Consider the following 62,292-nt stretch of genomic DNA (forward strand, 5'->3'; position numbering starts at 1 on the left):
ATGGTTTTGTGCATAATTTTTCTGCTCCTCGAACTCCTCAACAAAATGGGGTAGTAGAGAGGAAAAATAGATCTCTTCAAGAGATGGCAAGAACAATGCTCAATGAGAACAAATTGCCTAGTTATTTTTGGGCCGAAGCGGTAAGTACTGCATGTTATGTTATAAATAGAGTTATGCTAAGGTCTAAATTAGATAAAACCCCCTATGAGCTTTGGAATGAGAAAAAGTCCAACATTGGTTACATTCATGTATTTGGATGCAAATGTTTTATTTTGAATAACAGAGATAATTTAGGCAAGTTTGATGTAAAATCTGATGAAGGTATTTTCTCGGGTATTCTACTAATAGTAAAGCTTATAGAGTATTCAATAAAAAGACTTTGACTGTACAAGAATCTATGCATGTAGTATTTGATGAATCTAACTCTCTACTCTCCAATAAATCTATTGATGAAGAAACAGGAGGTATAAATAACACGGAAAGTCTCAATCTCAACAAAGAGAACACAATAGAAGAAGTTCAACATGGAACCATCAGGAAAGATCATCAAAATTTAATACAAGATGCAACCAAACAGTAGAAATTTGTGAAAGATCATCCAATGGAACAAATTTTGGAAGAATCTTCACAAGGTGTAAGTACTCGATCATCTCTTAGAAATATTTACAATCATACTGTTTTTCTATCTCAGATTGAACCCAAAAATATTAATGACGCACTTCTTGATGAATCTTGGATTCTAGCTATGCAAGAAGAGTTGAATCAATTTGAAAGAAATGATGTTTGGACACTTGTTCCTAGACCTAAAAATCATACTATTATTGGAACAAAATGGGTTTTTAGAAATAAGAAAGATGAGTCCAGAATCATTACAAGAAATAAGGCTCGACTTGTAGCCCAAGGTTTTAATCAAGAAGAAGGAATCAATTATGATGAGACATATGCACCAGTCGCAAGATTAGAAGCTATTCGAATGCTACTTGCATATGCTTGTTATAAAGATTTCAAACTTTTTCAAATGGATGTTAAAAGTGCTTTCTTAAATGGTTTTATAAATGAAGAGGTATATGTTGAGCAACCTCTAGGTTTTGAAAATCATATTTCCCCAGATCATATTTTCAAACTCATAAAAGCATTATATGGACTCAAACAAGCTCCTAGAGCTTGGTACGAGAGACTTAGTAGTTTTTTGATTGAAAAAGGTTTTTCAAGAGGAAAAATCGACACAACTCTTTTCATTAAATATAAAAATAATGATATTCTTTTGATTCAGATTTATGTTGATGATATAATATTCGGTGCTACTAATGAAAATATGTGTCAAGTTTTTGCTAAGACTATGCAGGAAGAATTTGAGATGAGCATGATGGGAGAACTTACATTCTTTCTCGGATTGCAAATTAAGCAAGTAAAAAGTGGGACATTCATCAATCAATCAAAATATATTAAGGAATTGCTGAAGAAATTTGGGATGGAAAGTGCTAAGGAAATTGGAACACCAATGAGCCCATCAACTAAACTTGATAAAGATGAATCTGGTAAGCCAGTTGACTCGAAAATATATCGAGGTATGATTGGTAGCTTATTATATTTAACAGCTAGTAGACCAGATATTATGTTTAGTGTCTGCTTATGTGCACGCTTTCAATCATCTCCAAAAGAATCACATTTAATTGCAGTTAAGCGTATTCTTAGATATCTTAGTGGTACAATTAACCTAGGGTTATGGTACCCTAAGCACACATCTTTCGATCTAATCAGCTACACAGATGCAGATTATGCTGGCTGTAAAATAGATCGAAAAAACACTAGTGGAGCATGTCACTTCTTAGGTCATGCACTAGTTTCCTAGTTTAGTAAAAAATAAAATTCTGTTACACTATCTACTACTGAGGCAGAATATGTTGCTGCGTGTAGTTGTTGTGCTCAAGTTCTTTACATGAAGCAACAACTTGAAAATTTTAAACTCATGTATAATCATATTCCAATCAAATATGATAATACAAGTGCTATAAATCTTTTAAAGAACCCAATACAACATTTTAGAACTAAGCATATTCAAATAAGATATCATTTTCTTCGAGATCATGTGCAGAAAGGTGATATAGTACTAGAGTTCACAAACACACACGATCAGTTAGCAGATATTTTCACAAAACATTTACCAGAAGATAGATTATGTATGATCAGAAGAGAAATAGGTATGATGCATGCTATGAATATCTCTTAAAAGATAGATCAGAGTTCATAAAAATAGAAAGATATTTTTTTTAAATACTTTTACATAAACTTGAGGTTCTTAGCCTCATGTTTGAGACGCTCATTCTCTTCATACAATATCATGTCATCCCTATCCATGGGAACTGGCAAGCGGAATGAAGAATCTAATAGAGATTTTAACTTTTTATTCTTCTGCCGAATGATTCCTTCCCTTGTGTGAGACTCTTGAACAATTCGTTAAAGTACAACAATTTGTTCTTTAAGCCTTTCAATCTCATGGTTTTTGGCTTGTACTCGCTGAGAAAAAGCAACAATAGAGGATGAGTAGCGAGTCCCAAGACTCACCAAGTCGTAGATAGCATCGGAATCTGGCTTATTAGTCAAACTATTATTCTCTTGCTGCAACATGGCACCAATGGTAGCTGCAGAAAGGACAAGAGGTTGAGGTGCTGAATACCTCATGGATGAATCTAAAGGAAGGTTAGAAGAATGAGCCATTGAGAAAAGAATTGAAAACTTAAAGCGAGAATGTTGAAAGAATACAGATGAGTTATAGAGATGAGAATAAGATTTGATACAAATCGGATGAACTTTAAGACTGATTTTATAGAGATAGCATAAAGAACAAGACAAACAATTGTCTCTTCAAATCTTATTTAGTCAAAAGAAATACAAGATATGCTGGATACATATTGTCAAAAGTTTTCTTACTAAGCCAGCGAGATTAACAGTAGATTGTTCCTATTTTTCTAGTAAATGATGAACCTCTGCTGTTATCTGCCGATGTTGACCTTGTATCTGAACTCTTTCTCGTTCTAGCTCCTCTATTCGTGGTTGCAGATCATGAGCATACCAATCTGTAAATTTTTTCAACTCTTTGTTTTCCTGCTTTAGCCTTTTATTCTCTCTATCCTTATTAGCAAGCTTCTGTCGTAACTCAGATATTTGGATGTTAAGATGATCAATCTCACTCATCCTCGCCATTAACCTCCGAGACATGATCGTAACAGAGACAACATATTGACTACTGAGCATTCTTGATTCTGCAATAATCTCAGAATCTGTCCTACTAGAAAAACAGTTCTCTGCTCCTATCATGGTATTGACGGCCTCAGGAGAGAAGATTGATGGTTGATGCGTCAAGGGTTCCTGATTCAAGTCTGAAACATTAGTGGAAGAGAATTGTTCGGCCATTCTATCGTTATGGAAAAACAGAACTCAGGTCAAGAAGCGATGTATTTTTTTTTTTTGGTATCCGATAAGTTAAAATGATCATTCTTTTATAAAAACTCAGAGCCTTCAATCCCCGTTTGTCAACAACATCAGGCGATTGTTTCAATCTTTAGCCGCACTAAATTCATAGAGTTAGGCCTCGAGGCTTTGCAGCACTTGTCGGGTCACGGACGGCTCCATTTTTCAACTATCTACAGTGTCTATTAATGCACCGGTTTCTTCAGTCCATTTATTTGCTGCCGATCCTTTTAATGATGCCAAAAGGGGGAGAAGTTTTAGACTAGAAGATTAATATTGTTTAAATTGCTAAACTTTTTATATATGCTTGGAATTATATTTATATATTTTTGCTTGAAAAACTAACGCATATTCTCAGGGGGAGCTTGAGTATTAATACAGGCTTCAGGTTCTATCAAATATTTGTCATCATCAAAAAGGGGGAGATTGTTGAACATAAGGTTTCGAGTTTTGTGTAACTATATATCTACACATGGATTTTGATGATAACAAATGAATTCAAAGAATGAAGGAGTCTCAAGCTCAAGTTGTCCACACAATAGAGTCAAGCACATCAAGGAAACAAGCATGAGCAAGAAGGGAACAAGTTCACATTAAAGTTATAGAATAATGTTGTAAATCTCTTCAAAATTCGAAATTAGGATTAATGCTCAAAATTAATATTTTATCATAAAGCATTAAAATACATTTTCCACATGTGCATGAATATTTTGAAAATTAAATTTGAAAATTTTGAAAGATGATTGATTGTCATCTTTTACATGTGCATACCTTGATTAAAGGGTTGCACTTTGAAAATATTAAAAATGATTGATTGTCATCTTTCACATGTACATGTTTTATTTGAATATTTTCAAAAGTGATTGATGCTTTTTTAGACTTATACAAAAGGTAGATGATTTTGTTTGAAAAATTTGAAAAGTAAAGTGTGCTCCTTTTGTCATATGCAAAAAGTAAAAGATTAGGTTTGAATTTTTGAAAAAGGAAAGTGTGCTCCTTTTGTCATATGCCAAAAGTAGAAGATTAGGTTTAAAGTTTTTGAAAAATGAATGATGTTGTCTTTGACAATTGAAAAAGAAGAACCTTTTATTTGAATTTTTTGAAAAAATGAATGATGTTGTCTTTGACATGTGAATCTTTTAAAATTTGAATATGAAGTCTCATATGCCTATAAATAGATCATTTGAGAGCTTCACATTCACAACACCAAGAGCATACAACATTCATTCAAAACTTTCATTCTCTCTTCTCTAAGCATTGAGCCTTAATTTTTATTCATTTTGAGAGATATAGTTTGCGTTGTATTGTTTTTATTTCACTCATTGAGGAGTGTTTTCTGATAACCTACCCACTATCAGCTCTTGTATCAGAAAAAGGGTGTGTATAACCCTTATGCGTGTAGAAAGTATTCTACATGGGGAATAGTTGAATCACCACGTGTAAGGTGATTACAAGTGTAGAGGGTGTTCTACACGGATCCTTTGTAGCGGTGTTGTTCAAAGGTGTAATAGGTTTCTATCTCCACCTGAAGGAGGTTGAATAGTGAATTTGGGAATCCTCAAGGGGTAGCTTGAGGCGAGGACGTAGGCAGTGGGGCCGAACCTCGTTAACATACTGAGTTTGCTTCTCTTACCCTTACTCTTTATATTTATTGCTATTTCATATTTTGTTTATATTTTTATATTGTATATTTGATTTATAATTGTTAATTTTTTAATACAACTCAATTCACCCCCCCTCTTGTGTTAGTCATCTGGGCAACACTCCTATACCATATCCCCCACGCCAAAGCAAAGAAAGTTGACATATTTTCAAATTGTTTGGTTTCACAGAGATGAAAAGACAACTCAGACACGTTCAGAAATCTATCTCTCTCAAGGGCAGTAAGATAATCTGTCCCTTTGCACATGCACACATTTCACCAAGGCATGATATAACCCTTCATGACACAAATTACAACTCACATTATTTGTGACTATTTTAATACCAAGTTTTCCATTATAGGCAAACCTTCCTTACAGGCACGCCAAGCAAATGTTTTAATCTTATTAGGCCCAGACATTTTCTAGATGTTTTTTCAGACCACCTTCTGGACACTCGAAGAGGAGAATTCAGCTTCCTGGAGACCCTGCTGAGCCAATATAAGTTTATAATAGCTTTTAACACTAAACACCCAATTTCTTTCATACCCCTAAACTCGCTTATCAACCCCATTACCTGCACACAAAACAATTTTCAAAATATCCTCTACAACCCTTAGATTAAAGAGAGCTCTAAGTAATTTCTGGAATTTTCACACATAAGGGAATTCACGCAATCATTTTGGTTCCTTTCATTAACCATAGTCCCTTCCTTTACTAGAGAATTATGACCCGGGATCTAATTATCAAATGAAATATTAACAGAATACCCATCACCAATCATCCATCTACACCCCTCTAGAAGCCACTTTTTTGCCTCACAAATTCCTCTCCAAGTATAAGAAAGAGATCTACCCAACTCTACTTGCAAAAAATCCGAACCTGAATAATATTTTGCTTCCAACAACCTGTGCAATAATGAATTTTCCTCTTGAAACAACCACCACCCCTGTTTAGCAAGCATTGCCAAATTAAAGAGTCTCAAATTTTCAAACCCCATCCCTCCCCATGACTTTTTGATACACATTTTGTTCCAACTTAGCCAATGTGTTCTCCTCTCATCTTTACTTTGTACCCACAAAAAGCAAGCCATCATACCCTCTAAGAGGGTATCGAAAGAGTTATAGCCTTAAGTAACACTTCCTTACCCCCCTATGAGAGCAACTTTTCCTTCCAAACTTGAAGCTTTTGCCAAACTCTATGCTTTATAGGTTTAAAAACATTGGCTCTTGACCTCCCAACAATTGGTGGAAGACCTAAATACTTTTTATATTGCCGCACATTAGAATTTCTGCATTGCTGTTTGATCTCCTTTTGGCACATTCCCACTAAAAATCATGGTTTTTTTTCTCTATTAATATACTGTCTTGAAACAACTTCATATTTCTCCAGAAGATCTTGAACTCTTATATTCTCCTCTACCTCAGCTTTGCAGAAAACCAAACTATCATCTGCAAAAAGAAGATGTGTAATTTTTGGAGCCCATTGCATATTTTTTCTCCTTAAATATCATTTCTCCCACCAACAACTTTCAAAAGACTAGTCAACCACTCAGTACATGGAAGAAATAGATAGGGGATAGCGGATCCTCTTGTCTAAGTGCCCTAGAAGGAATAATAGGGCCCTTAGGCTCACCATTTATTAGCACATCAAAAGACACAGAACTAACACACAGCATAATCAAATTAACAAACTCATGACTAAATTTCATCACCTCCATAATAGTTTTTAGGAAACTCCACTCAACTCTATCGTATGCCTTACTCACATCTAACTTCAATGACATAAAGCCATTTTTTCCTTTTTTTCTTCAGCTTCAAAAAGTGCATAATCTCATAGGCTATCAAAACATTATCAATAATTAAACGCCTCGGAACAAACGCACTTTGACTTTCTCATATGATTTCATTAAGAACCATTTTCAACCTATTTGCAATGACTTTTGCAACTAATTTATAGACATATTGCACAGGCTTATGGGTCGACAATCAGCCACTCTAAGGAGAGATTTCTTTTTAGGAATTAAGGTAATGAAAGTGTGATTCAAAGTTGGAGGAAAAAAACTTGAATTTAGAGCATGTAAGACAGTTGCTGTAACAGAACTCCCAACCACGTGCCAATATTTTTGGAAAAAAATTAGAGACATGACATCCGGGCCTGGAGCTTTTGAAGGATGCATTTGCTGCAAGGCTTCCTTCACTTCCAACTCAGTGAACTCTCTACATAACTCTTCATTCATCTGTGATATAATCTTGCCCCTCAAAACAGATAAAAAGTCTAAAGAAGCACTCAGTCGGGCATTTGTAAACAAGTCTTTAAAATAGCCAAGAATCACCTTTTCCTTATTGGTTACCTCTTGCCACTGTCCTTGATCATCCTGAATTATCACCAGCCTGTTCTTTCTTCTTCTTTGCGATGCTTTCATGTGAAAATATCTAGAATTCTAATCTCTCTCTTTTAACCATAATTCCTTTGATCGCTGTCACCACATAACCTCATCCCTTTCCAGCCAAAGTTGTACCTCCTCTCTTGCCTTATTCAGCACCGACATATCAAAGCCACAATTGTCTTCATAAAGTTTATTTAGGTGATGTTGGGCTTACTAAAGCTTCTTCTGAACATGACCAAATTTATTCCTATTCCATGTGTCCAGTTTTACCCCCACATTCTTTAATCATACCCACAACATCCTTCATAGTGGACTGGGGATTACTCCTTTGCCATTGTGCTTTAATGATTTCTTCACAATCTTTTGCCCCCACCCACATCTCCTAAAATCTATAAATCCTTTTAGTTCTAGGAGACACAACCTTCTGGTCCAGTTCAACCCAAATGGGTAAGTGGTCTGAATAAGCCACAACACCATGGCTAACTCTTGCATTTAGAAAAGAGTTACATTACGCTAAATTAGCTAAGAAACGATCAAGCGTTTCACTAATACCATAATGCTCTTCCTTTCAATTTGACCAAGTAAACTTATACCCAGTAAAGCCCAAATCTTGCAAATCACAGTCCTCTAATACTTCTCGAAAAGCTATGAATTGTCTCTTAGGTCATGGATTCCCACCCATTTTCTCATGATGAAACAAAATTTCATTCAGATCCCCCATCACTAACCAAGCTTCCCCACTCGGCCGACACAATTCCTTAAGAAGATCCCAAGTTCGATAACGTAAATGTGTCTCAGGATACCCATAAACTACAGTTAAAAACCATTTTCCTTCTTTTACCGCATCATCAAAGACAACAACATGAACATGGTAAGCATGGCAATTTAGAATCGTTAAATCTACATCCCTTCCTCACATTAATGCAATACCCCTTTTCCGACCAATAACACTAATTGCAAAACAATTGAAAAAACCAAGCTTGTACTTACAATTTTCTGCATTACAAACACTGAGCCATGTCTCTTGAAGAAACAGCACATCGTGCCCTTCCCTCTTGACCAAGTTTGGTTTGTCATGTTACATTATATTATAATTCTCATTTTTATTGTATAAGAGAATTAGAATATTAATATCTAATTATATTGATTTATAAATTTTAATTTTGTAAACAAGACATTCTTCAAACTAATTTTGCAAAATTAGTACCTATATATTTTCACGTTCTTACAATCAATACGTAAGTATTTGCAAAAATTTATACCTGAATTTCAAAAGATTTAAGTATTCTTGTCAATGCTTTTTGTAATAGAGATTACCACGTGGCATACTCACGTCCTTATTTTCGATTGGTTGACACGTGACATCAGTATACCACGTTAGCCAATAAAAAATTGATATGTGATAGCGCTTAATTATTGACTCCACATGAAAATTTCTCGTTAGTTTTTAAATCCTAGTTGAAGAAGATATTTAATTGAAAAATTTTGTAAATTGGAATATTAGTTTTAAGAAAGTTGAAAATTCAAGTTTTGATTAGTAAAAATAGGAAATGTACTAATTTTGAAACTAATCCTAAATATTCTAAGAAGAAAAAAAATCAATTTATCATCTAATTTCTTTTCATCCTAAGATATAGCATTAGCTGATAGATGCACAAGTAAAATATAATTAGCAGTCTCCAATAATCTAATGGCACGTCATGGAATGATGAGATAATAATGAGAATTGAGATAATAAATAATATTATTTTTTTATTTAAACATATATATATATATATATATATTTAAACATCAAGATAAAATGATAAATCATATATGAGTTGTGTGGTATAAGATTTTTATGTAAAATCTTCACTATATTTATTTTTATTCCCATCCATTCATCTATCCACTGTCGTGTTGCATATATTTTTCTACTCTCAAAAGTAAAATGATAAGTGATAAAATAAGTAAGAAGGAAAAATTTAATTACAAGTATAACTACAGATTAATATGTGAATTAATCTAATATGATTAGTCAAAAAATAAATTTTATTAAAAATAATATCAATTTAAATTTTAAATATAAAAAAATTAATATTAATATATAAATTAATACGCAACTTTACCTTTTACCTAACAAAACTCAAGTAAAAAATGTGCATTAATTTAGAGTCAAACATAGCTGCAGTGACAAATTTTGCAGACTTTTTCAACGATATAATGTATCCAAAGGCGATAGGATTTGGATTTGGAGAAACTGGAACCACATGGTGAATGGGTAGTTCGTACTGTTGTCATGCGTAGTGGGACATCATACCACAACCTCATCACCTTCTCAAAACCAAAACACCATTTTTTATTTTTTTTTATTTATAAAGAACACGTTTTTTCAGTTGTTTCAGTCAAGCACGTTTCGTTTTACCTATAAACAACATTGCCTTGATTTCATTTTCAAGAAAAGAACTGCTCCTTTTCATGACTTGTCCCTACCCTAGTGAGTGTAGGTGTCCTTCAATGCACCAGTTCATCATCATCTTTGAGTAAAAGAGTAGAACTCTTATAAGCACCAATCATCTATTAGATATTTGTTATTCATAATTTTAGAGTGTTTAGAGTGTTTTATATTTTAAAGATGGACCTCACATTTTAAGAAAAAATATATATATAAAATTTACTTATCCTAAAACAACATCTAATATTTATGGTATGCTTGCTTGTTATTCTTCCTTTTAAATGAAATAGGTAGTATTCATTTAATTTAAAATAAGAGATATTTTGGTCATTTCATAATCCATTAACCGTTAAAAAATAAAAGAGCCAATGGTAGCCTACAGCAGGAGCTATCAGCAAGCTCCCAAGCATTTCTCTATAGTTTACAATACTTCTGAATGTGATTACTCTAAATGTAACACATTTTACTTATTATATGGGATAAGGTAATGATTTGAATAATCTATAATTGGTAAAAAAAAATAATAATAAGACAGAAAAATTAAAGTAAGTTGGAATATCATCAAGAATTTGAGTTGGAAAAATACATTGGGGTCCTTTCCTTGATTGCCAATCAATAATTCTAGGCAAGGACTTGTATGTGATGTTGATTTCCTAGCTACTTGAGCTCCTCATAGGGTTGGCTATGGACAAATGGTCTTTGGAAGCTTTTAATATGTCGTCTTCCCATAGGAAATTTGTATTTTTTATTTATTTTATTTTTAAAAAAGCATTTTTTTAAATATTTATAAAAATATATATACAAATTTACTAATAAACGCTTTCTTAATTATTAAGTAAAAAAAGAAACTTAAAATAGACAAACGGTCAAATTAAAGGAACAATCTCAAACAACATAATATCAATTTAGGGGATGTTTGGATTTAAATAGTGTTTCATCTCATTTTATCATTATAATTTTTTTAAATTTTTACAAAAAATAAATGTAAAAAATTTAACTTTTTCAAATCTAAAAATAATAATAATATTAAAAAATAATATGCTAATAATATTTTATTCAATTTTTAATTTTCATCTAAAACCATCTCATCTCATTTCCTATCCAAACGAGTCCTAATGATCAACTGATTGGCTCTAAAGTGGACCAAGCCTTCCAATTCCGTGGATTCATATCATCAACAGAGCTGGTTAGTTAATTGGAAACCAACAGAAAATGGTTAGTTAATGATCAACATAGCTGCTTAGTTATTAGAGACCGCCAAATTGACCAATGTATAAGATATATATATATATATATTGTATACTATTTTACTAGTTTTTCTCTTTGAGGCCCCATGGAAGGTGGATGGAAATTGCATCTAGGAATTTTTATTATCATAAACTACTACTGAAAAGGTGCTTATTTAATTAATACTAAATATCATTTTGACAAAGTCTCCAAGAACAAATAAAAAATTACAGATATAAGTATTTTATAATTTTTACACACCACTTCAATAAAATATTATTCTTTTTTTTTAATGTATTTGAATTTTGTTTGACTTTGATGGTTTGAATTCACAAACTAATAATATCTTATTTAAAAGTTGTAAGATAGTTGTTTTTATATCATTTTCAATAAATATGCAAATCCCCTGTTGCAAACCACTGAATTTACAGTGTCATCCTCATCCTATCAATTTTAACAACCACTCCCTAAAATTGCGAAATAATTATAGTTAACACTCTCATGAAAAATCTGACATATTATAAAAATACAAATAAATAAAAATTCTATATACAGTTACTTTTATATATTCCTTATGCATTCTATTACTGTGATTGAGTGCATCATTTTTTTTAATATAAATAACTATTTTAATCAATTATAGCAGTAGAGTGTGTAAAAAATATGCAAAAATAACTGTATATAAATAAAAAAGCATAAAACTCTAAACTAATTATTTTTAAAAGCAATCTTTAAAAAAAGTAAAATCAATTTCATGTTTTTTTTTTAGTCTAATAGGGTAATTTTGTCTTCTTTGAGGAGTTAAGGGTTAACTTCTTTTAGTAAAGGGGGTACATTGCAATTCTTGGTGGTTTTGGGGATGATGAAAATAACTATATATATGTATAGGAGGGTGAGAGTCATGTGAGCCTTTTAACATGATATAAATGTTGGGTTTGGCTGTGATTTGCTTCACTTCAGCTTCAAGACTCCAAAGCATTCATTATTATATGCATATATATGGTTTTGGGGCACTTTGTTAGCAAGAATCCTCCATGTCTACTTCTAGTAAGAGCTTAAGCAGTTCTAGTGAAGATGATAGCGATCAGCTTCGCAGGGGGCCCTGGACTGTTGAAGAAGATACCCTGCTCATTAACTACGTTTCTCATCATGGTGAGGGCCGATGGAATTTGCTTGCCAAATGTTCAGGTAATCTCAATGATTGGTTTCTACCTCATGCTGGTGATTGACTCGGAATACAACACCTTAGTTTCTTGATCATTAATCTTGGTATCAACCGGTTTTCTTTTATCTGTTTTAAAGGATTGAGGAGAACTGGCAAGAGCTGCAGATTAAGATGGCTAAACTATCTCAAACCAGATGTGAAGCGCGGAAATCTATCCCCACAAGAACAGCTTTTGATTCTTGAACTCCACTCCAAGTGGGGTAATAGGTACTTGTCCAGTATTATTTTCATCATTTCAGTAATCGTCTTCTCATTATATGGCATTAAATGATTGAAAGGATGACGAATAACACTTCTCTTTTTGGATAGAGACAGTTAACATGTCGTCTAGATACTTCAAAACCTTGAACATATCACTCTGTAAAACTCCTTATCACTGTCCTGTGAACTGTAATTTGTTTGTGCAGTGAGGGTGTAATCTGATTGCAATTCGGTTCTCGACCACTGAACTCCATAATTTTGAGTTTTTTTCTCCCTTTTCATAGATTAATTTTACCTGGTGATTTTAGGTGGTCAAAGATTGCACAACATCTACCCGGAAGAACAGACAATGAAATCAAGAACTATTGGAGAACTCGGGTGCAGAAACAAGCAAGGGTTTTTAAGATCGATACAGATAGCACAATATTTCATGATATTATCCGGAGTTATTGGATGCCAAGCTTGTTTCAAAAGATAGAAGAACCATCTACCTCAGGCATGGAATTCCAACACTCAGAAATCTCTCAGCCTCTTGACAGTGCTCACAGACATTCAGCAGCAGAAGCACCGGCACCAGCACAAGTTGCTGGACAGGGAACTCTTGGTTTTAGCCAAAGTTTGGATCTCCATGTGCAGAATCAAGACTCAGAGCCCTGCACCAGTTCATGCATTTCCTTGTCAAAATCAATGGATACCTCATACATTTCTCAAGTTTCAGAGTATCCAGCTAGTCCATTTGATGCCATGGTTAACAATGAATATGAAACATTTTTGAGGGCTTGCTATTATGCAGACAACAGTAACTTTGAGATGGAAAACCTCAACCTGGAAAGTATACCACCAGCAGCAGGGAATTTTGAGAGTTTTATTAGCAATTCCCATTCTGGGGAAAGAAACTGGGGTGATCATGATCTTTCAGGTAGCCTGTGGAACATGGATGGACTATGGCAAACAAGTAACTAACAAGGGCAGAACTCAGGGTCTTGTCTTTGGGAGAACCCAAAAAAAAAAAAAAAACAGTTGATTAAGTTTGTGAGAGATAAGTTTCCAGGATTATATCATAAGGGTGATATTCATTGTTATTTGTATTATTGTTTTCATCTAAATGTTAAAACATAAAAATTTGTTGATTGCAATCTTTGACTTATTCCATTTTGTTGCAAAAATTTTATTTAGAAGTCGGTGTGGATAGAAAATACATCATCCACACTGCTGTCGTGTTAGAATTAAAAACTTAAAATTCAAATTTTAGGACTTGTTTGAGAACAATTGTGTTCTTAGATATTCTTAGATTACGTAATTACTATTTACTACTATTTGTAATATTAATCACAAACTATTTCACTATCGTTCAAATCATCCGAGATACTATTAGTACGAACCTTCTGTTGCAAATAAACTATTATAATGTCAACAACGTGTCCACCATAACAACTTGCAAGTAGAATGATAAAAAAACGAAAGAATTGCTAAGTTCAGTAAACTGTAGCAAAATCCAGGAACAGGTGGGAATAGGTGTAATTCTGACCTCAGGCCAAAAGACAGACATGCGCTAGTTTACTTGAAATACCAAAACACCTTTTCTTTATTTTAAATGGCAAAGCTCCAAACTTTCAAAGTTTTTCTTTTTTATCTTTCCAATGTTTATATATTTTGTGCAAGTTGTGGGATGGTGGAGAATTATTTAGATTTTAATCATTTTCTCATTTGCTTTCAACCGACTAAAGGCATCAGAAATGGACAAAAAGAGAGAAAAAAGGGGGCTTCTCTAGTTACTTGAAAGCTTTGATTTTTTCCATTGCTCTTCTGTCAAAGTAGCTCGATTCCGTTTGAAGCACTTGGAATTTCCTTCATTTCCAAATCCACCGGACTCCAACCAACCAAATGAGCCAAGTCTAGGAAACACGATCTTCTAAATTTCTAATAAATGCATCTTAGACTTCTTATGGAAAGACCCCACTAAGACTAATAGCAGTAAATTGATTAGAGGTGACATGGATGTAAGGAATGATTAACTAGTAGATATTATTTTTTTAATAAGAAAACTAATAACTATAACAGAAATTATAGATACATATTGGCATGTGATAGTGCAGAAGTACTTACTCATCTGGACTCTAATACCACTTAATAATTAATTGTATGTGAGCAGAGAGAAGTTGATGTCCTCGGTACTCATCCATGCAACCTAGGTAGAAAAGGTGAGTTTGATACAGAGTAGTGTGTATTTACAATTTTACGTATAAAATTCATTTTGATAGTTTTCTTTTGAATTTCAAATTTCGTAATTTTTAGCGTATCAATAATTGAGATGTGAAGCAGTGAGTTTTTTATAACGAAGTGAGTTTTTTATAACTTTGTATAACTTCTGTATGCTGTATGCTGTCAAAGCCTTGCAAATTTACTACCATTGAGCCTAATCTCTCACTAGTTAAACTGATCCCATCCTAGAGCTGTACAGACAAAATCCATTTAGGAGGAGTCATGCAATTGTTACTGTTTTCTAGCTTATCTTCATGACATGCTCAGTTCCAGCTCAATAAATGTAGAATTTAGTAGGTTAACTAACTTTGACTGAATGGGGTGTTGGAGTATTGTTTGGTTATACCAATGATGGAATTGACAAGTTCTTATTTTCATAAATGAATGCTTGGAAGAATCTGTTTTTTTCTAACCCAGAGAGTTTTCAGGGACTGGAATACAGAGAGCCTTGACAATGATCATGAATAAACAATTAAAATATATATTGGGTTTGAATTAAATTACAATTTGACTAATATCACAGTATAAGCACACCAATTTTGTTAGGAAAAACTCATATATGGACAGAATTTCACTATTTTTAGTCTGCAATCTTTTTTTGGAGAGAGAGAGAGAGAGTTGATTTTAGATTTTTTTTTTCCAAACTTTAAAACATAATAAAAAATGCATGATGTGGACTTGGAAATTGTTTTATTACAAAAATTCTCCAAACTTTAGTCATAGATAACTTAATATGGTTCAAACGTACTTAGTTGTAGAATCAATCTTTGAGCTTTTACTGTATTGTAAAAAGCTTTCTGGGTCTTTGGATTTTACTGTAAAATGTTGCCTAGAAGACAAAGAAAATGAGTGAATCATGCTAATCCCATTTACAAGAATCCCTTGAATGAGATGGATATATACAACATCCTTCCAAATTAAGCCACTTTTCATGTGAAAGTCGAGACATGTGAATGCTTGGTCTGGATCACTGCTTTCTGCTGTGAGAAACGTTTAAAATGTGCAAATTATTGACCAAAAGATCGTGGATGAACAAAAATGAGAGGAGGAAAAAAAAACCACCACGCATGCTGCATCCACCACATGCAAAGTTACTCAGCCGTAATGTTGGGCCCCTCTTTTATTGGATAAACCTTTTGTCTCCAATTTTATCGACTCTCTCTCGTCTCCTCAACCTTTATCAATTATCTCTCCAATTTCATTGATAGTTTGGCACCACAATTTTATTTTATTTTATTTTTTTATAAATTTAACTAGTCGTTAACCCGCGCGATACTTGAGCTGGAATAACTAAATTGCTAGTACTATTTAGACAAATAAAATATTAAATATACTTAAGAAAAACTTATAATTTAACCATATGTCAATTATTAATATGCTAAAAATTATAAAATTTAAAATTTAAAATTTAAATTTTAAAAGAAAATTAACAGAATAAATCTTGTAAGTAAAAGTAATGTAAGTATATATATAGAGTTTTATTACATACAAACAAAGTCGCGTATTAATCTACGTATCAATACTGATTCTTTCATATTCAAAATTTAAGTTAGTACTGTTTTTAATAAAATCTACTTTTTGACCAATCACATTAGATTAATGCATATATTACTGTGCAGTTGTGCTTGTAAATAAATTTTTTTATATATATAACACTACTCTAATAAGAAAGGCTACAATATTCATTACATGATATTTTTCCAAATTAATTTTATTCCGATTGCTTTAAATTTAGATTGGCAAGATATGATCAGATTAAGTTAATGATTCAAACAAAAGATCATCCGTAACATCATGCATGATCTATTTATCCGGATGGTCCCAAAAAAGGTACCCCTTTGATTCACCGCGCCTCCCTGCTTTGGCTGACTTTAATTAACCGACTTGCAAAATGGGTTGTTCGTCTTCAATCAAAGTTCCCCAGTTCTCATCTGTCTCTGTCACATGGAGGCGTGAAGAGACTGGACTCTCTCCCTCTCTCTGTCCCTCGCTCTCACAGATGATTGAAGGCCGACAGACAACTTTCTTACGTACGTGCGTAGCCTGAGACGCCATTTTCATTGCTGCGGGCTGCCGAAGCTCATGATAATAGCCTCACCAAGTTCTTATGACAGTCGTTTTTTTAATTTTCTGCAGAATGAAAACGAGAGAAGCCTGTAATTTCGACCTATTTTTTGCATGGGTTTTTTATATTTTCATGCATTTTTTCTATGAGTTTAGTAATTCAGCCCATATATGCACGATTTGCATGCAGGCTTAGATATATTTTCCACCCACCGGCCAATTCTCGATCGATCAAAGGGAAATTTTTTTAGCGAATATTATATATATATATATATATATATATATATATATATTAAAATGTCAGAATTAAACGATTCCATAGCTATTTCGTTTCATCCTTGTTTAATTTTTATTTCCTTGCTTGATTTTTTGTCTGGTACTGCATGCCCAGAATTGTATTAATTTTTTGGGTATGCTGCATCCACGGTGGATGCAGCAGTACTACTACGTACAAAAGTCATCGATTGATGTTTAATTTTTTTTAATTATATTTTATTTTACTTTATTATCAAAAAGTTATTTTTAAATGAATTTGTGAATTTATTTTGAATGTTTAAAAGTATGAACAAAATATTTAAAAAAATGATGAAAAGATTAAAAAAACCTAGTAAGTCTTATTTGTGACCACTTTTTTTTTTTTTTCCAAAAGAAAAAAAATTCGAGGTCTATCCTCTAATTATTGATAACTCTCACTTGGGTGGAGAAAAAACCATACATACATTTTTTCTGCACAAAAAAATCAATGCCGAGTATAAAGAAAAGCCAATTTATCTAGCTGAACAATGCCCCGAAATTGTCCATGCACAAATTCATCACCAATAAATCTGAAACTTTGCCCTTCGTGCCTTCTTTTGCCAAAAAATCTATTGCCATATTAGCCTCTCTAAAATTATGTCAAAACCGAATATCAAGCAAGTTAAAAATTTCTTTAATCTCCTCCCAAAAATCTCAAAGAAACCAATATTTGCATATCCCAGAAGCTAACCAACCCATCACAACATTTGAATAAGATTATACTGATAAATGTCTAAAGCCAAGTGAGTGGCACAAACTTAGCCCATCAAGGAGAGCATGACACTCAGCAATAGTATTCGTTGCATGACTATAAAAAAGAGAAAAACCCACTAACACTTTGCCCCGATAATCACGAATGATGCCTCCACCACCGGATCTACTTGAATTACCACAAGACCCGCCATCCATATTCAGTTTAAGCATGCCCACATCTGGCGACTTCCACGCAATCAACCTTGGTAATTTATTACGTACCAGAAAGATCAGACAATTTAACTTATGCAAAACTAACAAATCATTGGCTCCCATCTTTTTGAAATGTTGCAGCCCATTCGAGATGTCCCTTAAATTTACTTTCACAACTTATATAACGGCCCTCCAATCATTACTAACACCCTCCATCTTAGAGGCACATCTAGCCCTCCAAAAAGCCTAAGAAATAATTATAGGAAGAATCCCACGAACCCAGCTAGCCTAAGATGAAGATGTCGCATGTCTCCACTAAAAATTCAATATCCCCTCCCAGGTAAAAAAACTTTGGTAGTCGGACCCCACAAATAGAAGCAAAATATCTCCATATTTTTTTCGGCCCCTCCCCCACACAAAGAGTATGATCTAATGTTTTAATACTAAGCACAACACAACAACAGCACTTTGAAACTAATGGGATACCCAACTATCGAACAGCCTCATCAGTGGGGATTGCTTGCTGCCTAGACCTCCAACAGAAAAATGACATTTTTTTTGCCACTAAACCTTGCTGCAACCACTTGCGCTAAGGACAACTTTGTCCTTTTTTCCTGTCCTTTTTTCCTTATAAGCTACCACTAGGGGTGAAAATCGACGTCTTCAGCACGGTTTTTTGAAAAAACTGACTTCGACCGACACTGTGTAAGAAGGAGGAGCTACTGACCGTAATCGGTCGATGAGGAGAAGGAAAACCGACCGTCTCGACTCCGGAGGTTCTCTGTTGATTCTCGGCCGGTTTTTGATTCCCCTAGAGGTGATCTAAGCCTGAGAGACTAGAGGGAGAGAGTTGCATAGGAGAGAGAAAGCTACTGCAATTGGAGCGGGGAAGAATAAACTGAAGGTAGAAGACGATCCCATATCGCAACGACGACGTTTGGTTTAAAATCTAACGATTTCGCTTCAAACTTTTTTTTTTCACACGTCTTTCATGAAACAACGTCTTTTGGTTTAATACCCAACGACGTCATTTTAGCTATGTCTTGTATATTATATGAAGAAAATGACGCAATTATACTTAAACTTAAGTGAAACAACGTCGTTTTGGAGTAGGTATATTTAAAAAAAAAAAAAGTTTATAACATCAGTCAGTTCAGCGGTCCGGTCCATCTTCAAATCGAGAACGAACCGTTGAACTTCGATTTTCTCCATTTTCCACTGCACGCCGATCGATTCTCCACTGGTTCCGGCGTGTTCCTAACGCAGCCAATCGGTTTGCATCGGTGGCGGCTGGTTTCATCGGTTCCTATATAGCCCTAGTTGCCACACTGATTTCATTGAGAATATTCCATCAATTGAAGACACTCATATACATTTGTCTTCTCCTACCCTCAATTTAATACCCGAGTGAATAATTTTGTCCACCACATGCTAAAATTTGACCAAAAGAATTGCATTGAATAATTTTCCATGCAAACTTCATAAGCAAAGAAGTTTGAATATCTAATAAATCTCGTATTCCAAGTCTCCCCTTCCTTTATTAACAAGCAAATTTTCCTCCACGAAATCCACTTTTTTCTTCTTCTTCTTTTTCTCTATGGTGGAACCCCATAAAAAATTAGAGAAAATTTCTTTAACTATCGACAAAACTCCCTTAGGCAAACTCAGAATTGAAAGCATGTGAATATGCATACTATTCAAAACATGCTTAATTAAAATAATTTTACCACCAAATGAAAGTAACTTACTTTTCCATCCCGCCAGTTTCTTTTGAATTTTAACAAGCAATGGATCAAGGATCCGTAATCTCATTCTCCCCACATGTAACGGAATACCTGAATAAGAACAATGGCATGCGCCTTCCTCAAAGCCAGAAAGACGTTTCAATTCCTATTTTCTATCAACCGAAAAATTAGAAGAGAAAAAAATTACAGATTTATGAGGACTAATTTGTTGACCCGACGTATAGCCTCATATAAATGAATTACCTCTATCAACCTCTGGATCGAAACTTTGCCGCCAATAGAAAAAATCAAGAGGTCATCCCTATATAACAAATGGCTAATCATGATACCCCTACAAGAATTGAAAGGCTTATTCCTTCCCAACTGAAACTCCATATTCAACATTCACGGTAGCACTTCTTCTGAAAGAATAAACAAATAAGATGAAAGTGGATCACCTTGATGAAGCCCCTGAGAAGACTTGAAAAAACCTCGAGAACTGCCCTACAACATTATGGAATAAAATTGAGAAGAAATGCAATTGAAAACCAGATTCCTCCATTTAGCCGAAAATCCCAATCTTCTCGACACCAATAAGAAATATCAATTGACCCTATTATACATCTTAGCCATATTAATTTTTAGCATAACATTGCCTCCCCTCACTTTCTGATTAATGCCCTAGACTAGGTCCTGTGCAATAGCCATATTATCAAAGATACTTCTTTGCCTAATAAACGGCACTTGCTCGGGAGAAATAAAATGATTTAGCAATGGAGCCAATCTAAATACCATCACCTTTGCCATAATTTTATAAACCACTAAACAAAGACTAATAGGCCAGAATTGCCCAAAACCCACAGGTTCATCAACCTTAAGAATGAGTACCAGATTGGTGGCATCAAAGGAAGTTTTCAACGGCTTCCCCTCAAAAAATTCAATGGCCATCTCAACAAGATCCTGCTTAACAAATAGCTAGCTAAGTTTTTTCCTAAACGCACATTTTCCTAATCTATTAAAAAGTACCAACACTTCTATATATCCCTGCACAGGCACAAGCTCTGCAGATCTTTGCAGAGAAAAATGGGTACTTGTTTTTCTTGCAGATCGTCAACAGCGTTCAAGAGCATAAGAGTGGTTCACTTTAGTGGTTTTGTGGAGGATTTCGAAACCCAGTTTCAGTTAGCCAAGTCAAGGGAAAGCCTCTAAAGCACTCGTATGCACCCCAGCTTTGCTTCTATCCGTTGCCACTGCGAATGCCTCCAACATTCTAAAACCTGGTACTCAACTTATATCAGGCAAACTTTATTTCTTGCTGCCATACTCAATTTTACAAGCTGAGATTTCCCCACTGGACCTGGCCTCCATAGCCAAGAGGCTAACCATGGTAGCAAAAACTAACCGGTCCCACGCTCTATCTTCCAGAGCTAGTCCCTAGATAAGTCCATTCGGCTCGAGCCCTTTACTAAATTCACCATCCAGAAGTCCTGGTTTGGGGAGCCAGAGGCGAGCATGGTGTGATTTGGTGCTGCACAAAGGTCCCGTAGAGCACGGTCTTGGAAGCCAATATTGGACCCCATTAGAGAGAGTTCGTTCAATCGTAGAAGTGAATCAGATTTGAAAGAAATGTATTCAGATATAGGGAAATAATATATCACTTGAATTAAGGTAGAGTCGTGTAAGAGATTCAAAATGGAAGTAGTTTTTGCTCTATTTTTCTGTGATGTAATTGGAAAAAATGAGGTTCTATCTCAGTTTGAGATTTAGTTGATTGATCTTAAAAACCGCAAATCACCATTTAGACTTGAAAGCAATACAATTTTCGGAGATTTTAATTCATAAATGGAGGGGTAACGAGAATAACATCACTCGAAGGACAGACAGATCATTGTTGTAAAGGATCTTATCTGATTTGTCGTGTAATCCTTTATAATATTTAGCAAGGTCTTGTGGTATTTCAAAAGCAGCTATATAATTTCTCTGAACTAATCCTTTAGTTAGATTTTCATGGCGGGTTACAGTTTTTTTGTTTTTTTTCGAAGGGTCTAAATAAACTTGGTAAGGACCAAAGCAATGCATTCATTAGCCCAACTTCAACTAATTGTTGAAAAAGAAGATTTGTATAGAAATGCTTGGAGATAGGACCAAATTCATTTAATTCGGCCACCAAAGAAGAGGACTCATTATATTTGAAAAAAAGAAAAAGAAAACCACTAATACACTAAAAATCACTTCCACAGCATTGTATCATTTCTGTTGAAACTAATTTGATGAAATCTGAAAAGTCAAAGAGGCACAACTATGGGCCCTGGTGGGACCCGCTTCTGAATAGGTTAGCAATCCCACCCATTTTCCTTGCTATGAGACACGTTAAAATGCTTAGGAACCCAACTTTCCCCTATTGAGCCTCTCTCTCTCAGTAGCTCCCTCTGTTTTTCCTCAATAGTTGTCTGTCTTTGCTCAGGATGCACTGGCTCACCTCACCCCACACCACAGCTGATTCACTTGGCCACAATTCCTATTGGCAGAAAGATCTCAAATCATGCTCAGATACACACACAGACTCACTTGCAATTGTACATGAAATTTAGCATGCATCTTTGCTACACATCCCTGACATGTATATTTTACTAGAAGACAAAACCACTACTATAGATTAACAACATCATCAACAGACATGATTCGTGCATGCAGTTCTTTTAGTAGCTCAGTACCTCAAAAAATGGCCCAACTTAGATTGTGGTAAGGAGTGGGATTCTACATAGAAATTTTGGATTATCAATAACTGCGCCGTGCACAAGAATCCTAAATTTTTCAAACTAAAATAGCATAATACCTTGAATCATTTACAACATTTCGAAAATTGGTAAGTGAACTTCAAAACAAGAAAAAGCAGAGAAATATATCCTTACTTGGGCAGTTCTTGTTGGAAAATACTAGAGAGACTATGGATCAACCCTAAGGTAAAAATAGCAATAAGAGTATACAATTGTATCAAATGTTCCTATCGATCAATACTACCAAAATTTGATCCCATCTACACCCAAAAAACATATAGTAAAAAACCAGAATCTGTCCCTTCTAAAAACCTTCTGTATCGAACGGTCCATAAACATATCAGGTAGATAGATGCATCACTTAAAGAAATCTTGATCTTGGTGTGGAAGTAGGGGTGCGAAGGGACTACAAAAGAAAGGAGTAAAAAACTCCTGGAAAGACTACAGCTGTAAATTCAAGGTTCATATAGTGCCTTCTACTTGCATCTACAGACAATACACGGGAAAGATAACAGGTAAGTTCCACACATGGACCGTAATTTTCCAATTTGATACGGCAAATAATTAGTCCACAATTTCAAAGCCTTTTTTTCCAGATACGAATGAATGGCCATGGTTCAACTTACATCACATTAAAAAGATGTACTAGCTTAGCAAAAAGTAAAATCATAATAATTACTCTACTAAAATTCATGTACCATGGAATTTGGGGGCAATACCCTGACACCAAGTCAATTCAACATTTTCTTCCTTATTGGTTGCACGGATTGCAGATACTGGTGGGCGATGCAAAACCTGAAGACAAGACAAGGAGTGCAGCCAAAGCAAGAGGAAAAACAAATAAATCTGCTGTTCAAACCAGGACAAGCTGTTCTTGCATCAACATCGAGTATGGCCAGGCCTTAATAAGTGCTTGGTACGAAATGTGGCAATTTTGAGACAGCCAAGTGTGTTATAAATGTTACCCTTCCACTGTTTGCTCTAGAGAGTTGTAGAAAGCTAATAAGAAACTCAAGTAGAACACCGATATTTCCGCTTGCTAATAAAGTAAAACAAATACCTGTTTCTCCCAGAACAGGATTGTAAGGAGCAACACCAAATTTCACAGGACGAAGAGTGGAAATCCATGCTACAACAGCTATGAGTCTTTCATGTGGGCCCTCTCCACGGTTGCACCTGCTTAACATATCGGTAGCAGTGCAATACACTGTTCCTCCATAGCTCTGAAGTTGCAACTTTGGAAGGTTGGGGCACCTAAACTTGCAAAATAAACAATAGGTAAAATTGGTAACATAGTAACGCCATGTTACCATCATCACCACTTGTGCTGTTGGAAATCCCAAACTCTCTACTACATGAAGGTTCAAATATGAAATGTGATATCATATTGCCGCTAGAGGCATCGTACTGAGGAAATACGAAATGCAGCATTATTACCACCTGTCCAACCATAGCCATTTGTGCTTTATATGCAGTATGAAACCGACTATACTCATGTACAAAGAAAGATTTATCAACAGGACATGGACTCTTAAAACATCCCGCAGAAAATGCCCCTGTACTATGTTCTAAAGCATTTAATAATTGACAACATAATAGTTACTTCAAAATTGCCCTTTATCAAGCAAATTGACTATGAACAGGTAATAATTAGTCACCATAGCCATCTTATATAATTGTAATTGGCCGAATGAATCCAATATTCCACTACTCTTGGCTTTCTAACATCTTTGAATAATAGCACAGTTACCCCTTTAATTGATAGCAAAGGGATAAAAAGAAAGGAGAAATCTAAACGATGCAAAGCGTACTTGAACAGTACCTCCAAGAGATCGATACTTGAAACACAAATATCAAGAGCCTCGGAGAGAACAGGCCGTCATTCAAGGATTGCTACCATTTCACACGATCGCTGCCTTCTTGGCCATATGCAAGAAATAGAATGCTCTTGATTTACTAGTAGTCCTTGGGGCAACTTTGCTTTTGGGCATCTGTTCAAGATTTACAAATTTTGTACTGAGCTTTATGCTCTATATATTTTTTTAAGAAAGAGGAAGGAGAACATAGGGAAATAGAATCTATATACCTGCGGCTGCAGGCAGTAACACATCATTCCTGTCTTGTGTAAAAGGTAGAGGAAGCTCCGAGTTTGTTTAAACAAACACTACTTTTCCAGTTTTATTAATAGGGATGTATCCAAATTTGAAAGCATTTCTTTTGCTAATCGACCAGCCTTCTGCAGCTCCCCTCTTGAACAGAGTGAAGCTATGATCGAATAGTAACAGTCGAATTTATGAAATTGAGATTTTTTCCCTAACCTATCATAACTTTCCACCGCTTTCTTTACTTCTTCTACGTTAGAACGACCATATCCCAAATCACTTTTGGAAGGGTAGCTTACAGAAGTTGATGCAACCGAATCAACTCTTTCCTGTTCATAAAGATTGCATGGTGCATCTAATCTTTTATCATTAGCTTTATACCATCTTCGGACTGGGAAAAACACAGAAGCAACTTGGTCAAGAACTGCAACAGCTTCTTGGATACTTCCTTGCTCACATAAAACAAGAAGAAAACTTCCTATTGACTCTGTTTCAACCTCGGTGTCAACTTTGTTTATAAGATCCACGGAAGACTGGGACTGAAGCATTTCTCTCAAGATGCTCCTGGCCTCTTCCATCCTTCCTTTGGCACATAGACCTCGGATCAAATACAAGAAACCCAAGAAATCAGGAGATATGCCTTTCTTCTTGAACTCCATGAAAAACACGAGGGCCCCTTCCATGTCACCCTTTTGGTTATAGCCACTGATAACAGCACTAACAGTGTATTCATCAGGCTTCAGGCATTTAATCTCCATATCAGACAGAAGCCTAAAGGCTTCCTCCATTCTACCAAACTTGCAATAACCATTGATCAATGAGTTGTAAACACGTGTATTTGGATTAAAATCCTTGAGAACCATTCTCTCAAACAACTGCTTGCCATCTAGCAGAAACCCCTCCCGGCATAATGCATCAATCAATGTAGCATATGTTATTTCAGAGGGAACTAAACCATTTTTCTCCAATGAATCAAATAGCCTAAATGCTTCGACAAGGTGACCCTGGCAGCACAGCCCGTTTATAACTAAATTATAAGAGATGATGTTTAGGGTAATCCCTTTCTTTTTAACAAAAGCACAAACATCTAAGGCCTTATTGACATGCCCTCCCTTGGATAGTCCATCAATTATGATTGAATAATCAACCACATCCATAAGGGGTTGATACTCTTCAGCCTCCACAAGAAGCTTATATGCATCTAAAACTCTACCACTCCTTACAAGGTCCTTAAAAACCGAAACAGGGAAAGTGACAGCTGAATTATTATCCTTGATTCTGTCAAGAACCCGAATCGCTCTGTCGGCATTCATCAGACACAGGTAGTGTGCTAGTATCCGGCTTACCCTATGCTCAGCTAGGCCATATTCTTTGAGAAATGCAGTCAAAATAGGCTGACTCAGTGACACTTTTCCAACACTAAAAAGCCCTTTTAAGATTGAATAATAAGACTTGCTTGTCACAGTTGATTCTTTGTTTCTCATTGCTATGTACACTTGACTTGCAGTCTCAGGAAAACCTCTCTTGCACAAGTACAAGATAGCATCATTACACATTATACAATATATTTCTGGCCTCAGATTCTTCAACCTGCAAACTAATTTTAAAACCCCATCCGCACTTTTTGATTCAAAAATTGCTTTGATCAGCATCATATAGGTATTCACATCCAAAGCTAAATCTTTCTCATTGAGTTCGATAAACACTTCAGTGGCCATATCCACCATACCCTTCTTGCAGAGCCCATTAATAATACAATTGTAGCATGCAACTGAAGAAATAGACGTCCTCCGAAAATCATCAAATATCTCAAGTGCCTCGTCGATTCTTCCTACTTTACAATACCCATAAATCATCGTACAATAAGTAACAAAATCTGCAGCCAAACCCATTTCTGGCATTCCCTTGTAGATCACATACATATCTTCAAAAGCCCCAACCATAAATAGTGCTTTGATGAGTATATTACACATGACAACATCCATGCAGACTCCAGCCTTTTCCAATCTCCTCTTTGTTTCCAAAGTCCCCGCTGTATTCTCTTCCTCAATATACCCATGTAACAGTGTACTGTAAGTAATAATATCTCCATCTATGCCCTTTGAGAGCTCATCAGCCTCAGATGTCCTCCCAAACTTGCACAATCCATTAATCACAGTATTATAGGTCACGATACTTGGATTAATCCCCCTCTTCTCCATTTCATCGAGCAAATGAAAGACATGATCAAAATCCCCACTCCTGCAAAAGCCATTAATTAAAGTTGCAAACATAAATTCATCAACTTGAATTCCCGAAACTTCAGCCATCTTGAAAATAGCTAACGCTTCCTTCATTTTCCCTTTCTTGCAAAATCCCAAAATGATGCATGTGTACGTAACCAAATTGGGCTCTATTCCATCTTTACTCATCTTATTCAAAAGACCGACTACCTTTTCCACATCCCCAAGCTTGGACAAGCCATCTATTAGTATGGTATAGCTCATAACATCTGGCTTGATTCCTCTTTCCACCATTTGTTTTTTCTTTCTAAACGCCTCCTTTAAATCCCCTTCCGCTATAAACCCACAAATCCAACAGCTATAAAAAACAACATCAAATTCCAACCCTTCCATCTCCATCCCACAAACCCAATCACAAATCTCATTCACTCTACCCAACTTACAAAGAGCACCCGCAATCGCCGTGTAAGTCACCTCATTAGGCCGTAAAGCTCCCGAACTCACGGAGTTTTCAAAAAACCCCATCGCAAGTTCTGGCTTTCCGATCTTACAAAACCCAGAAATAACGGAACTGCAAACAAAATTACCAAAAGGGTAACTGACTATCTCATCTGTCATCAACTCCAGCACCTCAATTGCCTTACCCATGTTTCCCTGAGAGCTAAACGTATGAATCAATGAACAAAAAGTGAAAGAAGAAGGTAGAATGCCTCTATATCTCAAGCAAAAACGTAAGACGAACAGAGCTTTCTCTGGGTCGTTTTGTTTAGCACAAAGGTCTTGAATCATAGAATCCCACATGCGAGTTGTGGGGAAATTAGAAGCTGTAGTCACCTGGGTGACCATGACATGCTCAGCTTCTTCGAATTTGTGAGATTTGAGGAGAGCCCACGCGAGGATTGAGTGGGTGCGAGAGTTGCCTTTGATTTGGTTCGAACTCATTTGAGAGAAGAAGTGGATGATTGAGTTGAATCTGTGGGTTCGTGAGAGAAAGAGAAGGAATTGGTTGATGGACTTCAGAGTGGGGGAGAAGCCTCTTTTGAGTAAGGTCTGAAGAGGCGGGAGTTTAGGGAAATTATTACTATGATTATCACAAGGAGAGGAAGAAGAAGAACGAAAGAAATTGGTGCGAGTGGAAAACATTTGTTCATGGAACTTTGAACTTTGCCGAACAATGTTGTTGCTGTTAACGCGAAGCCTCATGTGCAGGCCTTTGTGTTAGAACCCTAGGTTGGAGAAGACATGAACTCGAGTTGAAGTGTGGAAGATACAGTCGTGCCCAGCACTCACGTGCCCACGCTTCTTCCGGTTCTTCTTGCAACGGGCCGTCATGTTCCCGCTTCTCTCCCTCACGCAGACTCGCTCAGTTGGGTGGGTTTCGGGGGAGACGGCCTCATTTGCATGACTTTAGGCGGGTTAAAACCGAAATTTGATGGGTTAAACCGGAAATACCTTTACCCCGCATTTTATCAGTCGGGTCCGCAGTTTTTCTGCCCAGGCCTATCTGGAACTGGGGGAAGTCTTCTGCGATCTGAAGGGCTCAAGGGAGTTGAACTTAAGACGGCACCGTTTGGGGACATCATGGAACGCATCGTTTCAATAAAAGGAGGGCTTCGGTTATGCTGGGCCACCGAGTGTTAGTTATATTTAGGACTGTTCATCTGGGTTTCAGACCGGATATCTGGGTGTATCAGGCCTGGAACCTAGGTTTTGATCCGGGTACACCTGGTTATGATCCGGTCCGGAACGAGAGTGTATTTGGGTTTTTTGAAACCCGAAAATTTGAGTTCCGGGTTGTACCTAGTTTTTATTTTTATTTTTTTTTACAGAGCAGCCGCTGGTGTGAGTAAATCACCCTGGAAATCAACGTGCACCGTAGCCAATCAGTTACACCAGACCATCGAAGAACAGATTGAGGGCCACCGACATAGCAAGTAGAAAACCACGGGAAGAAACCTCCACCGCCGCATGTCTTCCACACCCACGACGTTCCTGCACTCACCATAATATAGAAAACTCTATTTTTAAGCATGAAAATAAATCAACCTTAGACTCCACAGTTGCCCAGCCATCGGAAACCACCAAGGTAGTAGACTGGTTACACCAAACCATCGGAGCACAGATTGAGGGCCACCGACACGGCAAGTAGAAAACTACCGGAAGAAACCTCCACCGTTGCACGTCTTCCACACCCACGATGTTCCTGCACCCACCATAATACAAAAAACTCTATTTTTAAGCATGAAAACAGAGCAACCTTGGACTCCACCGTTGCCCAGCCACTGAAAACCGCCAAGGTAGTGTTCTGTTCTACTACACCCAAACCAAAATACTTCTACCCATAAAACCAGCCACCACTGCATCTTGGAAGCCACCGCACGTCTAGCAGCCCTCCACTTTTCTTCCTCAGTCGCAGATAACGCCGGTCACCACTTCTCCCCTTTCAGGTCCTCACTGCCAGTAGAAGACGTCGGGGTACGAGCCTCCACCATCTGACACCGATCAGTTGAAGGTCAGCACCTTCGCAGCACCCCCCGACTCCCACACGATGCATGGTCTACGTAACTCTCTCTACCCATCTCTCTCTCTCTCTCTCTCTCTCTCTCTCTCTCTCTCACTCTCATCACTGTCTCTCTCTCTGTGTCGTTCCACTGCCCTCACTCAATGATCATCACTACTGGAGTCTAGCCCGTTGAGACCTTAGGTCCTTAAGTGTGTTTTAAAAGAACTCGGGTATTGGGTTTAAACTTAGGTTCACCCGGATTTTAAAATGATGGTTTCGGCCCAATCAGTCTGGGCTAAAACCCATAACCGGACACCCGGTTATTCGGTTTCCGGTCCCAACCAGGTAAAACTCGATCCGGATGAACAGTCCTAGTTACGTTTGCATCTTGTTGGGCCTTATACATCCAAAATGTCCACAAGTTTGGGCATACAACGGCTATGAGTCTTTCATGTGGGCCTCTCCATGGTTGCATATCGATGGCAGTGCAATACACTATTTCTCCATAGTTTTGAAGTTGCGACTTCAGAAGGTTGAAGAGAGGGGGCAATTAAACTTGCAAAATAAACAAAAGGTAAAAATGGTAACACGGTAACATCATGTTACCATCATCACCACTTGTGCAGCTGTGCTGTTGGAAATCACAAACTCTCTATTACAAGAAGGTTTCAAATATGAAGTGTGATATCATATTGCCACTAGAGGCATCGTTACTAAGGAAATATGAAATGCAGCATTATTTCCAACTGTCCAAAATTGGATTCCTACCACCATAGCCATTTGTGCTTTATATGCAGTATGAAACCGACTATACTCATGTACAAAGAAAGATTTTTTTTTTTTAATTTTTTTTTATATATATCAACAGGACATGGACTCTTAAAACATCCCTCAGAAAATGATGGCGCGTCTTTAGCCATTGATGGTATGATTTCAAATACATGCAATGCAAAGTAGATTTTACACATTGATCCAGTAAAAAGTCATCAAGTGGAGTACTATTACTCAAGAGTCCCATTTAGTTTGTTTATATTAATATTAGATAAAATCCTAGAGTGTTCAAGTCTTACACATTCTCTTTAAAAAAATTGAATAAAAAAAATTCATTTATCTTCAATTAATTTTTTTCAAATGAGAGCATTGGACTTTCACATCTCGAATTTGCAAACATCATCTCTCACAAATATACAACGTAGAAGAGATTGACTTGCCTAAAAGCTTGAGAGATCTAATCTTGGCCTGACACTTTTAAAGAGACTCAAAATAAGTTGGAGAGGTTTAGGAGCTGTGTAATAAGCATCCGGTTCCCCCTCTAAGGTTGTTGGCTTTGTCAGAACAATTCTGTTCTCCCTATTCCCTCTAGTGACTACCAACACATTGCAAAATTTCCCAACAGTTACACATAGTAAGTTTTTTCTTAACCAAAAAATAAAAAACTCATTTTTATCTTTTTGATCAATCGACTACAATGGAAACCCTCTCTTTGCTCTCTTCCTCCCCTTACATCTCAAAGCGCCCTCCCTTTCTCTTTCATTTCCTTCACTTTTTCTCGGATCCTTCACTTCCAAGGCCTTTTCCCACATAGTAATGTTAGAGATAAGTTCTAAATAGACAAGGCTCATACAAGTCATTTTTATAAAAAAAGTGGATTCCATTACACCTTTTTAAGGTGGGGTCTACTTTTTTACAAGGGCTTGCATGAGGCTTGTACAAATCATTTCTCTTTCCGATATCACTCAAACTTTTCTCGTCCTTTCACCGAGAGTAGGTTGCATTTGGATATTAAGTTGAGTTAAGGTATGTTGAGTTTTTTATAAATAGTAGTGAGTTGAGATAGTGGAATGAGTTTTGTGGGATCTACCTAAAATAAGTTTATATGTGTTTAGATATTAAAATAAGTTTAAATGTATTCATGGGAAGTTGAAAATGGTTGTGGATCTCATCTGTAAAGAAGTGTTGAATTAAAAAAGTTGTGAGTCTCACGTGTAAAGAGGTTTTGAGTTGAGATGAGTTTAATAATTTGAGAAATTGATGTTTGGATGTTAGATTTAGTTCAAAATTAGACTGAATTGAGTTGAACTTAAATGAGTTCAACAACCAAACGGGGCCTTAGAGTGATGAGGGAATCTCAAAAAGGAGCATGCAATGATGAGAGGAACTTGAGATTTGCAAGATAGGTAGGCATTTAACACCCATGCATCAGTTGTCCTTTGGATTTTCAAAGCAGGGCAATGATGAGGAAGAAAGAGGAGCTTGAGACAATTGGCCTTCATGCACTAGAATCTGTTGTGACCCTTAGTTTTTCGAAGCAACCCTAATGATGAAAGAGAAGGGAGAGGCTTGAGATTTACAATTCTAAGTCATATTGCACAAACCAACCATTGTGTTCCTTAGTTGTCTGAAATAAGCAATGATGAGAATGAGGAATTTGAGAATGGTAACCCTAGGTCGCCACAAAGGGTGCAAGGAGAGGCAGAGAGCACAAGAGAGGGTTAGCAGAGATTGAGCGGCCAGCAATATGAAAATTTCAGGGAAAGGCAACAAGTGGGGGAGATAGAGCGGGGAAAAAATAGGGTATGTTTAAGGGGAGTGTGGGGGTAGACAGAAACCGAGAGATGGTGCCCACTAAAACAATGCTAGATAGGGAGGGGCATGATGGGGGGTGGCAGTGATTGAGGCTAGGGTTTTGAGTCTAAAGTTTTGAGCTTCAAGACTGAGAAAGGGAGGAAGAACAAAGGCTAATTAAGGAGGCGGAAGGGTGGTCAACACTTACCTAAGTTACCTTGTGCTTGGGGGTGATAATGGTGGCAACGACGTGGTGTTGGACTTGGGTGGTAGTGGCACATGGCAACGGCGAAACAAAGGGTGAGATGAGGGAAGACTGAAATTGTATTGGAGTGAAAGTGAGAAGTTGACAAGGGAGAGGATGGCTAACCAATGAGGTAGATGTGTGATGGAGGGGCTGGACAACACGACTTGCAAGCAGAGTTGTAAAAATTAATCGAAAAATCAAAAAAGGGGCTTGAACTAGTTGATCTGGATCGGTTTTTGACCTTTCCGTTCTAGGACCAATTCCTCTATGTTAAAAAACAACCAAATCAAGTTCGGTATTGATTTTATATTTTTTAGGACCGTACCTGATTGGTTCGCATATTTATATATTTTAAATTAAATTTTAATATTATATATAATATCTCTTATATTAAATATAAAAATTTATATGTAATATCTTTTAATATACTTTATTTATATATAAAATAATGTTTTATTATAGTTTATAACATAAAATTTATAACTTAGTCTTTAAATTAAGGGCATAATTGATCAGATTTGGTTTGATTTTAGATAATTTTTTGAAAAAATTGGCACTTTATTTAAAAAAAAATACTGGAATAGGTAAAACTGGAAGTATCAATTTAGGAAAGTAACTATTGCAAGATCGGTTATTAAATATGCAAAACCGGTGTATATTGATTTAGTTCTAAAATTTTTCTAAAATTGAACCAAACAAGATTGGTTACACCCCTACTTGCAAGTGCAGAGAGAGGGCTACCTGTGACTTGAGGTGGCAAGATGTGGATAACGACAATTATTGCTAGAAAGACAACAAACAGGGAGAGGAGAGAAAGAAAGTGTGAGAGAGGTAGAGAAATCAAAGGGGAGGTGCTTTACGCAAAGATGTTAGGGGTTGGTCGGGTGGTGTAGGAAAGGGTGACCGGTAGCATAAAAAAGAAACAAAGAGAAGGTTGGGAAAGAGGCATGGGCAAGGGTGTTCGACATAGGAGAGAGAGAGAGAGAGAGAGAGAGAGAGAGGGGGGGGGGGGGAAAGGATTTGAGGTCCAAAACGACGTCATTTTGGTAGGGTTTGGGCTCCTCTCCTACGAGTCTTGGGCTGAAATGGGCTGAGCTTCACAATTTTCCATTTAGAATTGAGTGGCAATTTGTATTCACAAATTGTATTAGTGTCGTATTAAGTCATGAATATTAGATTATATAGGTGAACCTAATACTAGCCTTTTTAATTAAATGGGTTCAACCCTAAAACCTAAACCTGAACCATTTAATTAACAAGTGGTGCGACACGTGCTGAACTCATGTAGTAATTAACTCTTATTGAGTTAATCTGAATAAGATCCATTTAATCCACTTCAACCCGTTTAAGCCGTTTTATATAACTAGATTGAGCTGACTCATATATTATTCCTCAACCCAATCACTATAATTTCATATCTAAGACAAGGATAATTATATAAATAATTACACAATTACTACTAGATTCAAGATAAACAATTTATTGTCAATATTCAAACCAATAATATATAAGAAAAACTAATATTTTCATAAAATAAAATTATATGTTAACAAAAAAAAGTTTAATAGTTTGAGATATAACATAATCAAATACTAATATTAATATTACCTATATCCAACAATAAAAAGAACATATAAGATTAAACATTTATAAAATTTAAAAATAGATTCTACTCATATTATATGAGTGATTGCGAGTTTTATGGGTTGAACCGTTTATTCATTCTGTTTTATTTAATCAATCATTTTTTTACTTAAAATCATTTATATTAAACTTAAATATGTTTATTTTATATAGTGTTTATGTCAAATTGATAACTCTAGTTATAGGATCTTGTGCTGTCCAGCATATACTATTGGGCTTACTCTTAGTGCTAATTATATATATATATATTTTAAATATTTTTTAAACATATTTAAGTATGTATTTTTTTTTATAAGTATTTAAAAAAATACATAAAGTCACTAATAACCATTTCCTTAACTACTAAAAAAATAAAAATAAAATAAAATACACAAGATGAAAAGCACTTCCCAGTTATCCCGTCGCGTAATCTGAACCGTTTAAAGATCACAACGGAAACATCGTAGCCCTTCATTATACCCTCTTAAATAAGTTGCATCGACTAGTGTAGGGTTTCTCTAATCCGGCATAAAGGCAAAAACCCGAGCTTTATCTTGGCACTCTCACTCTCAGCTGCAGATCTCTTGGATCATCGCTTCCTTTCCTGGTGATTCTCAAACCCATATATCTGTAAATCATTCTCTACGTTAGGAATCAGTTATTTTCTCTTTGTTTACGGGGAAATTCCTATAAAATTTCTGTGTTCTCTTTCTCAGTTTACTCGTGCATAATTTTTGTTTTATTATCATTATTTTGTAAGAGTAATATTACATACAGTCATTTTTGTGTACTCCCTATGCACTTCACTAATATGATTGGCTGGATTAATTTTTTTTAATACACAACCAATCATATCCCTGGAATGCACAAAGGAGTCCGTAAAAATGACTGCACATAGAATTTTCCATTTTCAATTTGGTCTCTCATTTTTGTGTTTGAGTTCGAAAAAGGCTTCTCATGTGTAATTGCTTTCGTTATCTATCGCTTTGTTTGCTTTTGAGAAAATTTAAGAGGGAAATGTAAGTGAAATATGAATTTTGTATTTTTGTTACTGTAAATGACATTTGTAAGAAACGGACCCTTTTTTTAATGCGATAGTAAATTATGAGGGAAATTAGCATTGGCCATACAATGCAAGCGGGTAGGGACTGTGTTGGGTTGTATAAAGACCATGTTATATGCTGTTATAGATTATACATATCTTGGCTATCAATCTCAGTAGTAAGACTATATTATTCTTTCAACCCAGTGCTTGGAGGTTCAGATCCCACTGGGTGCAAACAATCTCTAGAGCCTATTAGATTGTAGGATTTTTTCTTTGAATTATCCGAGGTGCACTTGAGGGAAACTCCTTGCAAGGGCCTGTGCACCACCAGGAACAGTTGGGATGCTGTTTTCAGACACCAGGTGCCATAAAAAAACCCAGTGCTTAGTGTTAGGGATGGTTTTATGGGACCCTAGTTTTTTTAGCCCCCTTTGTGGTTGTTGGAAAATGGGGCCTTTATTTCTGATGGGAGGATTGTGCAACTGTTGTTTCATTTTATTTTTAACCTGAAACATATGATGTAATCAGTATGTTTATCGTAGATACATTCTAAAATAAGTTCATTTTAGAGGTCCCTTTTTTCAAATTCTTATTATATCTTGATATTTGTACTTATTAAATTCCTGTGTATATCCCTCTCATTTGGGCCCATTTTTGAGCTAGTCTGTCGACATGTTTACTTCAAGGAAGAAGATCCACAAAGATAAAGATGCTGAGCCCACTGAGTTTGAAGAGACAGTTGCGCAGGTAATTTTTGACTGTTTATTATATTCCCGTGGCCATTGCACTTGATGATCTCTTCCCATTGTGTTGACTTGTGATTATGAACTTCACTGATATCACACAGGCATTTTTTGATCTGGAAAATACCAACCAAGAGCTGAAAAGTGACCTGAAGGATCTTTACATAAATTCTGCAGTGTAAGAATTTTATATGGGATTGTATAGGGTTGCAACCATTTGGTTTATTGACTTTCTGCCCTTCAGATGACCAGTATTCTTCCATTTCTATAACAGTCAAGTCGATGTTCTTGGGAATCGAAAGGCTGTCATCATTCATGTTCCCTACAGATTAAGGAAAGCCTTCCGCAAGATACATACTAAGCTTGTGAGAGAGCTTGAGAAGAAGTTTAGTGGCAAGGTAATAAAAGACTTAAATGTTTTGGTTGTCCTACAATTTCATTCTGATTACCTACCCCCCCCCCCCCAAAAAAAAAAAAAAAGACAATTTCGTTCTGGCTTTTTGGTCCAGAGCAAATGGCATTGTAGAAGAAACTTCCAAACTATAATGTTGTGTCTCATAGTGTTGTTTAATATATATTTTACGTTTATTTTCCTATACCCCCTTTTAATTGATGATCTATTCTGTGCTCTCTCTTTGGTTTTCTTCAGATGATTGGCTTGCAAATTAAAATTTTTTCTGTATTCATTATGTCAACTTTCGTTTGAGCTTTAATCCTATTATGTATAAATATTTCGTGTAGAATAAGTATGAGCTACCCAGAGATAACATTTTTGTTTGAAGTGATTTGAGTTTTTCAATTCCTCTTTTCCAAAAATGTCTGCGTGTTTTCCCTTTTGGCATATATCAATGGTCATGATACCTATAAAAAAGAAATCGGTGCTGATATCCCATAATTTTACTCCCGTTCATACCTTTTAGGATGTTGTCCTGATTGCCACCCGGAGGATACTGAGGCCACCAAAGAAAGGTTCTGCTGCTCGGCGTCCACGCAGCCGCACACTCACTTCTGTTCAGGAAGCAATGCTAGAGGATATTGTCTTGCCTGCCGAGATTGTTGGGAAGCGTGTCCGATATAGAATTGACGGATCCAAGATAATGAAGGTAACCCATTACAGCTGTGTAACAGTAAATTACTTCTCGCATGATGAGTTTCTTGTTGTGAGTTGTTTGAAAAGATTTCCAACATATGAACTTAAGGGAATGATTACCTTATTAAAAAGGACAAGGGTTAAGGATTTGATTTAGTAATTACAAGTCAAATTTATAATTGAAAGCTTACAATCAGCTTGGTTAATGTAGTGGTGAAATTTACTTCCAAGTATTTATCCCACATTTGTGCTATGTATGGACAGGTTTTCTTAGACCCCAAGGAGCGAAACAACACTGAATACAAGCTTGATACATTTTCTGCAGTCTACCGGAAGCTTTCTGGTAAAGATGTTGCTTTTGAGTATCCAGTAACAGAGGCCTAGAAAGAGCTACCCGTATGAACTTTTTAATCATTGTCAATGAAACTGCGAACTTTCAAAATATTTGATGTTGATGAGTTGGTTTAGAAACAGGAAACATTTATGATGGATCTTGTTTTTGGCATTATGTTGTCGTATGGTTTTGACAAATGTAGTATTTGGTGCATTAATCAATCTTGAATTAGCTGAGTGTAGTTTGCCTACCTATTTTATACATGATGAAGCCCATCTGCGTGATTACACCTGCCTGTGATGCTTTGTTAACTGGGCCCACTCCTGCCATGCTTGCAGTACAGGAGGATAATCTTGTAATTTGCATTGTTCCCCAGAAAGGCAAGGCTTTTAATCACACACTTAAATTGTAGTGGTAACTATGCTTGCCTTTGATCTCTATATAGCGTTTACCTCCGTCTGCTTGTGGTGAGAGTGCCGGGGTTTGGACTTTGCTGTTTCCACTAAACTTGCCAGGTTTGTAACCAAGAAGTCTTGCTTGAACTTACTGAGATTCTCAAAGTGAGCAAACATGGGATTTTTCGGTCAGAATTAAAATGTAAATAAATATTAAATATAATCATTTTAATGAATATTAAATATTATAGAGCTATTTTATGTATTTATTTTTCAATCGAAACTTTCAAATTTCCAAAGCCTCCAACCCAAAATAATAGGGGTGGCAATATGTCACACGACCCGTTAATCCAACACGAACACGACACGATAATAGCGGGTTAGGGTTTAGCCTTAATGGGTTCGGGTCAAAACGGGTTGACCCGTTAAGACACGATTGCTTAACGGGTTGATAACGGGTTAACCTGTTTTGACCCGTTATAACCCGTTATGACACGTTAAAAAAGTTAAAGTTACAATTATACCTTTATATCTAAAAATAAAATTGTTAAAATTTCAATTTCAATATTTTTATTATTTAGATTGTAGTTTTGGACTTATAATTAGTTTTATAATTTTTATAGATATTGTAATTTTAACATTTATATAAAATTATGCTAAATTTAATCAAGTTAAAAAGATTAATTTCGAGCCTATTCAACCTATTTACATAAATAATTTAAAATGAGTTGTATTGTGTCGTATTAACCTATTTTGTAATATTTTTTTAATTTATTTGTTTACTTATAAAAAAAACATATTTCTTAATATTTATTAATAGGTCAAAACGGGTTGACACGACACGACCCGTTATGTTAACGGGTCGTGTTAGGGTTTGAGATTTTGACACGATAAACTTAACGGGTCGGGTTAGGGTTGACCTATATAACCCGTTAACACGATTTGACACGACACGAACACGACCCGTTAACACGATTTGACACCCCTACAAAATAACCGCTAGTAGGGCCTCTCATTCCTCTCTCTTTCTTTTGCTTTTCTTTGCTCTGCGTTTTTATCTGGAGTAATAATAGTTGAATAATGATAGGTTTACCACTCTTTTACCACTCTTTTACCACTTTTTTTAATTTTTTAATTTTTTTAATTTTTTTTTTTACTTAATGATTAAGCAAGTGACTATTACTAAAATTATATATTTTTAAAATTTTTTCTTAATGGCTAAGGATGTTAAAAAAATACTTAAAAGAAAATGATAAAAAAATAAATACACTACAAGTGATAAAATAGTGGTAAAAGGGTGGTAAATGTATCATTACCCATAATAGTTATAGCGGTAAGGATATAAAGCAAAAGCGTGTAATTATTTTTAAAAAAGTAAATAAATATAAAATTTATATTAAAAATTAATTTTTTAATATAATAGACTCTTTTTATAATAATTATATAATATTCAAGTATTCCACGATTGTATACAGCAGAAGTAGCTGCTCAAGATCTAGTACTGTTCATCAATCACCTATGCTATTCCCACAGCGTAGGAATGGTGCATACCGTCAAAAGCTATTCCCACGCTGTGACATTTGTCTCTTTCAATGGTTTATGCCCTTTCTATCCAAGGATGTGGGAATTGAGATCTACACATCAGTGATTCTACTACAATAGGCAGCGTCCAGCAGCAGCCTATTCATTGGTTTTTTTTTCGAATGGGCAAATACTAAATTAAAGAGAAACACATTAGGGGATGAGGTTCCCCGTCATCATTCCAGAACAGTAGATACAATTCCAAGAAATAAAAACAAATCGAGAAATGGCACCAATAGGCGGTCCGGTTTCATAACTGGCCTTTGTAAATTGTAGTGACAATTGCTAAAGCAATCTAATCATCAGGTTGCTTTGAGTAATCCATTGTGAGAGGTCCTGCAACAGGGGTTGAGGCTGTTGAGGAGTGAGTTTGACTGTGTCGTGCCATTTGAATCCTACATTCTATGCTTTCTTGGATATGGTAGGTGGACAAGCCACTGTCTAACAAAAAAAAGCCATATAGGCTCTTTTGAAAGTGGAGAGGAAGTGGATACCCCCAAGATCTTAATAGATCAAGCCTCAGGAACCTAAAAAAAAAAAAATCCAAATATGGTGTCCATTGTGATTGAATTTGTTTGGAGAAGTAGATGGTTCCAAGTAATTGAAATGGATGAATATAGATGGTGCGTGGTGGCAGTCGGTTCTGTCACTGGTGTATGTGACACACACTAATGGGTAGGCAGTCGTCAATGGTTGGTTGGAGAGGCGATGGGAAGGGTAGAGATTGGGCCGGCATGTGGTGATAGGTGTTTAGGGGCAGATGGGATGCGGTTTGAGCAAGAGGACGTGATGGCGCGTGAGATCCATGTGCGGCATGTGGGTCATTCTCACATTGCATTGAGACATTATTGGTGGAGTCAAGACAAAGACAGGGATGGGAAGGTGAAGGGTCAATGCGTGGGTGTCGAAGTGGATATGAGGGCAACAGACCGAGATTACAAACATCATTCTACAAAAACCAAAAACTAACTTAAAGATGCATAAAAGGAGCAAAGGAAATAGGGAAGATGGTCGGAAAATACTGTTTTCGGTGTCGAGGGAAGGGAGGAACTAGATCTCCTCCCTCCACCCTAGTGGAGCTTTTTTCTGAAGGGCAGCAATGGGGTGGGGTGGATAGAAGGCTTAGGAGGAAGGAAGGTTTTTTAAAGTAAGGTGCAGAGCCCAGCCAGCCCATTCATTAGATTGCTCTACAAACCAATCTCAAGGTGACTTTTTTTCGTAGTAACTCGGTTAAAAACCTATGGGATCAGGTCATTCCAATCCATTTTGTGGGTGAATATTGGTTCCCCCACCCCCTTCTTTTACATTTTTCTTTGTAATTAAGATGGGACCCTAGCTTTAGTATTTTATTTTTATTGGGTTTATCCCATTAACATAGTTTTCATCAACCAACCATTTGAGTTCAGGAAAAGAACAAACTTATCAAGTAACCATTGAATCAGTACAAATAGGCAACAGACAATTGCAGCTCTCAGGAGTCTTGCAATAACTTATGTGAACCAATGGTATAGGTAAGATTTTAAATAGCAAAAATCCGCTTCAAATTACAAGTTTGAAGCTCAAATCTAAGGTATAAACTGTGAATCACTAAGATGACCATTTCCATTGGTTAACAGAATCATACTTTTTTTATTGGGAAGATGTTCTGATCAAGCTGACTTCATTCTTCTCGCCCTTGTGAAACCAGAACCTTTCATCCTGCACAATTGCAGTAAAAGTGATAGTGATATATGACTTGTATATAGAGTAGATGCTAAAATATAAACAACAGCAGTGACAACATATCAAGAAATTAAATCAGACCCAACATAAATTTAAACTCAAAGTGCCATTCATCATTCTTTTAACCACCGTCCTCTAATATGATATTAAATGATTGGAAAACTATTTTTCATTCTTTACTTATCTTCCAATCACTTGATACCACCTGAAGGGATGCTGATTGAAGGGGATGACAGATAGCATTTTCAATTTAAATAATGCCACATTTGGTTTTCCATAACATTTGACAGTATATCAATGCTAAACTGTGATTATGAAATAGAGACATTTGCCAGAAATGAACATAAAACATACTAATAACATATTTCCTCAAGTTCTAAAAATAGTTCTAAAGAAAATACTAATGCTGATTTGCATCACTTCAATTTCATGGATGCCCAAATGCCATTGTTTAGATTTAGATGAGGATTTGCTAACAAATGCTTCACAACATTTTAATGAAAATTTTTTTGGTAAGTGCATTTCACTAAAATAATGTAACTAATTGTTTGCTAACCTTTTTTTTTTTTTTTAATGAAATCATTTGACACAAAATTCTCTCCCTTCTCCCACTTGGCCTGTCTTATTATCCATCTTTTCTGAGTTTCCTTGTCCTTCCCTCCGTGCCTCACTCATGCCTTAACCCCCATCCACTCGATTTCCATTTGTACTCATTCTAGGTAGACGAGGCATCATTAAAAATCGCAATCAAAAGTAAATGTGAAATTTGTGATTTTCAGAAGCCAAAAGATGTCGTCACCCATAGCTGGTAGAAAGCATATATGCAATCTATATAAGAAGAAAATAAAAATCAAACGAATCATTGCAGGTAACGTGACCATGATATTGCAGGGATGGTGAATCAACTACAGTTACTACACTTCACACAGTAACTAAAATGTATAAAGTTTGTTTTTGGTAGCATTTAAATGCGGTTCTCCATTTTTCTAAATACTGCTTCAATATAAGATCATCCTTAAAGACAAACAACTTCAATCCCTTTTTCCTACTCTTAATAAAATTTTGTGAACATCATACAGACCAGCTTGTGCATTTAAATCGAAAACAAAAAGGGAAATTTAAACTAGTTTGTGCTGTAAGGTCCCCAATGATACTTCTCATGGTGACTTTGAATGTTGACCCATGTAGATCATGAACAATGTTGTAAAATCACCCCTATTTTTTTTAGATGACATGCCAATAGAGATTAGAAGATCACAGAATAAGGGGAGCAAAATGTACCTCAAGACAAAATCACAAGACCAAGGTACATGGCTCCACAAAGGAAAAAAAACGATATTAATCCCCTGCAAGTACAGTTCTCCACAGTTAGTGAAGCAACAAATACTGTCATAAGAACACCTAGCATCGCCAGTTCAACTCAGAGAATAAATAATCATCAGGCAGAATTTGACTACTTCTACTCTTTGAGTGATAAGATCCTCAATTGCTCACCAAATAAAGCCCCATCCGACACCATTACAAGGGCAAGGACACACTTCAGCAAATTTTTCGGCATCACTACAGTGCACTCTACGGGATATTAGATCATCATAAATATCTGCATAATTACACACAGCTTTAAGGGATCCATCAACAGGAAATTAAATCGATTACTTCATTCTAGAGTCATACCATAAACTGAAAACAAGCTGTTCATTACACCTACATATAGAGAAAACAGAGTTAACCAGTGAGCTGATTCTTTCATACTATCACTGTGATTGAAGGAAAAATCATCCTTTTCACTAAAGAAATGGAAATACAAATAGTGGAATTGCATTTACCAATAAACAGAATTATGTACCGAAGTATATGAACTGTTGTTGTTTCTTGCAGAATCCAAATTACACCAAGGAAAAGAATAAAACCTGGGGGTGAAGTACGTAAATATCAAACCAATATGATATATTGTGGAATGAGTTAACCATAGGAAGCCAGATTTCAAATTATGAAAATATGTACCAATACAGAGTCCTCGAAGTGTCCACTGCATGACAGATAGAAAGAGGAAAGAACAGATAATTTCAAATATCATCTAAAAAAGGATATCTATGATGTGCAAAACAATATCTTAAAGAAACAAAAAACAACAATAATAATTTAACTTCATTGAAAAAATTCAATACTTTTTTTTCCATAGTTTTGTTCTTCTCAATAGCGAATAAAACACTGGTATTAGAATATAAAGATTGAATGATGTTCCGAGTTTTACTGGATAATCATGTTATATACTATACTCTCATTCCACTTTTTTATCACACTGAGTTGATTTGGCATCACTTATCAAACATTTGATCAGTCTTGTTTTTCAAAATAATAAATTCAATGGTTAATGGTTAATGCCACATCATCCTACAAGGATAGGAGTGGAATGAGAGCATAGCATATATCAATTTTTCTTTACTGGAAATTTTTAGTGATAAAATTTAGCATTCAAATGCCATAATGGTGGAAGCAGAAGTCCTATGTTTACACTGCAATTCCATTTTAACTGAAGGGAAAAAAATGTTCTTAGTTTCATGAGTACTTACATTTTTAGCTACAAAGAGTACGACAAGTAGTGCAGCAAGAAAACATCCTGCAGCTATTCTTGCAGTAAGAAGATTTGTGGATGCAAGTATTAAGACCATTCCCCAGAAAGAAGAACCAAGATCTGGAATGTCACAAAGGCAAAAATAGAAGAGAAATTTGCATCGGAGGAAGTTATATATTGGAAACCGCACTGATAAGTATGCATTTGGACCTTCCCTTTTTCTCTTGTAGCATAAGAACTATGGATGGTATTAAAAAAGAGTAAAGCTTTATCAAGGATAAAAGACATTACATCCAGCCGGCAAGATCAACCAGTAAATTCCACCACGGGTCTGTGTGGTTCCACCTTCATCTACGTTAACCTTGATCCCCTCCACCTACAAACTGAAATATATGAGAACCCATCACATGTAAAATATAATACATTCTAAACTCAGGATATCACGAAATTTCCCAGTGGCTCAACCATTTGAACTCACTTAATCAAACTGCACCATCGGGCTTAGCCTTTGTGCAGGAGGGTGAGAATCAAATGAAGAGATCATTACAGCACTTCTAGATAAACACTAGTGGATCTTTAATCACAATACAAATCAATTTTAAATTTCCCAAGTTACAAGTATATAATTGCAAAGCTCATACATTTTCTGCAAGCTTATACAATACCATCATAGAAAGCAAGGCAATGAGAAGACATTGAACCAAATGTACTTGCTTATGAATAAATCCACTTTCAGCATGCTACTATTAAATATGATGAGTGGTCATGATCAGAGTCTTTTGACGATAAGTTTTACCCAATGTTATATCTACTCGAAAGGGAAAAATCTTGCACCCAAAAAGAGATGAGAAATGTTCAATCCACAATTTTTCATTAAGCCATGAAACATCCAGGGTTTGAAAAATGCCATGTATTGCTTTTTCTACAATAAGATATATGGCATAGATAAACACTAGTACTTATTCGCATGGATAATGAGTAAATGCAGTGATTATGTGCTAAGGGGTCTGTATCCAACATATATAAGAGATGAAGACGCAGTTTCTTGTGTCAAATGAAGAGCTCTATAGGAAATTAGATGCATAAACTAGTCCAAAGACCCGCTTACTTAATCTATGTTTTGCTAGAGATCCCAAAGTTGTCTTACCTATGCTTAACTGGCTCTCACTTCATCATTTAGAGACTCATTAAAATATTAATGTTTATAAATTTGATATTACATAAGAGTTAAGAAAAGCTACCAATCAAAGCAGGAGTTTAAACTGGGGAGGTTTGGGGGTAGAGATGAGAATTTTGAGTTTGAGATGAGAGTTTAAAATATTATTTTTAGTATTATTATTGTTTTGGGATTTGAAAAGGTTGTATTGAGATTTGAAAAAGTTGAATTGTTTATTATATTTTGTGTGGGAATTTGAGAAAGTTGTAATGATGAGATGAGAATTTTGAGTTTGAGATGAGATTTCTTTGCCCCCAAACCTGCGAAAGCATCCTTAATATTAGATAGAAAAGCTATCATAGAAATGCTATCTGCAAATAATGATTCTTCCCTTTTTGTTTCGAAATATTGAAAAAAGGTTGTGCAAGAGCACTTCTTTTCTCACTTTAATTTCCTCTAGTATCAAAGGAGAGACAGCTCTCTGACTTTACACATTAACCAGAAACACAAAGTCTTCTTGATATTTCAATCATAGTACTAATACATAGTTGAAAAGAGGAAAAATGTGGAAACAAAAGAGCTTCTTACATGTCCGCATGTGAGTTTACAAGCAATAGCATGACTCGCCTCATGAATAAATACAGTGACAAGCTTGAATGGTTTCAGCAATATTGTTCTCCACAACTGCATGGACAAGAAGGATTCGCACATTAGGCACAGTTTGTAGAAAGTAAGCTCTGAAAGAATGACATGCCAGTATGAAGAATTAGCCACAAATAAAATAAAATTGGTTCTGCCTTCGAACTGACTGGACTTTTCCAACTTCCAGAAAAGCACACATGGATTCACTGTTATGGTTCCAACTTTTCAATTCACACTGATAGGCATAGTATCCCTTACCCGGGTGGATTGCTTAGACTTTAGATAAATGCCAGCGTATAAAGAGAATTCCGAAAAATTACAAATAGACGTGGCATGTGGCAAGTCTGATTGCATGTCAGTTTGTAAATTCCTTTTATTGTAAATAAATCTGACATATCATATCAAGCCATATCAGTTTGTGAGGTTTCATTTTGTAATTCTCTTCATAAGCCTAGCATTTCTCTAAACTTTATACTGCATAGCTAATAGTAACACAAAATGTATATAGGGACGTTGATGATTCGTTATATGAATTTAGTCTAACTTATTTCTGGACATTGAAACTTCAATACAGATTAGGTAATAGGTACAAGTAGTAAAACAAAAAGAACTAGAAAGAACTCCATCCCTCCCCAATTGTTTGTCCACCTTAGAAATCCAACTGATGGGAATATCATTTTTCTCTCTCATTCTCTTTCTTATGGGAATATCATTTGATGCATTGCCTTTGAGTAAAAAGTTACTGGCTTCCAAAATTGTACACATCATTTAGAATAAAATAAAATAAAAGGATTTGCTTTTCAAATAAAGTAAAAGATGGATTTGTAAGTTACTGAAATTGAATTCATTGACTTCTCAAAATATGAATAATCGATAAAGATTATGGGATAGAGAGTAAAATATAAAAACAAGAAAGTAAAAGGAGCCTTTGAAATTTATTGGGATGATAATTACCCAGTTTCACCTAAAGCACTACCATTACATGCGACAGCCAAGCACGTTCACAAATTGACAGTCACATGGGCACCCCAAGATTTTGATCAATGGAGCCCCAAGGGTAGCACAATTGATTGACCTCACGATTTCCTTCCTCGGGGCTAAACTCAGTCACTCAAATTGAAAATAAAGGAGGATTTTGATCGATGGGTTCCATCTTCCTCTAATGAAACGAAGGATAAAACTTTCGTAGTATTAGCAATGCTCTTAAACCAAATGTGGGCGCTTCCCTGATCTAGTGTAGTACGAGATTTTGGTCAAGTATAAGAAGGAAAAATGAAACACGCAGTGGTAGAAGAGAGACATACCGCAAGAATAACAACAGTGCAGACAGAGACAGTAATAAGAAACAGCACTTGTTCATGGTTGCAGCAGTTCTTGAGCTCCCAATTGGGCGTCATCTGTTTGTCTGCTTATATGTACCCAGATACACGACAACTTTGCCTGATCTTGGTTTGCAGCTTGGGATCTTTAATAATGTTACTATACCATATATATATATATATATATACAATTGTGTTTGAGAGAGACAGAGAGAGAGAGTTTCTTCACGATCCCTCCCCCTTAACAGTTGGGGACTCAGAATTCAGGAATTTGGGAGTCAAATTAGCACATTTTGAAGGAAATGTTAGAACTTCAATGGGGATTTGAAAGCATCATTTGAAGAGAAAGGAGTTTGCTTTAAACGTCCTCCTATTCCAAATCCAGTGGTTATGACTTCTCTTTCTTCTTCTCAAGGTGGAGATTTTAATACCCAATTTAATATTGGATGCTAATTTCCCATTTGTTATCAGTTAAAACCAGTCTCTGTAGCAGATTTGTTTTTAGTTCGTGTTGTCTTCTTTTGTTGATTGCAGGAACAGGTTACCAGACCACTCGCGACCCCAGTCGTTATGATTTGACTTTTGTCTTGAAATAGGGGTGCAGTATTGTTTCCAGCCTTGCTTTTGAAAATCTCCAGATTGGCTAATTTGAATTGAATCCTCTCTGTACAACAACAACATTATATTTTTTCATAAAAAAGTACAACTAAATTCATATTCTGTTAAGTCAATAAATAATGGCAAGCTTGTTAATGTGTTTTAAAACTCCGACGTCAGTAAAAACTAATTTTTATAGAACTCACCTTCTAAAAATCTTAGAAAATTAATTCTTTAATAATTTTGTAAATTTTCAAAACTTCAAATCCCAATATAACCAGTAGTTCGTTAAGATAGTATATATTAAATTTTAAAATTATTTTTATTATAAAATAAATATATTATATAAAATTATATTAATTTATAGATTTATTTTTTATGAAATTGTAACAATTTTATAAAATGATTGGCATGTCAGTTATATTAAAAAAATGGTAATAAACTTAAATATTCTGATTTTACCATTAACAACTGTGGAAACTTCTTCAAAGCGTTTCTTTTTGTTTTTTTTCCTATTGTTTAAGAGTTTCTTTATTCTTTGCTTATAAGCCAGTTGCATCAGGTCAACTGGATTTAAACATACTACTGTCTGTAGCAGACCAACTGATACCAAATATTAGAATATATATATATATATATATATATATATATATATATATAAAGATGTAATATTATATATAGTTATGGAGTTGGTAGAATTCTCGTAGAAAAAAAGTGTGGATTATTATTAAAAAATAATTTTTTTATGTCAATTTTTTTAAAATTTATCTACTTTTTTTAAAAAGAAGTAATCAGAGATTGCATACTTTAAAACCATAAATATTATAGATATATATGTTTATAAAAGGAAAAATATAGTTGCAAGCGTAATTGTGTACTAATCTGTGCACCAATGTGATGTGATTGGTCAAAAAATAGATTTTATTAAAAACAGTGTTAATTTAAATTTTAAGTAGGAATAAATCAGTATTAATACATAGATTAGTGCATGATTGTTCTTGTATGTAGCAAAACTCTTTATAAAAAGAAGGTAGAAGTTCATTAGGCAGACTGAAGATGGTCAGGTTGCTTCTATGAACCTTCCCCTGATAAAGGCTATAAAATGGTCAGTGTGCAATTTTTGTCCAAGTCCTGATACATTCATAGGCAGAGTTATACAGATTATGCACAGAGAAAGAGAAAAGCCAGTTTTTTACTGTTCATATGCACAATCCGTGAAATCTTGTCCGTCCCCAATTCCTTTGCCTTTTAAAACCAATTTTTTACTGTTCATATGCACGTTTGCTTTCATGATTAAAAATCAAAATTTTGAAAACTTTTCAAAGTTTATGATTAGAGGTTTTACAAAATCAAACATATATTTTGATCTATCAGTTTTTATCTCAAAAAATGTCAAGTTTTTTTTTTAAGTTTTCATCTCTCTGGATCTCACCTTATTTCAATATTGTTCCCTCCAACAATATATTTTAAATAAACAGTATATTTCACACTGCAAAAAATAAAAATAAAAGTTATACCGAACGTATAGCAAAATATTTGATTAAAAGAAAAAATATTTACATATAAGATAAATAAATAAAAGAAGCAGTAAAAAAAATACACTATTGGTAAATAAATAAATAAATGAAATAGCAAATAAATAAACTAAAAAAAAAATTGACCAAATGGTATAAAATGAAATGCACCATTAGTAAATAAATAAATAAAGAAAGCAATAAATAAATCAACAAAAAAATTGACCAAATTGTGTATTAAAAAGAAAAAAACAAACGTCAAAATACGAAAAGCATGAAAGTGGTATTATAAAATAGTGCTGTGGCCAATAATTAAACAAATAAAATATTATAAAAAGTATTATAAATATTTGTAAGTCTCATCATATTATTAATTATAATAAAATTAAACTAATCTTATCTTATTTTTATAAATAAATATATTTTTTATCTAATCTTATCTTAATATATTTCAAAAATAATTTTCTTATTTTATATTATCTTTAAAAACAAACGAGAATATTCTTTGGCTGAAGCTCATGAATGTCTTTACTCAAGAGCAAAGCCAACTTTGACTTGTCTTTTCTCGTCTTTCAAAGGCAAGGACATAGCATTTGGTATTTGAGAGCATTGCAATTCCAACTCAGATACATGAGACCTTCCATTTTTTGCATGGAACTGAATATCTCCTGCTTTGAGGCCCAGTACTGACTAGAAGTATTGGATATGCATGTCAGTGGGGCATGGGAAAAAGCTCCATACCTTTTTATGGTATGCTGAGATCCGTACTGTTTTTGAAGAAGCCCAATATCGATCAAGAACATTGACCAACTGTTCAACATGGGCATTTTGATACTTCCAGTTTTTATTTGCCAAGAGGTGAAGACAAATTATTCATAATAGAAGTATGTCTAATCAAGTCTAAGGGATCTTTTTATCTCAACAAGCTTCATTCATTAGACTAAAGGTAGATACAACATTGTTTGATAATTGTACAGCATTAGGAGGCATTTTTCCACTATAGAATCTTAATAAACATTGAGGAATACTAATAAGGGGATGCTTCCGAAGACTTGATTGAAAGTTACTCATTGAGTGATGTTGTGTGCACATCGATTTCAAAATAGATGAACTTTTTTCACTTGCCATTAAAGCTACTTAGCAGGTGCTTTATGTCTCTTATGATGGATTACATTGTCCAATCCATTGCTTGTTTTGAGCTGGATATTGCCTGCACAACCTGCTACAAAATCACCCTCAATTGGGCATAAAGCGATATCTATGTATTTTGACTTTTAGCATATGTGAATTTCTTAGTAAATCTAGAGGTTCTGGCCTTTGTTCTGCTCTATAAGTTTTCTTACTTTCTTTCTTTTTCTTTTTTATTTTTATTTTTTTTATAATTTGATTTTTATGCACCAGGATCCATTCTATAAAAGCTGGGAATCAGTTTCAAGAGGCAGACTTCTGTGAACCACTTTCCTTCATTCTCTCTATTTGCCTTTGTTAAACACAGAGAGAGAGAGAGAGAGAGAGAGAGAGAGAGAGAGAGAGAGAGAGAGAGAGAGAGAGAGAGAGAGAGAGAGAGAGAGAGAGAGAGAGAGCCAACCTAGCACTCTAATCTTAATAAGTACACATGGGAGTTGATAGAAAGGAAGGAAACACAACAAAATGTTAATGTTTTCACAAAGGTGTTGAGAAATTGTCCTAATTCTTAATTAATTTTCCCCTTCAAATATTTGAACATGTGACAAAGAAAGGGGGAGGATATATTTGAATTCCACTTCCCTTCCTCTCCCTCTAAAATGGCCTCACCCTTTGAATATAGAAATTTTGAAAGAACTGTAAAATCTGTCTGCTTCTATATGATCTTTTGATTACATTTAACCATATATCATACTTCATCACAAGATTTTCAGTGAGGTTGTTTAAACAGAAGAAGCATCATTGGCCATGAGTGCATCATAAACACTAAAAAATTTTATTTCATGATAACTTTATTGTTAAGCAGAGAAGAGTTTGAAGTATTGAAAAACTACTTGCATTTTTTCCATTATAGTTGCAGGTACTTGGGATTTAGTTGGAGTCATTTTTCTGTCCAGAAGATGGCATTTCAATTGGAGGGTGGGCTATTTCTCTCTTAGAAGAGTCAATGGACTTGAACTTGCTCTCAAAGAAATATAGATGCATGTCAATGGGGAGAAAGATAAAAAAAAGTTGGAATGATAAGGAGAGAATTGAGAAAGGTGTGTGCAGCAAAGCATCTTGAAGAGAAAAATGAAGATAGGGAGGATTGGTGTGAGATTAAAGCCATCTCCCCACATTCCAAAAAGCAAAGATAAAAAAAGGTGAAAAAACAAAAACCAAAACAATATCTCCATTGACATTTCAATAGTGGATGCTTTGGAAATTTGGTTTATCTTACTTTCCCATGTGACCTGTCTCTGATTTCATAATTTACATTCTTCAATAATAGGTTTTTTGGCTCCTGTTTTTTCAGAAGTGACATACAGAAACACTTCCTTCTCAAGACCTCATACATGTTGATCTTAAATTTATCAATTTTTTTAAAAATAAGTATGCGATACTTGTACACTCTGTGTAGCACTACTCGTTACTCGTAAATAAATGTCCAAATGAGATACTCTGACAAGATACAAAATAACATGGGATATTCCAGAAGTTAAGGAATGAACCAGTCTCGTCTGTTTCTTTTGCCAATTACAGTGCAGCTCACTTTTTCAACAGTGCAAGAAAAGCATCTCAAAATGGGATGGGCACCAACCACTCATACAAGGGAATCATTCCACTTGACATGGGTCTCTTTTCATGTGCATGCATCTATCTTTCATAAGCAAAGGTTCTCTGCAATAACCACCACTTGGTGAGAGAAGAATCACTCAGATCAAGAGCTTTATGAATGGATTTGGTATTTTTATGAAATAAGTTGTGAAATAGGTTTAAAGGTATCATGATTTTACAAAATTGTATTCCATTTAAAATTAGTATTGTAAAAGAGTAATATTATATACCACACTATCATCCCACTTGCATCGCACTATATATGATGTGACGCGTTTATCACTATTTGATGATAAAGAAATATGCAATAAATGATCATTCAATGGTGGTAAATATGCCACATCTTACTTAGTGTGATGCAAGTAGGATGGTAGTATGGTGTATACAATTTTTTATTATAAAAGAAAGGCCACGTTTGGTTAATAATATTTTAAAAGATTTTAAAATCTACTTTTTATTAATAGTAATGTTATATACAGTCGTGGAATGTGTAAGTACCGTGCAATTGTTTTGAAAAAATGTGAGGTCCACTATTAAGAAATTAATTTTTTTAACACAAATCTTGTATTTATTCAATTTTTTCAAAGTAATTATACATCGCTTGCGTATTTATGACTACAACTATCATTTTTCTTTTATTAAATTTATAGTACAAAGACTCGTTTGTTTTCGCAGATAATTTGAGATAAAAGTTAAAAATTAAATAAAACATTATTAAAATATTTGTTAATATTATTATTGTTTTAGAATTTGAAAAAGTGGCATTGTTTATTTTATTTTATGTGTAAATTTTTAAAAATTGTAATAATTAGATGAGATGTGTTATGAAAACAAATTAGACCAATCAAAATTATTTTTATAAGTACAAAAAGAAAACTCATATTAAAAATTCTATTACAAGTTTTCAAATCTATCTATCAGTTTTTATAAACTTCAATACAATATATATTTTTAAAAAAATATTCACAATTTTATATTTACCTTCTAAAATCTAATAAATATTGAGTAATATTAGGTAAAAGTCTCAAATAGACAAATTTCGCATAGTTCTTTTTGTAAAAAATTGAAGTTCACTTAAAAAGAATGATTTTATTTATAATTTTTTAAAATAGGGTCTACTTATTTATAAAAATTTACATAAAATTTACTTATTGAAAGTTTGTACCAATTATTTGTAGTGAACATTAAACTAATAAAAAAATTAATTGGAACCTATTGTGATTGTAGAGAGATAAACATAAAGTGATGATGAGACAAGACCAAGAAACGAGCTGAGTACATAAAACTAAGAACATTCTCAATGGATTAGTCAAAATTAAATAACATTTTTTTATTATAAATATAAGACAAATTTGACTTTTGGCTATTCCATTCACATAAATCTCCATATTGGAATAATTATTTTTTCATTATATAACAATAAAATAATATAAGATAAATTTGACTTTAGTTATTCACATCAAATCTCCATATTGAATTATCTATTTATTCATTATATAATAATGTGTAATTAATAATTTTCAAAATATTTAATTTTTTTTATTATTAATTTATTTTATTTTATCATATTTTACTATTCTACCTATTATATATTAATTAGTAATCATATTCTAATTAAATTATGAGTTAAAAAATGATATTTTTTTAATTATTATTTAATGCTAATAACCACTAACGTTTAATTAAACTCATCTAAAATTTTATATAAATGTATTAATTATAAAAATTATATATATATATATATATTTTTTTTATAGGAAAACTGCAAACTTCATTCATAAAACAAGCATTACAATGATGAATCAATCCAAATAGCTTGGGATATACATTCTGGAATAAAATCTCACCATAGAACTATATCATCAAGATGCCATGCAAACTTAGCTAGAGTATGTGCTACACCATTAGACTCACGGCCTCTATACTGAATAGACCAAGTTGGAAAAGAGGATAGAAGGGCCTTGATTTCTTGAATAAGAGAACTCCATAGGGTTGAAGATCTTCCATCCTTTTTGAGTTCTTCAATAACAAGAAGTGCATCACTTTCAATTTAAAGCTCAGCAATACTTAGAGGAATACACAATTGAATCCCTCTCAAAATAGCAATCAACTCTATCTCCATTGGGTCAGCAAGAGCATTTTCTGGTTTATTAGTAGCAAAAGTCACTTGTCCCTTATCATCTCTTAAAACCACACCAATACCAGATCGACATTGATCACTAAAAATTGCTCCATCCACATTAAGTTTCAATGAACCTGCAGGAGGTGGCTGCCATCTACAACTATACTTCTATTTTCTCTGTTGTGCATCCTTTATTGCAGTATGTTCCTGATATAAGGTGAGAGCATGCTAAATGACTTGGTATGTTGTCCTGATGTTATTCTCAAACAGCTTTTGGTTTCGCCTATACCATAAGCCCCAAGCCATTAAGAAGAACTTTTCTAACTCCCCTATCTTTTTCCTTCTCATCACTAATAGAGCTAAGTGCAGACAGTCCACTGTAGGAGATGAGTCTGTTATGATTGGAAGGAATTGATTCCAACTGTCTCTAATTAGAGGACAGTAAAATAGAGTATGATTTAAATCCTCATCTTCTGTATGGCACCACTGGCAAATAGCATTATCAATCACTTTCCGAGCTTTAAGATCTACAGTGTAGGTAGAATATGTTTACATGTCCTCCATGCAAATACTCTTACTTGATGAGGTATATTAAGCTTCCATAACTTCTTCCATAGCAGATTTTGGTCTGTAGTAGTTGAACTTTCAGCTCTGTTTCTATCTGTATCCATAGAGGGAAAAAACTGATAAGCACTTTTGACAGAATACATCCCACTTTTCTCATGTTTCCATACCAGTGTGTCAGGAACATTCTTAAAAGGCAGTCTGATAGAAAGCACCTCATTGGCCTCTCTTGCTGGTATCAAGCTTCTGACCTTCTCCATATCCCATCTTCTTAGATTCTGCATCATCAAAGAAGCCATAGAATTGTCCCTCTTAGAAATTGAACCTGTTGCAGTTATAGTAGAAGTAGGAACCAACTTATGGTTTGGAAGCCAATAATCTGCCCAGACATTAATAGATAGACCATTTTCAACACGCCACCTACAACCCTTAAGAAGATAAGATTTAGCTTCCCAAATACCTCTTCAAACAAAAGAAGGGGTGCCACCTAATATTGAATCTTTAAAGCTAGATATTTCCCTAAAACTAGAAGTAGGGAAATATCTAGCTTTAAAAATTCTATGAAGTAGAGATGATTCCTGAGTCATAATCCTCCATCCTTGCTTAGCTAAAAGGGCCATATTAAACATCTATAAATTCTTGAAACCCAATCCACCACTGAGTTTTGATTCACACATTTTCTTCCAGCTTATCCAACATATTTTTCTTTCATTTGATTTCTGTCCCCACCAAAAGCTTGCCATCATCCCTTCCAATTTAGAACATAATGATCTTGGTAACTTAAAACAAGTCATAGTGTATGTTGGTATAGACAAGGCCACAGCTTTTAGTAAAATCTCCTTGCCCCCTTGTGATAAAAGCTTCTCTTTCCACCCTTGCATTTTCGCCCAAAATGCTTGATATTTACCTCTTCCAACCATAGTTGGCAATCCAAGGTATTTATCATATTGTTGAAACTGGTGTACTCCCCAAAATTGCATAATCTCATCCTTTTGGGTCTGGTTTACATTCTGAGTAAAGACCATAGAGGTTTTCTCATGATTAACCTTTTGACCAGAGGCTTTCTCATAGATGTCCAGCTTATGTTGAGGGTTAAGCATGTTTGCATATTAACTCTACTAAACAAAACTATATCATCTGCAAATAACAGGTGATTTAGCTTGGGGGCCCCTCTGCAAACTCGAATTCCCTCAACCTGATTATGTGAGTTAGCCTAATCCAGCAATAGAATTAAACCTTCAGTGCAGAGTAGAAAAAGATAGGGAGAAATAGGATCTCCTTGTCTCAAGCCACGTGTTGGATATATAGGTCCCTTTGGTTCTCCATTTACAAGAATAGAGAAAGAAACTGTCTGAACACAAAATATGATCAGCTTCACCCATTTTTCACTAAACCCCATCTGCTCCATCACTTTTTGAAGAAAACACCACTTTATCCTATCATAAGCCTTACTCATATCCAATTTTAGTGACATGAAGCCATCCTTCCCTTTCCTCTTCCTTCTCAGAAAATGGACCATCTCATAAGCAACCAGCACATTGTTAGTGATAAGTCTTCCAGGAACAAATGCTGTTTGAGATGGTGAAATGATAGCAAGCAAACACAGCTTCAGTCTATTAGCTAGAATCTTTGAAATCAATTTGTATATCACATTACATAGACTTATTGGTCTATAATCTAACACTAACTCAGGGTTTTTTCTCTTTGGAATCAAGGTGACATAAGTGTGGTTGATGGCAGATGGAAAACAACCATTATTCAATGCATGAAGAACTGATTCAATAACATCCTTGCCCACCACTGACCAATATTTTTGATAAAAGAGGGGACTCATATCATCTGGACCAGGTGCCTTTGTTGGATGCATTTCATTTAAAGCCTTCTTTACCTCATCTTCTGAAAAAGGCATATCCATTTGTTCAATCATATAAAATGTTATTCTGCCTGCCAGACCTTGTAAAAAGCCCATACTTTCCACTGCATCAGCAGCTTTAAAAAGAGAGTTAAAATAATCAAGAATAACTGCATCTCTTCTTTCATTATTCTACCAAACTCCATTCGAATCCTTCACTTCTTTTATCCAATTTTTCTTCTTTCTCTGTGTTGCCTTATAATGGAAGTACCTTGAATTTTTATCACCCTCAGCTAACCACATGGCCTTTGACCTCTGTCTCCACATTACCTCATTTCTTGATAACCATTTTTGGACCTCATATCTAGCCTCTTGTATCTTCTGCCTGTCCTCAGAAAGAGGGTCTGCCTGATGTACCATACATAGCTGTTCTTTTACCTTTCTTAAATTCCTTTGCACATGTCCAAAACTATTTTTATTCCACACTGTAAGTTTCTCACCACAATGTTCAATTTTCCTCATTACAATGCTCAAATCTTTGCTTCCTTCAATGCCTCTCCAAGCCTCTTGAATAACCTGTTTACAGTCAGCAGCATCAACCCACATTGCCTCAAATCTAAACAATTTCTTTCTTGGACCTTGTACACTCCCTACTGTGAGTTTCAACATTATTGGCACATGGTCAGAGTAAGCTATGACCCCATGAGTAATAGAAGCCATTGGATAATAAGAATGCCACTTTAAATTTGATAGGAACCTGTCCAATCTTTCACTAATACAATGATCCCTTTCCCTTCTGTTGCACCGGGTGAAAGGGGCACCATTAAATCCCAAATCATGTAAATGACATTCATCAATAACATCCCTAAAAGCCTTCATTTGTCTGTCAGATTTGTCTCTACCTCCATTCTTTTCAGCATTACTTAGAATCTCATTAAAATCTCTCAAAATCAACCAGCCTTTATCACTAGGAACCAGTAATGATCTCAATAAATTCCAGGACTCATGTCTCTTACTCACATCGGGATTACCATAAAAACCAGTTAACCACCATGAATCAACATTCTCCTCCTCCTCAGTGAATTTTGCATGAATGTGAGACTTAAAAAGACTGAATTTCCACTTTGAATCTCTTATTCCAGAAAAGAGCAATCCCTTCACTTTTGCCTTCACAACTAACAGCAAGACAACTTTGAAACCCCAACTTATACTTCATCCTTTCCATAACTCGTGTATTGAGTTTTGTCTCTTGAAGAAACAAAATGTCAGGAACTTCATTTCTGATCAAGTCAGAAAGGGCCTAAACTCCCACTGGGTTCCCAAGCCCACGGGAGTTCCGACTTATAAGACTCATTGTTCCCGGCAGGGCTGTTGCACAGCCACTGCCGATCCCAATATAAAGTTACCACTTTTATCAGTTCCATTCTTAATACAGCAATCATGATCAGTAGAAAGAGTATTAAACTTACCTTTCTTAGATGTTGAGAGAAGTGATTGATCCATAGACAAAATATCCCCTGATCTTTTCCTCTTGCCTTCTTCTTCCAAGAACTTTGTGTATGTCTTCCTTGCTGTTTTAAAGGAAGTTGATGGGCTGCATATTGTACCTCAGGGCCCTCTTGAACCAGTTCAAACTCATTAAGGCCAGCTTGTGAATCAACAGACCCACCAGGCCTACCAAGCCCACCAGGCCCACCAGCAGGTCCAAAAGATACCTCAAAAGCAGGTATTGCCTTCCCTCCAATATTGCCATCAGATGATAAATCAAATTTTTCTGTTACAATATGATTTATACCTTGCTCCTCATAACAATCAGTAACAGCTTGATCATTCATATTGTCATTATCAGCACCCAAACCATAACTATTAATACCATCATCACTATGTATTGATGATGATAATACGTTACAAGTAATCTTCATTGTACCATCGTGATTAGCTGCTCCACCATCAGCCACCATGTTTTGCTCCATTCTAGCTTCTGAACTGCTGCCTTTGTCAGTTGAGTGTTCCTTTTTTATTTCCCATCGCTTCTTCAGAGGTGATTCTGCACGTAGCCAGGGTCCAAATTGTGTTGATAAATCTTTCTCTACTTGGCACCTTACATTCTTATGTACAATTCTACCACACATGAAACAAAACCGAGGGATTTTCTCATACTTTACAGGACTCCATACTTTGACTCCTTGCAAGACAATGGTTCTTCCTCTAGCAAGAGGTTTCTTCAAATCTAACAGAATCTTTACTCTCAGACTCCTACCCCAAGCCACACCATCTTCATCAACCTCAACCTTCTCCACTTCTCTGATTGTACTGCCCAACTTGTCCCCACATTCTTTATTCATTCCCAGCAATGGTAGATTATGGAACTGCACCCGGAAAGAGGCATGATCAAACTTCAACTTGGAAACTGGTATGGATCCATCAAAAGGATTGATAACAAACAATTGGCCATCAAAAAACCATGGCCTTCCACCTTCGACCCTTTCTTTATCAGCATGATTAGCAAAAATCAAGATAAAAGTGTTACGAGCAACCTCCCTCAGCACTGCAGGTTTACTGAGATGCCAAATTTTAGCAAGTGTAGATTCCACCACATTCTTTCCCACCTGTCTATCACTCCATATTTTTCCAATCAAGCTGCGATCTCCTTTACGTTGCACCTCAGAACATACATTCTCATCAATAACAATAGCATCCTCTTCCTCTTCATTCAAATGGAGATTATTCCACATGGAATGTAGACTATCTATTGAGTAGACTGTATCACACCAACTCTCAGAGAAGTGAAGACAGAGATAAGATGAAAGAAACAAACAAGAGAAAACTCACCACTATCTCAATTCACTCATAGCAAGCATGAGAGAAAACGAGAGGAGACTTTTACTTAGTAAATTAGAAATTAAAGAATTACTCTTTATAATTTATATATTTTTACTCTTGCTTCCAATAAATTATATATATATCTTACCGTAGACAACATATTACTTGCTTGGTTTAATTAGGACTAATGGTGCTTGCAAAATTAAATTAGCACAAAATCAGACCTGGGTAGCACATTAAATTAGCACAAGATTCATTTTTCTTGCATATATCACTAACTCAAATTAGTATATCAATGCATGAACCCAGCCCCAACACATGAACCCCGTGCACATGAACCCAACCATTGTGATAAAAATATGTGATAGAAAGAAAGGGAGAGAGAAATAATTGATAAAATATGTATTTGGTGTATGTACAGTAATTTTTAAATTTGAAAATTCTTTTAAAAGTAATTGTAGCTAAATTATAATAAATTCCAATTATTTGGAATTTAGCTAATCCATTGTGATCACATTTTGTGCTCTAATAGCTAAATATTTAATAGATTTAGCTTTTAGTTAATCTATTGAGGATGTTCTAACAATAGTCCAAAAAAGATAAGGGTTTTGCACCAAAGGGTAGGAGGACTTTTGGTGAGACTAACCAGAGCAGCAAGGTACCAACTTGTTCATCTTCTTCTCTCTCATCTCTCTATAAATATTGTAATAGAAAATTTAAAAGACTATGAGAGTTCATACTAAATTGATTTACAGTAGATTTCACCTTTGAATAATGCTACTCCCACCGCTTAAACCTCTTGCTCGATGCTCTCACTTGATGTGGCATGCCCTTGTGGCATCAATTTTAAATATTAAAAAAAAAGAATAATTCTACTATGTCGCTTCCATAAGATTGCTCCCAATTACTGCATGACGTGGAGTGCGCCATGTTGTCTAAGAGAAAAAGGGAAACTTTTATCTTTTGCCAAACACGATTTCATGGATCCCGGACCCTAGCCTACCCCCCACCATCTTGCACCCACGTGCCCTCTCCCTGACGTCACTGACCACCACTCCTGGCGCCCCAAATTCGATGAGTATTTCATCAGTAAGTATTTCAATATGACGAGAGGCCAAGTTCAATACACACATGCCAGCATCAACGCCTCTATCTTGCACCCACCTACCCTCCCTCCCTGACGTCGACGACCACCATTCCTGTTATGGACATGTTTCATCGCCACTAGTATGCGATCACCTGCAACCAAAGAATGAACTGGCTTAAGGTTCCCTAGGAAACCTCTGATACCTAAGTTAGTAATATCGATAAATAATCTCCTTTTCAATACCAATGAACTAGATCCCCCCCTTACGGACCTGGGTTTATCGCTTTTATAGAGCTCGTGATCTTTCAATTATTGCAGGATAACGATCCACTTATTTGAAATGCAAGTCCTAGGGTGGAGAGCTTTTCTATATTTGAATAATCAAATAACTCTTTTATCCCGGATGATTCTCGAGCAGTTATTCATTCGGATTACTGTATGGCCAAGGAGTTTGGGTAAGGGGACTCTAGGCCGTGAAGTAGTGGTGAGATGCATGGCCAATGAGAAACCCTCGACTGCATAATCCAGGCCCACCAATCGGCCTAATAAGCCTTTGAAGGGATATCAAATCCCTTCAAGTTATCCAGCGAAGTCTCGTCATGTTTAGCATGATGGGACTTATAATTATAGAATTGTATTAGATTTTTAGTGGCCAAGGTGTAGTGTGCGATCGGGAGTGATGACAGACAAGTATCACCCATGAGAACTGTGTGGCTGAGGGGTGATGGTTGACGAGTATGGCCCACAAGTATTGTGTGGCTGAGGAGTCATGGCCGACAAATATTGGGGGGCTGAGGAATAAAGGCCGACGAGTATGGCTAACTAGTACTGTGTGGCTAAGGAGTCATGGCCAACAAGTATTGCATGGCCAAGAAATAGTGGCCGATAAGAATTACCCACAAGTACTGTGTCGTCTATGAGTCATGGCCGACGAGAACCGTCCACAAATACTGTGTGGCCGACCAATATTGGGTGGTCGAGGAGTCAAGGCCAATGAGTATAGTGTGACCGAGGGTAAAGGCCGAGGAGTATGGTCCACGAGTACTCCATGGCCAAGGAGTAATGGCTGACGAGTACTGTATGACCGAGGAGTCGTGGCTAAGAATCCATCAGTCGCATGACCCAAGCTCACTAATCAGCCCAATAGACCAATGAGGGGATATCAAATCCCTTCCATTATCTCACGATTTTTCTTTATAAATTTATATGGTGAGAAAAGCGTACCTTTGGTGATAAAAGTGTGGCGGGAGAGTGCCCCGACTACATAACTCTAGCGAGAGGCATAATAGGAGAGTGACTCAATCGCGTAACCTTGGCGATAGATGTAGTGGGAGTGTCCCTTGAGCGCATAACCTTAGAAGATAAGAGTGTAGTAGGAGAGTCCCTTAACTGCGTAACTATAGTGATGGGTGGGAGAGTGCCTCAATCACGTAACCTTGGAGATGGGAGTGTAGCGAGATAATGCCTCAACCACGTAACCCTGGTGATGGGAGTGTAGTGAGAGAGTGCCTTGACCGTGTAATCCTGGCGATGTAAGTGTAGCGAGAGAGTGCCTCGACTGTGTAACCCTTTGTTGGGGGAGACAAAAGTGCGACCGCACTCTGTGGCAGGGGCTAAAAAAAAATATTTATGGTAGATTAAATAGCCCAAATTAAGAGTTTGAGGTTTGCAAACCTGGTTCATCTCACTTGAATGTGGTGAAAGTTGGCGACACATGGGCAATGTCTATTGGTAACCATGCTTTGGCAATGATGAGGACACAGGATGCTTGCAATATAGAACTATTTGCTTTGATGACAACAACTTAAGATGGTGAGCAATGCTTGAGAGGCTGTCGATGTTTCACACCATGCAGGTGATTTCCAACGAAGTATATTCATGAGACGTATAGACACTATGTCTTCATGAAATCTCAACGAATTTTGTGAGTTTGTCTCTTCCAAAAATCAAATTTATTAGTAAAAAATAAATAGCAAGTTTGAAAGAGACGAACTAAAGTAATTTGTCCTGATTGATATCATTCATTGCTGAATGATTTTTGTATGGGGAAATTGTTCATCCCTGGGCGCTTTTGTCGAATGAAAATTCTTCTTCTTTGGACAACTTTGTTCATCCACTCTCTCGGGGGCGAGACAAGGTCAATTTTGAGTCAAGTAGCTTGAATCCTTTTTTTTTTTTTTGGAACTGCATCGCTGAGTTAAATTATGAGTACTGCTACACCCACTGATGGGTATAGCACGAGAACCCACCGATTCAGTCTTAATTTTTTTTATTTTTTTATTCATTTTTTTCATATTGTTAAACATTTTTAAAAAAATCACAACATCATTAAAAAATATTTCCTTAATTATTAAGTAAAAAAATTTTAAAAAAAATTTTATCGGGGATGGATCCTTAGTGGAAGTAGCATATTTCAAAATTTATTTGCATGGCACAGAATATACTGTGTACAGCGACGAATATTCTACATGGTG

The 62,292-nt window shown here is 35.5% G+C and overlaps 4 protein-coding genes across 16 annotated transcripts; 2 read left to right on the forward strand and 2 right to left on the reverse strand.

Moving 5' to 3' along the window:
• Window positions 1-12,060: 12,060 nt before the first annotated feature.
• LOC122298561 (transcription factor MYB24-like) lies at window positions 12,061-13,719 on the forward strand. The gene is made up of 3 exons (XM_043108367.1): window positions 12,061-12,349; window positions 12,464-12,593; window positions 12,896-13,719. Exons 1-3 carry the CDS (start codon window positions 12,196-12,198, stop codon window positions 13,548-13,550), a joined length of 939 nt encoding a protein of 312 aa, XP_042964301.1. The 5' UTR covers window positions 12,061-12,195; the 3' UTR covers window positions 13,551-13,719.
• An 8,271-nt stretch (window positions 13,720-21,990) lies between these two features.
• On the reverse strand, window positions 21,991-28,393 carry LOC122299185 (pentatricopeptide repeat-containing protein At5g57250, mitochondrial). 13 transcript variants are annotated; one of them, XM_043109241.1, is made up of 5 exons: window positions 24,701-28,393; window positions 24,437-24,605; window positions 23,675-23,868; window positions 23,334-23,409; window positions 21,991-22,355 (listed from the first exon to the last, which is right to left on the reverse strand). In XM_043109241.1, the coding sequence occupies exon 1, from the start codon at window positions 28,139-28,141 to the stop codon at window positions 24,779-24,781; it is 3,363 nt and encodes a 1,120-aa protein (XP_042965175.1). In that variant the 5' UTR covers window positions 28,142-28,393; the 3' UTR covers window positions 21,991-22,355; window positions 23,334-23,409; window positions 23,675-23,868; window positions 24,437-24,605; window positions 24,701-24,778. The 13 variants fall into 13 exon arrangements, with proteins under 13 accessions (XP_042965175.1, XP_042965165.1, XP_042965173.1 ...); XM_043109231.1 differs by having other exon boundaries at window positions 23,313-23,409; XM_043109239.1 differs by having other exon boundaries at window positions 21,991-22,594; window positions 23,313-23,409.
• A 5,943-nt stretch (window positions 28,394-34,336) lies between these two features.
• LOC122299919 (40S ribosomal protein S7-like) lies at window positions 34,337-37,324 on the forward strand. The gene is made up of 6 exons (XM_043110406.1): window positions 34,337-34,483; window positions 35,585-35,668; window positions 35,769-35,842; window positions 35,939-36,062; window positions 36,585-36,767; window positions 37,019-37,324. The coding sequence occupies exons 2-6, from the start codon at window positions 35,594-35,596 to the stop codon at window positions 37,136-37,138; spliced, it is 576 nt and encodes a 191-aa protein (XP_042966340.1). The 5' UTR covers window positions 34,337-34,483; window positions 35,585-35,593; the 3' UTR covers window positions 37,139-37,324.
• Window positions 37,325-40,459: 3,135 nt separating this feature from the next.
• On the reverse strand, window positions 40,460-46,929 carry LOC122298434. The gene is made up of 10 exons (XM_043108166.1): window positions 46,464-46,929; window positions 45,106-45,201; window positions 43,653-43,737; window positions 43,360-43,481; window positions 42,791-42,815; window positions 42,613-42,696; window positions 42,461-42,490; window positions 42,281-42,386; window positions 42,068-42,132; window positions 40,460-40,762 (listed from the first exon to the last, which is right to left on the reverse strand). Exons 1-9 carry the CDS (start codon window positions 46,554-46,556, stop codon window positions 42,069-42,071), a joined length of 705 nt encoding a protein of 234 aa, XP_042964100.1. The 5' UTR covers window positions 46,557-46,929; the 3' UTR covers window positions 40,460-40,762; window position 42,068.
• Window positions 46,930-62,292: the final 15,363 nt, after the last annotated feature.

Source organism: Carya illinoinensis, chromosome 16 (assembly GCF_018687715.1).
Source record: "Carya illinoinensis cultivar Pawnee chromosome 16, C.illinoinensisPawnee_v1, whole genome shotgun sequence".
NCBI lineage: Eukaryota > Viridiplantae > Streptophyta > Magnoliopsida > Fagales > Juglandaceae > Carya > Carya illinoinensis.

Excerpts from the sequence above, each read along its gene's own strand:
- LOC122299919 (XM_043110406.1), top strand. The coding sequence starts at position 35,594 with ATGTTTACTTCAAGGAAGAAGATCCACAAAGATAAAGATGCTGAGCCC. Across the intron at positions 35,669-35,768 it reads TTGAAGAGACAGTTGCGCAG|GCATTTTTTGATCTGGAAAA; the intron begins GTAATTTTTGAC and ends GATATCACACAG. Across the intron at positions 36,063-36,584 it reads AGAAGAAGTTTAGTGGCAAG|GATGTTGTCCTGATTGCCAC; the intron begins GTAATAAAAGAC and ends CATACCTTTTAG.
- LOC122299185 (XM_043109241.1), bottom strand. The coding sequence starts at position 28,141 with ATGAGGCTTCGCGTTAACAGCAACAACATTGTTCGGCAAAGTTCAAAG.
- LOC122298561 (XM_043108367.1), top strand. The coding sequence starts at position 12,196 with ATGTCTACTTCTAGTAAGAGCTTAAGCAGTTCTAGTGAAGATGATAGC. Across the intron at positions 12,350-12,463 it reads TTTGCTTGCCAAATGTTCAG|GATTGAGGAGAACTGGCAAG; the intron begins GTAATCTCAATG and ends TCTGTTTTAAAG. Across the intron at positions 12,594-12,895 it reads CACTCCAAGTGGGGTAATAG|GTGGTCAAAGATTGCACAAC; the intron begins GTACTTGTCCAG and ends TGGTGATTTTAG.
- LOC122298434 (XM_043108166.1), bottom strand. The coding sequence starts at position 46,556 with ATGACGCCCAATTGGGAGCTCAAGAACTGCTGCAACCATGAACAAGTG. Across the intron at positions 42,816-43,359 it reads TACTCTTTGTAGCTAAAAAT|TGGACACTTCGAGGACTCTG; the intron begins GTAAGTACTCAT and ends TCTGTCATGCAG. Across the intron at positions 42,697-42,790 it reads ACTTCGAGGACTCTGTATTG|GTTTTATTCTTTTCCTTGGT; the intron begins GTACATATTTTC and ends CTTCACCCCCAG.